Here is a 72,089-nt window from a genome sequence, read left to right as displayed (position 1 = left end):
AGGAATCAAGAAATCATCAAAACAAGGGAGGAAATCAACCAGATAGAAATAAAAAAATGATACACAAAATCAATGAATCAAAAAGCTGGTTTTTTGAGAAGATAAACAAGATAGACAACCCCACTGGCCCGACTGACAAACAAAAAACAAGAGAAGGCAAGAATTAACAGCATCAAAGATGAAAAAGGCAACATAACAACAGACACTGCAACCATTAAGGACATCATTAGAAATTACTACAAAGCACTGTACTCCAACAAATCAGAAGACCACCAAGAAATGGAAAAGTTCTTAGACTTACACCACCTGCCAAAACTTAGCCCAGAGGCAGCAAAGGAACTGAACAAACCCATAACTGAAGCAGAGATTGAATCAGTGATTAAAGACCTCCCAACAAAGAAAAGCCAAGGCCCAGACGGCGTCACTACAGAATTCTACAAAACATTCCGAATAGAACTAACCCAATCTTCTACAAGCTCTTCAAAACAATAGAAAAGGAAGCAACCCTTCCAAACTCATTCTATGAAGCCAACATTACCTTAATCTCAAAACCAGACAGAGAACTAACAGAGAAGAAAAACTACAGACCTATCTCTTTGATGAACATTGATGCTAAGATTCTCAACAAAATCCTAGCCAACAGAATTCAAAAACACATCAGACAGATCATTCATCCACATCAAGTAGGATTCATCCCTGGAATGCAGGGGTGGTTCAACATTTTGAAATCCATAAATGTGATACACCACATCCAAAAACTGAAAAACAAGAATCACATGATAGTACCAATAGACACAGAAAAAGCTTTCGACAAAATCCAACACCACTTCCTACTAAAAACCCTAATCAGGGTAGGCATAGATCAAAAATCCACAACATAATCAAAGCCATATATGAAAAACCCAATGCCAGCATCATACTGAATGGAGGAAAACTGGAACCCTTCCCACTGAGATCTGGAACAAGACAGAGATGTCCACTTTCTCCACTGCTATTCAACATAGTCCTAGAGGTACTCGCTGAGGCCATAAGACAAGAAAAAGAAATCAGAGGAATCCAAATGGGAAATGAAGAAGTCAAGCTCTCACTATACGCAGATGATATGATTCTTTATGTAGAACAGCGAAGAGACTCAATACAGAGACTGCTAGAACTTGTACAAGAGTTTGGTAGAGTGGCAGGGTACAAAATTAATGAACAAAAATCAACAGCCATAGTGTATGCAAACAGCCCCAAGATGGAAAAAGATCTAATCAGCAAGATACCATTCAAAATAACAGAGAAAAGTATGAAATATCTGGGAATAAATCTAACCAAAAATGTAAGAAACCTATTTGAAGGAAATTACAAACTACTTAAAAAAGAAATTGAACAAGACCTCAAAAGATGGAGTAACATCCCATGCTCCTGGATAGGTAAAATCACTATCATTAAAATGTCTATACTGCCTAAAGCAATATATACATTCAACACAATCCAAATCAAATTGTCCAAAACATTCTTCATGGAACTGGAAACAATGATCCAAAGGTCCATCTGGAAACACAAAAAAACACGGAAAGCTAGAACCACTCTGAAGAACAGGAAGTTGGCAGGGAGAATCACAGTTCTGGACCTCTGGACATACTATAGGGCAGTGGTTATCAAAACAGCGTGGTACTGGCACAAAGATAGAAAGGAAGATCAATGGAGCAGAATAGAAACGCCAGATGGGAACCCAAACAGGTAAAGCCAAATAATCTTTGACAAAAGACAAACAACAATCCAGGCAAATGGGAAGGTCTCTTTAATAAATGCTGTTGGGACAACTGGTAAATAGCCTGCAGAAACACAAAGATAGATCCACATCTCTCACCATACACTAAGATCAGATCTAAATGGATAACAGATCTAAACCTACATCCAGAAACCAAACTTTTGGAAGAAAATGTTGCAAACACACTGCAACACTTAGGGGTAGGCCCTCACTTCCTAAAAAAGACTCCAAAAGCAGTAGAAATTGAGACCAGAATAAACAAATGGGACCTCATCACACTAAGAAGCTTCTGTACAGCTAGAGAAACAATCAACAAAGTAAAAAGCAACCCATAGAATGGGAGAAGATCTTCATAAACTACGTAGGTGATAGAGGGCTAATCTCCAGAATATACAAAGATATACGAAACAACCAAAATGTCAAAACAAACAAGCCACTCAAGAAATGGGCACGTTAAATGTGCAAACACTTCGCAAAGGAACAAACCCAAATGGCAAACAAGCATATGAAAAAATGCTCAAGTTCCCTGGCAATAAGGGAAATCCAAATTAAAACATCAATGTGGTACCACCTAACACCAGTAAGACTGGCCCACATCAATAAAAGCACCAACAACACTTGTTGGCGAGGTTGCGGGAAAAAGGGAACCCTACTCCACTGCTGGTGGGGCTGCAGGCTGGTACAGCCTCTACGGAAATCGGTATGGAGAACATTCAAACAACTCAAAATCAACATACCGTATGATCCAGCAATAGCACTCCTAGGAATATATCCAGAACACTTGTTTTATGAGAAACCAACATGCACTCCTATGTTCATAGCAGCACAATCAGTAATTGCAAAAACATGGAAGCAACCAAAATGCCCATCAACAGAGGATTGGATAAGAAAGCTATGGTTCATCTACTCCATGGAATACTACTGAGCTATTAAATAAAACAAAATGCAGTTCTTTGTGGCCAAATGGGCCAAACTGGAAACCATAATGCTAAGGGAAATGAGCCAATCCCAAAGGGTTAAATACCACATGTTTGCCTTAATTTAATATGATATGATGTTATGTATAACATGTTATGTTATGAATGTTATATGTTGTGTATAAACTAAAATTGAAATGTAAGTGAGGTGGTCACAGAAGGTGGCTAGGAACTCGCATTTACTTTTAATATATTGATTACTCATTACTATGTCAATTAATTCCATAATGATGTAAATTTTTTTGATGGTATGTTAGAGGTTTTATTTGATCGGGATGGTACTCTGCTGGCTCTGCCTTCAGACAAGAAAGGGTATACCTAAGAAGCCGTTGAACTTGACTGGACAACAATAAGATGCTGGACTCTATGTTTGGTGTATGCTTGCAATGGGGGAATCTCAACTGAACTTGAACTGTGGTTATGCAACAAGGTGGAGGAACCACCATGGTGAGAGGGTTTGGGAAGTGGGGGAGAACCCAAGTACCTATGAAACTGTGTCACATAATACAATGTAATTAATGAATTAAAAATAATATATAATAAGAAAAAGAAATTCCTATGACTCAAAGAATTTTGCCATTTGTCCCCCTCATTGAACAAGTTGTTCATCTAGTATTTTAACATAAAGAAAACTAAATAAATGATAAAAGCAAACTTCTTTGCACTTTACTTGATTTTGGGAGTACTCAAAATATCAATGAGATATTTTAGTGATAAGAGCAAAAGGTAATGAGTTACAAGCATTCTGAAGCAGCACACTACTTGACAAAGCTTTATATATATTTTTAAATTTCCCTGCTATTTATAGAAGAAGAAATTGTTAATTCCAATTGCAATTTGAAATCTTAATATGTACTAAATCCATGACTTACAAAACTAGATGTCTGTTTTCTTCTAATCAATGGAAATAAGATTAAAAGAAAAGCTAGAATAACTATTTTTTAAGATTTTTGTTGTTGTTGTTGTAAAGTCAGATATATAGAGAGGTACAGAAACAGAGAGGAAGATCTTCTGTCTGTTAATGTACACCCTAAATGGTTGCAACAGCTGTAGCTGAGCCAATCCAAAGCCAGGAGCCAGGAGCTTCTTCCAGACCTCCCATTCGATGCAGCAACCCAAGGCTTTGGGCCGTCTTCATCTGCTTCCTCAGGCCATAAGCAGGTAGCAGGATGGGAAGAGGGGCCCTTGGATATGAGCCGCTGATATCAGACTCCGGCACAAGCAAGGCGAGGGCTTTAGCCAGGAGGCTACTTACCTGGCCCAAATTAACTTTCTTTGAGTCCAACTTGAATGGCATAGTAGATAATGAATTACTAATCATTGGTAATTTGACATTAAACTTGTTAAGTTTAGATTTTGTTTTCAGTTTAAACTAAGTCATTGAGTATTATGAGTGATGCCTGTTTAACATGCTATTTGCTAAACTAATTTTTTATTTAAAGAGTTATTTATTTTTATTGGAAAGGCAGATATACGAGAGAAGCAGACAAAGAAAGGAATATCTCACACCCGAGGGTTGACTTCCCAAATGGCCCAAATGGCCAGAGCTGAGCCATTCCGAAGCCAGGAGCCAGGAACTTCCTCCAGGTCTCCCACAAGGGTGCAGGGTCACAAGGCTTTTGGCCTTCCTCTATTGTTTTCCCAGGCCATGAGCAGGGAGCTCGATAGGAAGTGGTGTAGTTGGGAAGTGCAGTAGCAAAACCATATGGGATCCCAGCATTTACAAGGCAAGGATTTTCACCACTACGCTACTGTACTGGGCCCTGATAAACAAATTTATGGTGTGTTTTGATGTTGCAGTTTTGTCTGAAACAACACATGAGCACACTAATTCTGTTGGTGCTGTATTAACTGGCTTCACACCAAATAGCTTCAGACACTTGTTAGTGTAATGAGTGTGACTTAAGGAGTGTGGGAACAGAGAGGCTTCAGGCCATTCTAGCCTAGAGACTACTGTTGGAACCCTCAGAAATTAACTCATTTTGTGAAGGCTTTGGTAATGCTAACTGGTAATGCAATCAAATGTTGAAGGAATTTCTAGGTGAACAGCTTTGGGATGACGTTTTCAGTCTGGTAGCTATTTCAAGTATATATGCATGTATATATTATATATATTATATGTATTACATATTACATGTATAATGCAAATATGAATAATTCACTAAAACTCCACTAGTACATAATCTGTGCAAATAAAAACTAAAAGCAGAAAAGAAGCAATAAGTGTATGAAAGAATAATAATGACCCTAGAGGCAGTCATGCTCATCAAAAGACACACATAAAAAATAAAGATGAACACTGAAGCAAATACTTCATAATAAGCTAAAATACTATAAGATAATGATAAAACTATAAAAGTTATACTTGTGACAGCTTGGAAACAGGTGACTAGAACAGAGAAAAAAGAAACAATTCATTTCAGTCACAAAAACTCAAGTTAGGGCCCAGCGGCGTGGCCTAGTAGCTAAAGTCCTCTCACACTGGCCGTTGCGGCTCACTTGGGGAGTGAATCATCGGATGGAAGATCTTTCTCTCTGTCTCTCCTCCTCTCTGTATATCTGACTGTAATAAAATAAATAAATCTTTTAAAAAAATAAGTTAAAAAAAAACGTTAATACAAAAGTGAATCTACAGTGACATAATACATGAAGAGGATTGCAGAAAGCAAAATCTAAAATCCCCCCCAAAAAATTCAATCTGAGAAAGTGAAATTTATAGGAGATGGACAAATAATATTATTTGTGAAATAAGAAAATTTCAATTGTGAAAAAAGATTTATTTATGTTTATGTTTATTGGAAAGGTAAATTTTTTAAAAAGATTTAATCATTTTTATTACAAAGTCAGACATGCAGAGAGGAGGAGAGACAGAGAGGAAGATCTTCCATCCGATGATTCACTCCCCAAGTGAGCCGCAATGGCCGGTGCTGTGTCGAACCGAAGATGGGAGCCAGGAACCTCTTACAGGTCTCCCATGCGGGTGCAGGGCCCCAAGGCTTGGGCCATCCTCGACTGCTTTCCCAGGCCACAAGCAGGGAGCTGGATGGGAAGTGGAGCTTCCGGGATTAGATCCAGCGCCCATATGGGATCACGGTGTGTTCAAGGTGAGGACTTTACCTGCCAGGCCATGCCACCAAGCCTGGAAAGGTAGATTTATAGAGGATAGGAGAGACACAGAGGAAGATCTTCCATATGTCAATACACCCTCCAAGGGGCCGCAATTCCCAGAGTTGTGCTGATCCAAAGCCAGGAGCCACAAGTCTTTTTCAGGCCTGCCACGCAAGTGCAAGGTTCCAAGGCTTTAGACAGTCCTCCACTGTTTTCCCAAGCCACAAAATGGGTGGTCGATGGGAAGCAGGGCCGCCAGGATTAGAACCAGCATCCGTATTGGATGCTGGCAAGTGTAAGGCAAGAACTTTTGCCACTAGTCTAGTTTGCGGGGCACAAGAGCATGTCTTAAAACACAAAGAAAGGCCTCATCACTGTAGCCTTGCATGCGCTGGGATCCTATATGGGCACTGCTTCACACCTCAGCTGCTTTACTTCCCTTCCATCTCCCTGCTCATGGCTTGGAAAAGCAGCAGAAGATGGCCCAAAGCCTTGGGACCCTGCACATATGTCAGAAACCTGGAGGAAGTTCATGGCTCCTGGCTTTAGATTAGCTCAGCTCTGCCATTGAGCTGCTTGGGGAGTGAACCAGCTGATGGAAGCTCTTCCTCTCTGCCTTTCCTTCTCCCTGTAAAGCTAACTTTCCATTAAAAATAACAAAATCTTTTAAAAACTTACACTGAGAAAAGGAAGAAAATTTGTAAAACCAATATGACAAAATATTTTATGAAATAAAATATAACTTTGGAATATCAACTGAAAATGATCATGATTCAGAAAGTATTATTTATCTCCAAGGGAACAAATCATCAGGCACCTAGACAAAGAAAGTAACCTACTCCTAAATGCCACCAAAAAATAAGAGAATTTCACTGGATTTGATCAAAAGATATTGTGACAAAAGACAATGAGAAGATGCATTTAAGATTTTCAAGACAAAAATTATTTGAACACAGGTTTTCTTGGTTAAAATCTCCTTGGCAATTTTGAGCCACTGTTTAAATTTATTCACTGAGAAACACATGAGAACAGTGTATCCAGGAACTTTCCCTAGAGACTGTCTTATGGGATTATGAGTCATCAGTGTAAGAATTTGTGTTCACTACGAAATATGTATTACTACAATCAAGAGTGAGCACTTGAGGTGTTTATTTCATAACACCATCTCAAAAGTCTTTTCATTCTTGAGCCCCCACATTTTGAATGTGCTAGTAAGCAGGCAACAGAGCCATGACATAAGGAGCACAGTCTAGTACCAATCAGTCTGTTCTCTTTCGAGCTGTGTTACACAATTCTCCAGCTACATAGAATGCCCTGTACACTTTTTCTTTGGTTAGAATCACAATGTACATATTATCACAAAGCCACACCAGGCTGATCATAATTTTAACTATATATTTTAATGGATACTGGAAAGATTGTGAAAATGTACCAAAAATCAGTTTGGGCAACAAAATACCTTGACGGACAAAATATTCACAAAAACGATTACTGGACAGCCCAAACGATATCAGATACAGTGTTCACAGCCACACATTGCTACTTACATTTTCCTGTTCCCAATATTAGTTACAAAATTAACTAGGAGTTTGATCCAATGCAAACTGAGGGATATACAATTGCTTTCTCAGCACCACAATTGTCCCATTTTTGAGTCACCATTTATAGCTTTTTACTTTATTTTATTATATTCATTTGAGAAAATGACAATTCTGATTCTCAGGTTCATTCCCAAATGTCTGCCATGGCCATGGCTGGCCCAGGCTAATGCTGGAAGCCAGGACCTTGATCCAGGTCTCTCATGGGGATAGCACAGGCACAGTCACTCCAGCCATCACAGCCATCACAGGTTTCCTCCCTCAATCTACATTGTAGGAGGAAGCTGGATCAGGGATGAAGCCAGGACCCCACATTGCTGAAATCTGTTGTGTGCACATCATATCCAGCAGCTGAACTGCTGGGCCAAATGCCCACTTCTCTGTATTTGTTCTCTCTGTGTCTCTCCTTTTCTCTCACACATCTCTCCTTCTCCTTTTGCAGTCAGCAAAGTTTTCTAGGCATGTAGCTCATGCCAGGCACTGGCCTTCAAACATCACACATAGGGCGATCCACATGTGGTCACCCACAAAATTGAGCAGTAAAACCTGTAAGAAAAATGTAGAGTGTAGTTTTACATCATCAGTGTTGACAGACCAAATGATTTCATTAAAGTAAAAGGAGTTAACATTTTTCTACTGCTTAAAGGAAGATATCTATGCACTACAAAACATTTGAGGGAAGTGGACATTAAGTTAGCCTAATAGTTAAGAGATCCACACCCATGATTGAGTACCTGAATAGCATTCCTGGCTCCAGATTTTGATTTCAATGTCCTGCCAAATTAGATCCTGGAAGTGACAGGTTTATAATTTGAATACTTCAACCCTGTTGACACCGCAGAATTGTTCCTGGTTCCTTTCAGTCTCCAGCCTAACTACAGCTAGCATTTGTAAGCAAACTTGTGCATGAAGTCTCTACTTTCCAAATCAGTAAAATTTACAAACCAAAATAGTCTATAGCAACATAGTAAAATTTACCAAATTCAACATGGACATGGTCACTTAGTATATAGTATTTCCACTTGGGCAGTGGAAAGTTCCAGAAATAAATCATGATGATGACTGCACAACATTGTAAGTACAGTTGCAGCAATGAATTATACAATTAAAAGCAGCTAAAATGGCATAAAAGATACCAACATTTACTTTCTTATGGCAACAATTAATGCAACATTCTTATCGGTAACTAAAATAACTGGAAGTTTTATAACATTCAAAATAAGAATTTTGATGTAACACGTATATTTTAACTTAATTATTTGCTACTGGAGTTATTCTGACTGCTACAAGCATGCATTTCTATACTTAGTCTCTAAGTTCATCAAGAATCAGAAATTTTAAAAATTAAGAAGGAAAAAAATATATTACCATGCTTAGAACTTGGTATAACGATAGGGGCTAACTCAATGGCTCCATTGGCTAATCCTCCACTTCCAAGCATGACATTCCATATGGGAGCTGATTCATGTTCCAGCTTCTCCAATTCCAATCTATGTCCATTCTTGTGGCCTTGGAGGCCTTGGAAAGTGATTAGAGCTGGCCCAAGTTTTGAGAACCCTTCACCCATGGCAGAGACTTATTAGAATCTCCTGGCTCCTCGGTTTGAATTGACTCAGCTCAAGCCATTGGAGAATTTTGGGGAGTGAACCAGGGGTCAGATGATCTTTCTCTCTCTCCTTGTCTTTGCAAATAAAAATAAATGAATCTTTTTACAAATATTTTCATAGCAGATTAGCTTCTATGAATTTAGGTGAAACTACACACTGACACAAAATTCTGTATTTCCTCTGGCTGCTCCACCCCAACACTACATCACTAAGAGGCCTGTAAGCAGCCATGATGTGTTAGTCTAAATTCTGCTGGCTCAGGAATACTGGAGGAAGGCACCATCCACATGGTGTTCAGTGAAGACCTTTCATGGACAGCACCTTCTTGCTGCATTTGCCACATGGTGGAAAACGTGAAGGAATTCCCTTGGGTTTCTTTTGTATGAGCACTAATGGAATGAATGAGAGCTGCACTCTCATGATTCATCAACTCCCAAAGGCCACACCTCCAATAGTCATCCCCTGGGAAGTCAGGATTTCAATGGATCAATAGGTCTTGGTGCAGGACAAGGCGCAAATACTCAGACCGGTGCAGCAGTATATGCAGCAGTATAACCACATTTGCTCATATATTCCGATTCTGTTTTACTACACACATCAGTTTTCAATGTTCATTTCCTCCTCTTTCAGCATTCCTGAAAATTAAACTTAAATTGGGGTTTCTGTCTATAGCCACAATAATGTCATTTGCATTATTATACAATTGCATTCCTATTAAATGCTCTTTGTTCACTTTGAGGAGTTCTCATCTGTAATATCAGAGAACCAATTGAATAAAGTTGCAAGAGTGATTGCTAATCACAAAGAATCTGCCTCAGGCACAATTAAGTCTAGACTAAACATTATACAGAAAGCAAAGGGCAGCATTTCCCATGTTCACTGATGAAAACAGTCTAAACTGAGACTGTGTTAATAATTGTGCATTTGTTACAAATGTACTAAAATTAACCAAAGGATACTTTTCAGGTTTGTCTCAGTGAAGTTGTTCACATGTTTCTCAGAGCTGGTAATGTGGTGCAGTGTGTTAAGCCACCTCTTGCAATGTATGAGTATTGAGCAATATCAGTGAAATGTATGCCTCCACCCTGTGGGAGTGCTGGCTGACAGCTGTCACTCTCGCTGCCTAGGGCTCCGTGGGAAGCACAGATCCCTTCCTGCTGTCTTGAGCCCTAGAGCCTCTGCCACCAGGACCTCTACACCCTGTCCTCACCAAAAGATTTCAAGGAAATGAAAGGCTCTACCAGCCTAATGGCAGAACCACTTAAATCAGGTAAGGTATTCTGACTTGGTGGCTGCTGCAGGATCTACAAAACTAACAGCTTAATCCAACAGAAAACAATGATCTGGAGTTTGAGAAGCTGATGTAGGGAAAGATGAGAACGTTTTTCTTTCTTTCTTTTTTTATATTATGATATTCATTTTTATTTTAAAAATATTAAAGAGGCAGAGAAGCAGAGAGAGGAGGCCCTTTCCATCGACTCATTATTTCCAAATGACAAAAACTGCCATGGCTGGGCCAGGCAAAAGGTAGGAGCTGGTAATTTAATCTGAGTCTCCACGTTGGGTGACAGAGACCCGAAGATTCACATATTTGTAAAATCATCTCCTTCCCTACCACATCTGCACTAGCAGGAATCTGATGCTGTGGACAGAAGCCACTATTTGAATCCTGGTACACAGAATGAAAGTGTGTCAAGCAAAATCATGCACATTTTGCCAAACACACACTGTGATCGTTTTTGCAAGGTTATTGAAAATTAACTAATGTGTAACTACTGCTAACTGCTTATTTCCTTTGTAACTTGATTTGTACATTTGACCAACTCATCTCACACATTAATATTCTTGAGATTATTTTGTTTAGGGTAATTGGGAAATCTTCTTTTCAAAATGTAAATGGAAGTTTTGTTTAAATTCTTGAGAGAAAATGCGAATCAGAAACATGATAGTTTTTCATTGCTGTTCCAGACCCTGTACTCCTAAGGAATACTAGGTAAAGATGTTATTTATGTATTTTTGATAACCATACCAATGAGTCATATCTCAGGCCTTATAAAATAAACCAAGATATGTACTGATTAGCTAAAAGTAGTCCATAAGGCAAACATCATCTCCCACCTGTTTTATGTATCAAGTTTCGTTGAGATACAATCACATCTGTTACTTGCTGTTAAGATGAGAACTTTTTACACTAATGACAAAAACATCCTAAGTAAGCCTTCAGAGGTATAACTGAAAATCCACAAAGGTCACTTTGTCTCCCTCTTTTCCGTCTATTCCCCAGCTTGGAACACTTTATTTCTACAAAGCCTCAATTCACAATGGCTCAACACAACATTCAGGTTCAGGGTTCCTGAAACTCATGCAAAATATGTTTGGCATTTCCATGTGGGGCCAGAATGAACCAGAACACTGCTGTTCCTGTCTACCTCCCCTCCAAGATGTGCACTGAGTTACAGAGCAGACCCCATCAGGCTCAGCATCTTGGCAGAGTGCTTCCATCCAGGTACCAGCGGGAAGCTTATCTCATGCCCCAGACCTCTTCTGACAACAGACAGTTTACTTTGGTTTCAAGAACCTAAAAAACCTGCTTCCAGCCTTACAAGTGTGAGGCCAAATGATCAGAACTGCAGAGCCAGACAAACAGGTTGAAAATCCAAATACTATTACTTACAATGACACCTCAGGCCAGTATGCTTACCTGCTCCAATTGATGTGGGAACAAAAATTTCATACTACAAGCAGATCCATGGCCCTCCAATGACCTTTCAAACAGTGCTACTTATTATGCTGGTTTCTTATTCATATATCAAATATTATTCTAATTCATACTTTGGAAAAATTTCTATAAACATCCTCAAATATGAAAATTTGCACTAATGCGATGTTCCAATTAGAGAGAGATTCAACATTTCTGGTGTTGTTTCTGCCATTCATCAACTTCTCCAATTCATTCCAGAATTCTATCAGTGCACAGAAGTTTCCCCAGCAGAAGTCAGAGATTTCTGACCAGCATGGTGTTAGTCTCTTCAGCACCAACCCCATGCAGTTTCGGTACGTTGGCTGGAGTGTCAGGAAAGTGAGTAACCAATGTGCTGGTGATTGACAAGTATTGGTAAGACTGTGCTTTCTCCTTGGATCCAGTAGGCAGAGTCTTGCAGTCATGCATGGTTTCATCCTTTAGGAGTTTCCACTTGTTGTTCAATCGCTTATCCTCCTTCATCTTCGTCCTACCCCACAATGCAAGCCTGATCTCTCCTGGCTCTACTTCATCTGCTGCATGCACAGAATGATCCAGGAAAAGCTCTTACTGTGTACTGCCCTCCCACCTGTCTTTCTGCCCAGCCTTGGCAGTAGAGCTCTCCTTACTGCATGAGCAAAAAACACTTTTTTTCAGCTTTGATTTTGTTGCCACCTTCTCCTAGGTGTACCCTGTTTTTCCTCTTGCCCCTCCCTAGACACGAACTCAAGAGTGGTGGCCAAGTTTCTTCCAACTTCCTTCTGGTTCCTTACAGTATGAAAATCAGAGTATTAGCTCTCCTTCGCTAGCAGGTGCCAGGAGATAGGGAAGCCACTTCTCTTGTCCCACTCACCTGTGAATTCTTTACCCTCCCTTCTTCCCCTTAGTCACTCAAAAACCATTCTACTGCTGCTTCTGGTCAAGCCTCAAGCTCTAGAACAAAGACTTGCTTCTCCCCATTCTCTACTTACAATGCATCTCAGGCAGAAGCTTGAAGTTCCCTCTGAACCTATAAAGGAGCCACTTATCCACCCTTTAAACCAGGGAAAAGAAATGGATGATTTTGCTGCATTTCACTCACATTGACTACAAGAAAGCAAACCACAGACTGATGTCTTACAGAAAATGTGCCATGACTGGGCTCAGAGGATTGTACCTGCCTTTCCTTGGGACTTAGTTGGTCATGCTGCTGAGCGTGGCTGCCCACAGCCTCGTAATCCTAGGAGTGTCCCTAGAATGGAGGGTCTTGCAGTGTAAGTGGTTGGGAGGAAGGCTGCAGGAAAGTATCTTGACGTCACTGACAGAAAGGGTGCATGCCACGATAGAGCTTTGTGAAGACTCCAGGGTGAATTTGTGTTTGGACACACATACTAGACTGAACTAAAGACAATTCTGGTGCTAAATTATCTTTGAAATTGTTCATGACTCCCTTTACTAATGCTACTTATTGAGAGGTGAATGGCTGTATCAGCACCACAGAGCATACTGCCTCTTGACCATGGAGCTGGAAGCTCAAAGCTCACTGGTGTTACATGTAGATGCTCTGTACACCCAGGAACCCAAACATAAAATTGCATCATTGCTGGTGCTACAGCTTAGGACAGTTATTGGTTTCTGAGAATTTGCTTCTCACCTCCAATGCCAGCTCCAATTTCAGGACGTACTGGAAGTGGTCACAATTGGGAGCAGTCTCTGGCAGCACAAAGTGGTAAACTCCTGACTCCTCTCTCTTCCTTTACCCTCTACCTCCATCCTCACCTCTACCCTCACCTTCTGTCCAGGACCTTCTCCCTTCCCTGCCTGCTCACTGGCCATTGCTAGGAGGTCACTGAAGCCCCCATGGAGTATGCTCTTCACTGAGTCAGAGAAAGGCAATAAGCTGCCTGCTCCCCCCAAGCTGCTCAAAGGCTGGTCAATGAGAGATAAACCTGGAAAACAGTCAAGCTCGTGTTCTCATGGAAAAGGCTGAGACTGTGCTCATAGGAGTTAGGTCTGTCCTTCAGGAAAGATTGCACCAACGGAAAGTACTTTTTCACTCTGAAGTGTAAATATCCTTTTATCAGAATGTGGTCTAGGGCCCGGGGCATGGCCTGGCGGCAAAAGTCCTCGCCTTCAACACGCTGGGATCCCATATGGGTGCTGGTTCTAATCCCGGCAGCTCCACTTCCCATCCACCTCCCTGCTTGTGGCCTGGGAAAGCAGTGGAGGACAGCCCAAAACCTTGGGACCCTGCACTCGTGTGGGAAACCTAGAGGAGGCCCTGGTTCCTGGCTTCGGATTTGCACAGCACCGGCTTTTGCGATCACTTGGGGAGTGAATCATCGGACAGAAGACCTTCCTCTCTGTCTCTCTTCCTCTATGTATATCTGATTTTCCAATAAAAATAAACAAATCTTATAAAAAAAAAAGGAAAAAAAAGAAGGTGGTCTTAGGCACATAGCTCCTCTCAGCATAGACATTCTCCTTTAGCAGTGAATGCAATGGACCAAGGAGACCACCCCTCTTTTAGTTTACTTCCCAAACTATCTGCTGCTCCACCTCACACATCGAACAGCTCCATTTCCACCTGAATGTCCCACAAACACTACTCAGCTGAGAGATCCTGTGCCATCCACTCTCTGCTCACTTCCTTCCTATTTTTTAATTTATTTTTACTTCCCTTTCCTCTTTGTGATACCACTGTCTTTCCAATAACCAAAGAATAAATCTGGAGTGGGGATATCACCTTTCTCTTCTCTTTTTCCTTCATTCCACACTTAAATCTTCTACTCATCAACCATCCATGCTTTTAATAAATATTAATTTACTGATGGTTCTTTATCCTATTGCCAGTGACTAACTCTGTAGTTTTGGTAACACTCACTAGATCCACTGATGCCTCAACCATTGACCTTATCCTAACTTGCTTGACAGAACCAACACTGTGACATGCCCTGCCACTTGCTCGCTATTAACTCAGGGCTTGCTAATTTGTATTTGGGAGATCAAGATTGTCCACCAATGTTGTGTATGTCCCCAGTGACTCAGAGGTTCATCATAGAGGGCACAGTTAAAAAAAAAAAAAAAAGCTGGGCCATGATTGGACTGCTTAGCCAGGCACCACGCAGGGAGCTGGATGGGATGTGGAACAGCCTGGCTTCCTACCAGAACTCCACCTCTATTGGATACCAGGATCCTGGGAGGGGTGAGAGCGGGCATACAGGGTGAAGACTGATCCACTGCAGGCCCCGGTCTCCCAAGGATTAATTCCACAGCTTAGTTTGTTTCTCAGAGGGTAACAGGATGAGCAATTTTGGCCTGATACATCTAGCCACTGGCTTAACCACAAGTTCCTGCTTCCTATTTGTCAAGTTATCTGCAAAGGGATTGGATAAACACAGGAAGGAACTCAAGGGATTTAGGGTGGCCACTAGAGGACTGGATAAACATTGGGAGGAACTCAAGGGATTTAGGGTGGCCACTACTGGGAGGAACTCGAAGGATTTAGGGTGGCCATTTGGGGACTGGATAAACACTGGGAGGAGCTAGTCAGTGTATAAAAGAAAGCCTGGAGTTGCAATAAAGATCAATATATCAATCTATCATTGATCGGCATTCTGTGTACTGCGTGTTATCTTGTCTCTCTGCGTTGTCTTTTTTGTAACCCTAGTCCCTCCGCTCAGCTTGGGGTATGTGGCGACGCGGGTGTTGCCAACATCTGGAGGTCCCACCGAGATTGAGAAAGAGAGGATATGACGAAGGATCGTCCCGGGAGGCTGGCCAGCTGATTCAGGTAAGTGGGACGTATTGTAAGTCTCTCCTAAACTGGTAGGGGAGGGAGTTTCATTTTGAAATATAGTCAGGTTTTAGTTTTATTTTGAAATATGGTTAGGTTTTAGACTTATTTTGAAATATAGCTAGGTTTTGGATTTATTTTGAAATATAGTCAGGTTTTAGATTTATTTTGAAGTATAGTTAGGTCTTGGTGTTTAATTTATCCGGTGAAAAGGACGATAAAATGGGTTCTGCCTTCTCCCGGGATAAATTGGCCACCGAGCTTGAAGAACTTCTACATCAACTGGGGATGCCAGTTAAATTTAAAATGATTAGAAATTTTGTTAAAGCCATTCAATCTAGCAGTCCTTGGTTTATTTTTTCAGGCAACTTGAGTATTCCCGATTGGGAACAGGTTAAGGCCAATTTACAATCCTGTTTACAAAAAGACCCAGATAATTTCCCCATTGTTAACTTTTCTTTGTGGCGCTTAGTCCGTGATTCATTGTTTACTGATAAAGTGAAAGTTGAGAGACAGTTAAGAGAAGTACAGACTACTTTTGAAGAAATCCAGGGGTGGGAAGTTCTACGGTCCTTGGAAGCCTGGAATGAGACGGCCTCAAGTGAGGTCACCCGGAGTGAGACCTCTTCTTTAGAGGAGAGTGAGGTCTCTTCTTTAGAGGAGACCGAAGCCTCTTCTTCAGATGAGAACGAGGCCTCTTCCTCGGAAGAGAGTGAGGACAAACGAGATGAGGAGGTTTTCTTAAAGCGGAAAATTAAGGATAAAGAGAAGGTTTTCTTAAAGCAGAAAATTAGGGCCATTAAAAGAAAGTTAAAGAAAGCAGGAATAGGTGCACGTTCCTCTGGCAAATTGTCCAGTTCAAGACCACCACCATATGCCCCTAATTTTGTGACCCCTACCGCTCCTCCTGAGGAGGAAGCCGTGGGCCATTCACCCAATAATTACCCCACGCGGCCATGGAGTAACGGCCTCACTGATCAGCCGGTGGGTGGGGTTCGATGCTTCCCTATAATAGAGGTCCCAGTTCGAGGAGGTCGCCCTCGCCGGGAGCATCAGCCCCTTCAATTTAAAGACCTCAAAAATGTAAAGCAGGCTGTTAAAGATTATGGTGCCCAGGCACCCTTTACTCTTGCACTCATAGAATCCTCTTCGAGTTTGAATCTTACTCCTAGTGATTGGATGCGATTGTGCCGCTCTGCTCTCGATGGTGGCGACTTTCTCCTATGGAGAGGGGACTTTCAAGATAGGTGCAGATTTTTTGCTGAGCAGAACGCAGCTGGGGGACACGCAGATCGAAGCCTTGAAATGCTTACTGGCACTGGACCTTTTGAGGGCATCCAACAACAAGTTAATTATGACCTAGGAGTTTATACACAGATAGCAAATGCAGCCCTTGGAGCCTGGAAGGCCTTGCCTAATGCTAACACAGGAGACCAGCTTTCCAAGGTCTTGCAAGGCCCTACAGAACCTTTTCAAAAATTTGTGGACCGTATTATGCAGGTTGCTACTAAGATCTTTGGTAACGTGGAACTGGCTATGCCAGTAATTAAGCATATAGCCTTTGAGAATGCTAATAAATATTGCCAGGATGCTCTCAGGTCCACAGCATCCCTGCATGATTATCTTAAAATTTGCAGACATATTGACTCCACCCATGCCCTTGGGCAAGTGATAGCAGCCACTGTTCAACACACTCAGCCCCACCCTAGGGTGCCTCCCAAAACCTGTTTCAGATGTGGACAGCCTGGACATTTTAAAAAAGAATGCCCCAAAAGTCCGCGACAAGGAAGATCACCCCCGCAATCCTTGCAGGCCCCAGATCTTTGTCCAAGATGCAGTAAAGGCTATCATTGGAGCAGTGATTGTAGGTCCAGATATGATGCCCAAAGCAATCCCCTATCGGGAAACGGGGTCAGGGGCCCACTCCGGGCCCCCCAACCTCAGGTGTACGGAGCCCAGCAGACACCTGTAACTTCTGGAACAGCACAGACTCCTTTCAGAGTCCCTCTCCCATGGCGAGGAACACCGACATTTCAACCCTCCTCAGAGCAACACCAGGTAGCGCAGGACTGGACCTCTGTGCCACCTCTGGAGAGGTATTGACCCCGCTCCTGGGGCCCCAACGGATAAAAACAGGAGTCAGGGGCCCCTTGCCTAAGAATACCTTGGGCCTGATCCTAGGAAGAAGTAGTGCTACTATGCATGGAATCAGAGTACTCCCAGGAGTGATAGATGAGGATACCCCCGCAGAAACAGAAGTCATGGCAGAATCAGCCAAAGGCACTATAATCATTCCACCAGGAGCTAGATTTACCCAGCTGATCTTGATCCCCAAGGTTCCAACTGACAACCCCATTCTTAAGAGAGATAGACAAGGAGGGTTTGGAGATTCTGGCCCCTTAGCATGTTGGGTCTCCGACATGCAAACCCGACCCACCTTACAGTTAGAGATAGAAGGGAGAAAATTCACAGGTTTACTTGATACCGGGGCTGACAGTACAGTTATATCCCAGCCACAGTGGCCAAGTTCCTGGCCATTAGAGGCCACCCCAACCATTCTCCAAGGGATAGGAACTTCTCAGCCACAGAAAAGCGCCAGGTTGTTAAGGTGGAAGGATCAAGAGGGGCATTCAGGAGTTTTCCAGCCGTATGTCTTACCACATATTCCTATCAATCTGTGGGGACGAGATTTGTTGAGTGCCATGAATGTTGTATTAACCTCTCAGCCTGTGCCAAATATGCTTAATAGACAGGGATACTTTCCTGGAAAAGGTTTGGGCAGACATCTTCAAGGTGACCCCCAACCAGTCTGTGACAGGGTTAGGACATTTTTCGCAGGGGCCATTGTAGAGCAGCCTCGTCAGTTAGTGGAACCCATTAAATTAACATGGAAAACAGATGAACCAGTTTGGGTTGAACAGTGGCCCCTTTCAAGTGAAATATTAGAGGCTGCAATTGAATTGGTAAAGGAACAGCTTGAGGCTGGACATATTGTTCCATCCACCTCTCCTTGGAACACCCCAATTTTTGTTATTAAAAAGAAAAATAATAAATGGAGGCTTTTACAAGATTTACGTGCAGTAAATGCCGTCATGGCCCCTATGGGGGCCACGCAACCTGGTTTGCCATCTCCTGTGGGAATACCAAAAGATTGGCATATGCTTGTGTTAGATTTAAAAGACTGCTTTTTCTCCATTCCCTTGCACGCGGAAGATGCTCCACGTTTTGCCTTTACCTTACCGTCCATCAATTTAAAGGCCCCTTCCCAACATTTCCATTGGGTCGTGCTTCCACAAGGGATGATGAACAGCCCTACCATTTGTCAGATATATGTGGATAAGTCCTTAAAAGGAATTAGATCACAATTCCCAAATATTTATTTAATCCATTATATGGATGATCTTTTGATCGCGGCTGAAACCTGTTCCATTCTGTCCTCAGCAGCACAATGTATTTATCAGGCTTTAGCCACAGCCGGGTTGATTGTTGCCCCGAATAAAATTCAGACAGATTTTCCTTATCAGTATTTAGGCCATAACTTTTACCAACTGGTGTCACCCCTCAGAATTTGACCACCAAATTAAGTGATGTGAAGACTTTGAATGATCTGCAGTTTGTTGGGTGATATTAACTGGATCTGACCAATTTTGCATATTTTCACTGGGCAACTCAAGCCCCTTTTTGATATTCTTAAAGGCGATCCATATCCTTCCTCACCCAGACAATTGCCCAAAGAAGGCAGGGAATGTCTGCAGTTAGTCCAGCAGGCCATTCATAATGCTCATGTTAATTATGTGGATTATAAGGCACCAATGCGGTTGTTGGTCTTTGCTTCCAATCATGCGCCGACAGCAGTGTTTTGGCAGACTGGACCTATATATTGGGTCCACTCCCCAGCATCCACTGGACAAATTGTGCAATCATATCCCACTGCTGTTGTATCTCTGTTGTATAAGGCATGTAAGATCAGCCTGCAAATTTTTGGAAAATATCCTGATTTCATCTCCATCCCCTATGATTCCCAACAGGTGGTATGGTTGCAGAATAATATTGATGATTGGTCTGTCTTTTGTGCCACGGTTTCTTCTCAGTTAATTAATCATTATTCTTCCCATCCCTTAGTACAGTTTTTTAAAAGACATCCAGTTGTTTTTCCAAAAATAATTAGACAACAACCCATATTAGGAGTCCGTGTGGTTTTTACTGATGGGTCGGCTAAAGGCAAGGCTGCTATAGTTTCTGGACATGAAGAATGGGCTGTTTCCATCTCTCACAAATCAGCTCAAGCTGCCGAAATAGCCGCTGTTCTTTTTGCCCTTCAATTTTATCATGATGAGCCCCTGAATTTACACACAGATAGCTGCTATGTGGCTCATGTTATTCTACCTTTAGAAACTGCAGCCTATATAGCCCTGATCTCCTCAGTTTATTTGCTTCTTTTACAATTACAACAGCAGATTTGGCAGCACACTTGTCCCTTATTTGTTGGGCATATAAGAGCGCATACCTCCTTGCCTGGCCCCCTAAGCGAGGGTAATGCACGGGCAGATTCGTTGACTCAGGTGTTGCACATATCCCTGACCATGGACCCTTATGAACAGGCAGTGCGCCTTCATAAATGGTTCCATCTCAATGCAGCTTCCCTGAGATTACATTCTAAGGTGACAAGAGAACAAGCCACCCAGATTGTCACCAATTGTGAAGTCTGCGCTCAAAATTGTTCTGTCCCATCCCTAGGGGTTAATCCCAGAGGGTTATTGCCCAATCATGTGTGGCAAATGGATGTTACCCACGTCCCTTCCTTTGGAAAACTTCAATATGTGCATGTTTCAGTTGATACCTATTCCCATGTAATATATGCCTCCGCTCATTCAGGAGAGAAATTAAAAGATGTTAAAGCCCATTGTTTACAGGTCTTTACCTATATGGGGGTCCCCAGACAAATTAAGACCGATAATGGACCGGCCTATGTTAGCCAGGGTTTTGAAAAGTTCTGCCAAGATTTTAATATAACTCACAAAACAGGCATTCCATATAATCCTCAGGGACAAGCCATTGTTGAACATGCCAACCGCACCCTTAAAGTTTATCTAAAAAAAAAAATAAAGAAGAGGGATGTGGTTGAGCATTGCAGCTCACCCCATTCCCTACTGGCATCTGCCATCTATGTTTTAAATTTTTTAACTGTCACTAATAATGTAGCTCCTGCAGAGCGCCATTGGCTTCGCCCTGCTAACGAGAATAAAGGCCAAGTAAAATGGAAAGATCTGGCCACAAATAAATGGTGAGGACCAGATCCAGTACTAACGTGGGGGTGAGGCTCCGTTTGTGCTTATCCCCAGGATGAAGAAACACCCAGATGGGTTCCCGAAAGACTTATACGGCAAATCTCCTTGGCTCCAACTCAGCATGCTCCCACTCCTAACGATGTTCTTGCAGGATAGGAGACCCTGAAGCCAGTGGTGCAACTTCCTGGTATCCTGCCCATGGGAAACGCAGATCTCCAGCTGCTCCCTGATTTACCATCATATATGTGTTACCTCTGTGAAGTGGCATTTAACTGGCAGCATGGATGTTTTAGGAACAAAGCGGAATCTTGGCCATGGGGCTGATGGTCATAGCCATGATTGCAGTACTGTTTAGTCTTCTTTGCCGCCTATGCAGGCAACAAGCCTGGGAGCAGGTCATTATTGGACAAACCATGATGGCTGTAGCTGTGGAAAATCCTAGAGCTCAAGTTTGGTTGAACATGATTGATGGGAAGCCAGAGACGGGTAAGATCTGGCAGCGCTGATGACCAACCTAAGACAGGGATTACCCAGGTGCGGCTCCCCCTGACTGGTAAGGCGTCAACTGACTGCTGGACAACCTAAGACAGGCATCCATTAAAAAAACAAAAAAAGGGGGACATGCAGGCCCCGGTCTCCCAAGGAGTAATTCCACAACTTAGCTTGTTTCTCAGAGGGTAACAGGATGAGCAATTTTGGCCTGATACATCTAGCCACTGGCTTAACCACAAGTTCCTGCTTCCTATTTGTCAAGTTATCTGCAAAGGGATTGGATAAACACAGGAAGGAACTCAAGGAATTTAGGGTGGCCACTAGAGGACTGGATAAACATTGGGAGGAATTCAAGGGATTTAGGGTGGCCACTACTGGGAGGAACTCGAAGGATTTAGGGTGGCCATTTGGGGACAGGATAAACACTGGGAGGAGCTAGTCAGAGTATAAAAGAAAGCCTGGAGTTGCAATAAAGATCAATATATCAATCTATCATTGATCAGCATTCTGTGTACTGCGTGTTATCTTGTCTCTCTGCGTTGTCTTTTTTGTAACCCTAGTCCCTCCGCTCAGCTTGGGGTACGTGGCGACGCGGACGTTGACAACAATTCACCACAAAAAGGTGCTAGGCCCCAACTCTTTCATCTTTGGCTGGGAATACCGAGGGAGATATTTGCAGAAAACATACCCGGCCTCTTTTGGGGCATCCCTAGGGAGGTTCTAACCAGTGAGGAAGGTTTTCTGCAAAGGGGTGGACTTTCACCTGTCTAGTTCCTTGATCTAGTGTGTGTCAAGATTCAGGGGGGACAGGTAGGTCCTGAGGAGTTGTGGGAATCAGGCCTTTTGAGACACATGGGAATTGAATTGATTTTTCAAAATGTTTCATGAAGGTTGGTCCTGAAGGAAAATAGGAAATTGTAGGAGACCAGGGAATTGTAGTAATGGCCTTTCCAAAGAGGATGCATTAAAGATCAAGGGAGCTCCCATTTGCTGGTTCGTTTCACATGGAGCTGTAATGGCTTGGGTTAGACTGGGACAAGCTCCACAAGTCAGGAAGATAATCAAGATCTTGCCCAAGAGCAGAAGGAAGCCAATTCTGTGAGCCTCCCAGGCTCTATTTGTGGGAAGCCGGCTGGCCTAGGAATCAGAGCTAGGAACCTTAGCCAGGAATGCTGATGGAGTGATGCAGGTGTCTCAAGCAGCAACCTCAGGGCCTGCTCCAGACTGGAGGGAGATCTCTTTCTATAACATGTCTCTTGTACAGTTTAAGGCAGCATTAGAGAAAGAGAGAGACATGGAGCAAGAGAGAGATCTTCCATCTGCTGGCTGGTTCAACACCGCAGAGGGCCACAACGGCCAGAGCTGATACATTCTGAATCCAGGAAGCTATTCCAGGTCTCCCCCATATGTGCAGTGTACCAAGAGCTCAGCCCATTCTCCACTGTCTTCCCAGCAAGTCAACAGGCGACTGGATGACAAGTGGAGTGTCCAGAACACAACGTGGTGTGCATACTGGTTGTCGATGCATGCCATTGGACTATTAGGCTGCTGAAACACTGTGCCAAACCTTCTTTCCCTCTTTGACTTCCAATACAGCCCTAGGACCAGCTGCAAGGTCAGCCACTGAGTTGTTGACCTGTGGGACAGCAATTTGCAGTTTGGGTACCATGAACCCACCCTCTGTAGGCTTGGACTTTCACTCATGGCTGCCCTTCTGAGGCAACCTTTCTGCACATGTACACTGTGGCAGCACAGCAGGTGATGACTCAAGCATCAGGGTCCATGTAACCCCAGGGCAAACCTGGATGAACTTTTGCGCTGCTGGATTCCATGTGTTTGTCAGCTGCAGCCAGTGCACACATTGGAGGCATGAATCAGTGCAGAGAAGATGGTCTGTGTCTTTCTATGTTTGCCTCACAAAGCAAATTATATTTGACTATTCAATGGTTTTTGTGTTTTGTTTTCAATTCAAGTTGAAGGGCCTGGCATGATGGCTCCATTGACTAATCCTTCCCTTGCATGTGCTGGATTCCCATAAAAGTGTCAGTTTGTGTCTTGGCTGATCCACTTCCCTGCCAACTCCCTGCTCATAGCCTGGGAAAGCGGCAGGCAATGATCTAAGGCCCTGGCATCCTGTACCCATGTGGGAGACCTGAAAGAAGCTCCTGGACCTTGGCTTTTGATGGACTCATATCTGGCCATTGTGGCCAATTTGGGAGCAAACTAACAGAGGATCTCTCTACTTCTCCCTCTCTCTGTAAATCTGCCTTTCCAGTAAACGTCAATAAATCCTAAGTGAAATGAAGAAATAAATATTAATCAAATAATATGTAATATTCTTGTTAAGATATCAATAATCAAAGTTGAGTTGGCCTTATGCCTGGCAACTCATTTGTGTGACAGTTGGTTTCCCAGTGCCGTACTTTCCATCGAGCTCCCATCTCAGGTCCTGGGAAAAACAGAAAACAATTCAAGTGCTTGAACTCCTGTACCCATGTGAGAGACACTGAGGAAGCATTTGTATTCTGTGTGTCTCAGCTCTTACCATGCAGTCATCTAGTAAATGATGCAGCAAATGGAGGGCCTATCCATGTTCTTGATTTCCAATCAAGGCATTAGAGAAAAAAAAAATAGAAGAACAAAAGCAAGAGTTGTGAATTAAATTGACATCCTAATCAATCTCACATTTGATCACTGGGAGAATGTTTAGCCCCTATGAAATTTTACCCTGAAATAAATCGAAGAATGCATCACAACAAAGGAAAAGCACATGATCTACAGAAACACAAACCAACAGTTGCAAATAAGAAAATTAATATACATATAGTATTATCTAATAAAAAGTTTGCTTCAAATTTCCCTAAATGTCTAGACAATAGCCGACTGTGGGAAAGAAAAGGTGCTAAACTGCATCACAGCTTCACGGGAGAAAAAAGGTGGATGTTCAGTCATGTCACTTGACATGTTTCTTTCCAGCATGACGATGGTGAGAAAGGAGAACAGAATAGGATGCGAGAATAGTTAGGATGACAGTCAAGACATTCAAGAGTCAGATTAAGCCTAGGTCCTACAAAGCAATGTGGCTGTTAAGAAGCAACAATGGGAAATCATTTAGACCTTTTAAACAAGAGAAAAGATTATCTCCCTTGCGCTTTTGCAATTATTCTGCATGTAGGGTGGAGAACAGATGGGAGAAGTTCGAAAGGGAGGGCTAGAAAGCGGTCCTTACACTATTCAAAATATTAAACTTGGACCTATAGGATGGCAGTATAGATGGAAAAAAAAAACATGGTAGGTTAGAGATATTTCAGGCAAGAGGTCCAATTATGAGCTGCTGACCAAATCCAGCCATCCTCAGGTCCAGTCTCAACATGACCACCCATCAGGCATTAGTTGGACTGTTTCCCTGACATTATGGTGGTTTATCTGTCTGTTTATTGGCTGGTATCATACTGTATTATTTTTTATTTTATTTTATTTTATTTTATTCATTGATTACATTGTATTATGTGATACAGTTTCGTTGGAACTGGGAATCACCCCACCCCTCCCTCGCCCTCTCCCCATGTGGAATGTTCGACCTTGTTGCATACTGTATTATTAACTGTTGCAGTGTAATAAGTTCTTTTAGCCACACTAGATTTAATGATATAAAAACATGTGATATCTTGGGCCCGGCGGCCTGGTCTAGCGGCTAAAGTCCTCGCCTTGAAAGCCCCGGGATCCCATATGGGCGCCGGTTCTAATCCCGGCAGCTCCACTTCCCATCCACCTCCCTGCTTGTGGCCTGGGAAAGCAGTAGAGGACAGCCCAATGCTTTGGGACACTGCACCCGCGTGGGAGACCCGGAAGAGGTTCCAGGTTCCCGGCATTGGATTGGCGCGCACCGGCCCATTGCGGCTCACTTGGGGAGTGAATCATCGGACGGAAGATCTTCCTCTCTGTCTCTCCTCCTCTGTGTATATCTGGCTATAATAAAATGAATAAATCTTTAAAAAAAAAAAAACATGTGATATCTTTATTGGCTGAGTCAGCTCTAGGAAGAACAATGATAGGGATGATCAGTATATAACTTTTCTTTTCTACAAAAATCATGTTTAATTTGTCAGACTGTAGATGACCTAAGTTAGATGGCTCTGCCATCAGGTAGTACATTCTAAGATCAGAGAGTGTAGTGACTCCTGTAGTGTTCCTGCTTCAGGTACCATTGGGTGTTCAAGGCCTTTTTGCCTTCCATGTTAGTTTTAGAGGTTTTTTTTTCCCCCTATTAAAATGCTACGGGCCATTATGGAATCTGTTAGCACTGACAGCATCTATGATCTCTCACTACCCTCTTATCTTCTGCTCTTGCTCCATTGCCTAGCTCATCCCACAGTGAACAGCAAGAATGTCCTGGGAGGAAACCACAACTGACCAATTCTGGAAGGCCCCAAAGAAATCAGGTGAAGATTGAGGAGATGGCAAATGCAGAATTCCACATTTCTATATTGTTTTTTTAGTATATAAATAAGTGTCACAATTTCGTGCATGGTGTCCATGGGGTTTTACTATAGATTCAAATATCATCTACCATGGTTGAAGCCAGAAAATGATATTTGGAATTCTGATCTGTGAGGCCGAATGCAGGGATAGAAATGCAGATAATAGAAATATTTTATGTGCTAGCATCAAGTATAAATAGGTACTTTCATTGATATACTTGCTAGGCACATTTTTATTAGTGTTGAAATGTCTATCTTTGGGCGAGGGAATGGAATCTATTTCTGATTCTTTACCTGTCCTGTGCTCAGTACTTAGGCTTCATTGTGAATGAATGAATGAGAAGTAAACTTGCAGCTACCTTGAATATTCTAAGTATGCCCTCATTTGACAGATACCCAATTCAGAGGTATAATGTTAGGTATGATACTGATTATGTAAAATTCATTCAAAGTTAAAGAACTTAATATCATTACCAGACAGTGATGTTGCTTGCACCTTGATTGAAGAGGGGTAGGAGAATGTAGTTACTAAGACACAGCACATTCACTGTACCAAAGAATGGAAAGAGTACTAGACAGAGATTCTGTCTCTGTTATGCTGATGGAGATGAGGTGGGATGCAATCCTCTCTCAACTTGGCTGAAAGTGTTCCACTCACCTGCCACTGTCCCACTAAAAAATACTAGAAAGTGAGGAAACCAAGACCCTGGTTCGAGCTTTGTTCCATGGTGGTCAGGAATGATACATGATGTGAAGCTTGTTTTATGGTCTAGCATATGGTCTAGCCTAGAGTAAGCTTCATGCACTAATAACAAGAATGCGTGTCCTGCAACTGTGGGGAGAGACGTCATGTAGGTGTTCATTACGTCCACTTTGCCCATTGTGTGGATCAGGTGTGTTGCTTCTTTGTGGTTTGTCTGTCTAATCAGGCTTTCCACTGATAAAGATGGAGTGTTGAAATCTTCCATCGTTATTGTAATGGAGTCTGTGTCTTCCCTTTAAATCAACTAAAATTGGTTTACATACCCAGATGTCCTGACACTAGGTTCATATACATTTTCTCTTGTCATTTATTTTTTCAAAGTATCTTTTTATTTTATTTCTTCTTATTATTTATTTTCCATGATACACTTTTTTAGATAAAAGGGTTCCTGTCTTGCTCTCACCTTGCTCTCTTCCTGCCATTTTCCCCCAGAATTATCACAGTACTAAAGGCCCTACATAAGAGTTACAAGTTTAACTTTTGTGTTTGATTGTGTCACGGTATGCTAGGTATAGACAAAGGAGTAAGTCTAGTTTCATACTGTAAAGCTACATTTAAATGTTTCATTGTGAGTCCTACTTTTATTTGTGATTGACATGCAGAATATATCATTTTTTCTGATATACTACTGGTCTCCATTATGCAATTGACTGAAGAGGATATATGTATGCACTGGTCACTAACCTCTATCAATTTTGTTTAGTCTAATTGTTCATATTCTTTGCATGAAGATTGTGTTATATCAAAGAGAACATATGGTACATATCCTTTTGGACTTATTTCACTAGGCATAATGATCTCCAGTTGTGACCAATTTATTGCAAATGATAGGATTTGGTTCTGTTTATGGCTGTGTACTATTCCACAGAGCAGGTTCACTAGCCACTTACCCATTCATCTGTTGACAGGCATCTTGGTTGTTTGCATGTCTTTGTTATTGTGAATTGTTTTGCTATAAACAAAGGGTTGTAGGTCTTTTTCTCACATGCAGATTTCATTTCTTTAGGATACATTTCCACAAGTGAGCTAACTTGGCTGTATGACCAATGCCCCATTATCTGCACCACACTCTCCATAGTGATTCTGAAGTGGTGCATGTACTAGTCTACACTCCCACCAACAGGGAACCAGGGTACCTTGTTCCTCGCATCTTTGGCAGCAGCTGCTGTTAGTACAAGTATGCATATCTGGAGTACTGAATGGAGTTAGTTGGAACCTCAATGTGGTTTTAATTTGCATTTTCTCTAAAAGCTAGGAAAACACAATTTTTTTACATCTCTAATAAACATTTTATATTTTCTCTTTATGGAAAATATCTGCTCATGTCTTTTGCCCTTTTCACATGATTGTTTGGTTTCCTATTTTTGAGGTTCTCAAGCTTTTTTATGTCATAGGTATTAGCCTCCTGTTACTAGTAACTTGTAAACATTTTAACCATTCTCTTGTGTGTCTCTTTACGTCACTGACAACAGAAGCTTTTAGCTGCATGTACTTTTGGTGTGTTTTCTAAGAATCATTTTCCTGGACCTGACATGGTAGCCTAGCGGATAATGTCCTCATCTTGCATGAGCCAGTATCCCAGAGAGGTACCATTTACTGTCCCGGCTGTTCCACTTCCATTATAGCTCCCTACGTGTGACCTGGGAAAGCAGCAGAGGGTGGCTGAAAGCTCTGAGTCCCTGCATCCATGTGGGGGTCCCGTAGTTGTTCCTGGTTCCTGGCTTTGGACCAGTTCAGCTCTAGCTGTTGAGGCCATTTGGAGAGTAAACCAGTGGGTAGAATGGCTTTCTTTCTGTCTTTCCTTCTCTCTGTAAATCTGACTTTCCAATAACAAAAAAATCCACTTATTAAAAAACAAGTATCCTACACTATATATTGTAAAATATACCCTATGTTTCCTCTGATAAATGAATGACTTCTGGGTATACATTTAGTTCTTTGATCCCTTCAGAGCCCATTTTTTCCATAAAGTGAAAGGTGGAGATCTTGCCTCTTATGTTTATAAAGTGTATATTCAATCATCCCAAAGTATTTGTAGAAGAGATGGACCTTTCTCCCTTGATTACTTTCAGTTCTCGTGTGGGCTGTATGTTTGTGGTCTCACTTCTTAGGTTGGTGTTCATCCTCACTGATCTCTATATATACACCAGTGTCAAAATCTTTCAACTACTACTACCCTCTATCACATCTTGAAATGTGGAATCATGATTCCTCCAGTTTGATTCTATTATGTAATACAACTTGAGAGAAACAGTGCAATGGCTCAGTGACTAATTCTTAGCAATACATGCTCCAAGGTCCCAAATGTACACCAAATCATGCCACAGCAGCTCTACTTCCCAATCAGTTCTCTAAATGAGGCCTGGGAAAGTAACAAGGTGATGCTAGACTTGGAACTCGACAAACAGACCAAAAGAAGACCAGGGTTACTGGCTTAGAATTAGCTCAGATCCACTGAGGAGCACCAGATGGAGGTGGAAAATGGAGTAGAGAAATCTGCTGGCCACTGGGGTCTCCTGCTGGGACCCATTCAAGGGCACTGGGCCCTTAGCAACCAAGACAGCTGTGCTGGCCAGACTGAGGCAAACCCGGGGTCTAGGAGAGGCCTAGTTGGGTTCAATTAGCATGGAAGGGCCTCCCCTGGAAGTGTTCCATGCAGCAAGATCTGAGGGTGACATAGTGGGGCACAGCAAAAGGCCCCCGCCCCGGGTTCCCTAGCCAGCCTTATTTGTGCCTCTGAGCAGCACCAGGGCTCCAAAGCCCACAGGAGGAGGCATCTGGGGCTTTGGGTGATTCTGCGTGTGGGCTCACGCATGTGCCCTTTAACTGAGGGTTTCTCCCAGGAGAAGGAGGCTTGCCAGGCCCCAGTTGCTGAGCAACGAGGCAAGCCAACTCTTAGCCCATCTGTGGGTAGCTGCCTTCTGGTCTGTCTGCTCCTCCATGTCTGTGTGTAGAGTCACGAGTGTGGAGGTGTGGCATGGGGTCAGGGTGGGAGTAGTAATATCACTTTTATATCCGAGGGGGCACCAGGTTGTGTTCCAGATAGAGCAGGTGATCTTTGGGACATGACTTGCAACAGGACTCTGGCAATTATAGGTGCCCAGGTTTGGATAGGCCCTGTAGAGACACAGCTTTCATCAGGAACCTTTGCCCAAAGTTTTATTCCCTAACTTCAAGTCACATGGATTTCCTCAAGCTCTTCCTTTAGTTCTGCAAGCGAAGGCCTCCTTCATCATTTTCTTTTTTCCCTCTTATTCCTCTTCTTCTACTTCTTTTCCTTTTTAAGAGAATTGTCTTGTGTTTTTGAAGGGCAGATTCACAGAGGAGAAGGACAAAGAGGATTTTCTCTCTGCTGGTGTCTGGATTTGAGCCAATCTGAAGCCAGGAGCCAGGGGCTTCTTCTAAGTGCCCCATGAGGGTCCAGGGTACCAAGAACTTTGGCCATGCTCGACTGCTTTCCCAGGCAAACAAGCAGAGAGCTGGATTGGATGTGGAGCAGCCAGGACTCGAACCAGAACTCTGGCTCTATGGGATCCCAGGATCCTGGTGGGGGCATACAAGATGAGGATTGAGCAACCAAGCTATGGTACTGGCCCTACCTCTTGCATTGTTGGCATGCCATGCCTCTTTTGGGCCATCCTTAGGGAGGTTCTAAACAGTGAGGAAGGCCTTATGCAAAGGAGTGGACTTTCACTTGTCTAGTTCCTTGGTCTAGTGTGTGTCATGACTCAGGGGGGATTGGTAGGTCCTGAGAAGTTGCAGGAATCAGGCCTTTTGAGTCATATGGGAATTGAAGTGAGTTTTCAAACTGTTTCTTGAAGATTGGCATGGAGGGAAAATAGGAAATGACAGGAGACATGAAAATTGTAGTAATGGCCTTTCCAAAGAGAATATACTAAAGATCAAGGGAGTGCCCATTTGCTGGTTCCTTGCACAGGAGTTGTATTGGCTGGGGCTGGGCTGGGGCAAGCTCAGTGAGCCAGGAACACAATCGACGTCTTGCGCAAGAGCAGAAGGAAGCCAATCCTGTGAGCCTCCCAGGCTCTATTTGTGTGAAGTCGGTTGGCACCAGGAGGCAGAGCTGGGAGCCTTAGGCAGGAACACAGATGCAGTGATGTAAGTGTCTGAGGCAGTATCCTCAAGGCCTGCTCCTGAGTGGAGGGAGGTCTTCATCTGCAAGATGTCTCTTCTGAATTGAAAGGCAAAGCTAGAGAGAGGGAGAAACATGAAGTGAGAGAGATCTTCCATCTGTTGGCTGGTTCACTCCCCAGAGGGCCACACTGGTCAGAGCTGAGACTACCTGAATCCAGGAGCCTCTGCCGGGTTACCCCATGCATTCAGGGTTCCAAGGGCTTGTGCCATCCTCCACTGTGTTCCCACGAAATCAACAGGCAATTAGATCACAATTGGCATGCCCAAGACATACACTGATGTCCAGAAGGGACCCCTCTGCTTGCCATTGAAGTAGGAGCCAGCTGAATCACTGCACTCCACCCTCTCTCATTCTCTCAACTTCCAGTACCGCTCTGTGGCCAGCTCCAAGGCTAGCCATGGAGGTGCAGACCTGTGGGACACCAGTCGACTTGCAGCTTGGGACACCCTGAACCCCCACCTATAGCCTTGGGCTTCTATTCTTTGCTGCCCTTCTGAGGTCACACTTTTCTGCTCATGCACACCATGACAGGGCAGTAGGTGATGGCTCAAGGATCTGCGTCCAAATCACCCCTAGGGGACCTCAATGGATTTTGGGTTGCTGGATTCTACCTGTGTCAGCCCCGGCTAGTGCATGCACTGGAGGCATGAACAGGTGGACAGAAGAGGGTCTGTGTCTTTCTGTGTTGCCTCACAAGGCAAATTACATTTGACCATCCAATCTTTTTCTGTGTTTTGTTTCCAACACAAACAAAGGGCCTGGCATGATGGTTCCATTGACTAAGCCTTCTCAGGCAAGCATTGCAATCCAATATGGGTGTCAGTTTGTGTCCTGGCTGATCCAGTTCCCTTCCAACACCCTACTAGCAGTCTTCGAAAGAAGCAGTGGTAGTTCCAAGTCCTTGGCATCCTGTACCTATGTGGGCGAATCTAAAGAAGTCCTGGCCCCTGGCTTTGGATCAGTTCACATCTGGCTATAGTGGCCATTTAGGGAGTGAACCAACAAATTTAAGATCTCATTATATCTCCATCTCTATAAATCTGTTTTAAAATAAGTCAATAAAATCTCTCAAATAAATACCTTCAAATGTTTTGTACTTTTTTAAAAAAAAAAAGATAAATAAACACAGTAAAACGTAGGGCAGCTGGCCTTGTGCCTGGCACCCCATATGGGTGGACGATTGGTTTCCCAGCTGTCCCACTTCCCATCGAGGTGCTGACCCGTGTTCTGGGAAAAACAGAAGATTCTTCAAGTCCTTGGGCTCCTGAACCAATGTAGGACACAGAGGAAGCACCTGGATTCAGTGTGTCTCAGCCTTGGCCATGCAACCGTCTGGAGAGTGAACTAACTGATGGAAGATGTCTCGATAATCCTGATTTTCAAATAAATGAATCTTGAAAAATAAATAAGTAAATAAATAAATAAATAAATAAATAAATAAATAAATAAATAAAGTGTAAAACCAAAGATCTAGAAAGTGCTTGTCGTTAAGGCTCATTGGGAGCTGGTCAAAATCTGAGAGCAAGTAATTGAGCTGTGCTATGGACAAAAGTCCTCATAAGAATTTGTCAAGAGGGGCTCCACGAGGTAGCATAGTGAGCTACTGGTCTACCTACAAGTGTTGACATTTCCTATGGAATGTGGGTCTTGTTCTAGCTGTTGCACTTGTGTTCCAGACCTCTGATTGTGGCCACGGATGGCAGCCAAGAATGGCCAATAGCATAATGTCCCTAAACCTGTGTGGGAGAGCTGGAAGAAGTGCCTGTCTTCAGATGAGCTCATCTGGGGCCCTTGCAGCCACTAGGGGAGTGAACCAGTGCACAGAAGATCTTTCTGTCTCTCCTTTGCTCTGTGTAAATCTGCCTCCCAAGATGACCAAAGTTTGTTCAACTCCAGGGGAGGATTGCATAAATTGTTGGGGAGAGTTTGTAAGACACAAGGGAATGATGCACATGAGGGAACAGGACCTGCACCTCCTTAGGGAACATGGCTGAAGATGTATCAAATGTGTGAAGGTCATGACTCAAGACTCTGCAGTGAACAGGAGAGACAGCCAAGCTGATTGACCCCTTGGGATGCACATGTCCTCTGAGGTATGTAAACAGGTCCACAAAGCTAATGCTGGAGCCAATGTTGTGGTGAATTCGTTGGTGCCAGGATGCCATCCCCTAGGGCTACTGAGTCAATCCCCCAATGTGTCACCTGCTATGCAGCTAGCTCCCTGCTGCTGCACTTATGAAAACAGCAGTGTGCAGTACCTGAGCCCAGGGCCAGAGGGCCAGAGGGACAGAGGGACAGAGCAGGGCAGGAGCCTCAGCTAGGGGTGGAAAAGTGAGCAGGGAGAAATGCTGGTCTCTGGGGCCTGCTGTGGGACCGATCCAAGACCACAGGGTGCTTGGCGTCCATGACGAGCATGCTGGCCAGATACAGCACAATCCAGGGTCCACTGCCAGATGCCTATGTGCGCTCAGGTGCGTGGAAGGTCTTTGACAGCACATGCCCTGTGCAGGTGGTGCCAAATATGGTGACAAGGCAGTCAGGAGCCTGAGGCCTGGCCCGGGTCAAGGGCTGCACACTGACCAAGAGGATGCAGCCTGGGCTCATGCAGCCACCTCCATAGTGCATGCACATATGCCGAGAGGCTGAGGGTAGGCAAGCCACTTCCCTGCTCAGATGGGTGAAGCCTCCTTGTGGTCCCATCCTCCAAGTGTTATGGATGTAGGGCCTGGGTGTGGAGGGGTGCAAGCAGGAACAAGGATGGGGGAAGTGTGAGGACTTTTCTCCCCTAGGCAGCACTGTGCAGGCTTTTGCATAGGCTCTGCAGGGACACAGTTGGGCTGGTGGGAACCCTTCTCCTAAGCCTTCTTCCCTAACCTCACCTCTATTCCCTTCAACTTTTCCATGAGCTCTGCCAGCTTGTGTCTCCTTTATCTTTGATTTGATTTTCACTGTCTTTCTCCAGGGTCGATTTCTTTTCAATGAAGGGGCGATTGACAGAGAGACAAAGATACAGAAAGGATCTTGTGTCTGCTGGTACACTACCCAAGGGGCCACAATTTCTAGAGTTGAGCTGATCTGGGGCCAGGAGCCAAGAGTTGCTTGGGAGTGTCCCATGTGGCTGCAGGCTCCCAAGAGCCTGGACCAGCCTTGACTATGTACCCAGGCCAGCAGCAGGGATCTGGATGGGAAGTGGAGCAGTCAGGACTCGAACCAGCGAGTTGGAGAACCTGTGGGATCCTAGGGTTCTGGCATGTGTACAGGGCCAGGATTGAGCCACTAGGCCATTGTGCCACATTCTACCTCCTTTGTCTTTGGCCTGGGTGAATCCAAACAATGGGTAAGATTTGTGGGAGACTTGCCCTGCCTCTTTCTCAGGTCTTCCCACTGAAGAAGCCCCTCCGCAAAGAAGGGATGGGGTTTCACTTGTGCAGTTCCTTCCCCTTGGCTGTGTCATGATTCAGGGGGGACTGATGTGTACTGAGTTGTTGGGGGAATTAGGCCTTTGCAGCCTGGTCGGAATTGATTGGAGTTTACCAGATGGACCTTGAAGGGAAGAAAGGTCCTTTCAGGAGAGCTGGAGAGCATAGTAGTTCATTCCACAAAGAGCTAGAAGTGTTTTCTGGGGTTGTTGCTAGTGGGTGCTACAGCCAATCCAATCTGACACATTCCTAGTTTCCACCTTGCATGTGCCAGTGGGTGGGTTCTCTAGTTTATCTGACTCTTAAGACCCCAAGTTTTTGCCCAGGCCTGACAATTTCCTACACCAGCTGGTGTTCACCCTAGTTGTGGAGAATCATGGGGTTCCCCTTCCAGGACTGCCACCTGACCTTGCTCTTGTGTTTGCAAACGGGTCCTAAGTCATGGCAGGGTTACTAATTCCGTATCCTCAGCAGCAGCTGCAGCCAGATTAGGCATTCCCCATCCAGGCCTATGCCCAGTTCCATCCCCTTTGTATGCCATTGGAAGCTGCAGCCAAGCCCCAACAAATGCACACCTATCCCCCATGCTCTTGTAGCAATGCTAGTGTCCAGGGTGGCACAACAGACACTTGCTCCCAGTTTCTCCAGGTCTTTATAGAAAGAATTATAAGAATTGAAAAGATAACTGCTGACATACTGGTAGAGTAAACACAACTGGCATTAATCAGGCCCAGAATGCCCATCCGCCTGTGGCTGATTTTCTCCCAAAAGCATTACACTTGCGTAGATACCATGCAGCCTAGGTTGTTAACCCACAGCTGGGCTTTTTTTTTTTTTTTTTACTAAAAAAGTAATATTTAAAAGTTATTTGAGAGGGAAAAACAGAAAAATAGTGCATTTTTTTACTTGTTAGGAAGGAATCTTGAAGAAATTTAATTGTGGATATCTTTTTAAACACAGGAACTACATCCAGGTTTTCCCAGCTTGTCACTTCAAGCTTTACTGAATATATCAAGAACAATTTCTAACCTGAGCAAATAATAGTTTAAACACACTTCTAAAGATGTGTATTTTGCATAGCAGAATACAGTATACCTGCCTTTTATTTTGTTTATGAGAGCTTTCGTGATATGAATGTAAGGACAAGTTAATCATAAAATCTATCAGCATATATGTCACACACTAACATTACTTGATAGTCGCAGTATGGAGAAACTTAGTTTGCCTTTGGATGTGTGCTACAATTAAAACAAATCTCAGTGAGTTACTCACAATATTGGCATCTAAAATAATGGCAATATCAGATGAATTTATATTTTTAAAAATTAATTTGCTCATTTGATAATTTGAAGAATAGTTTGCATCTTTGGATCATTCTTCGAAATGTTAAAGTGCTGGGAGTGTAGTATGAATCCCCTCTGGGTGGCACGGACAGTGGTACTTTAACTAAGAAAGTGTATGTTAGGGCCTGTTGCATATCATAGTGGCTAAAGTCTTCGCCTTATATGTGCCGGGATCCCATATGGGGACCAGTTCTAATCCTGGCAACCCCACTTCCTATTCAGCTCCCTGCTTGTGGTCTGGGAGATCAGCAGAGGATGGTTCAAAGCTTTGGGACCCTGCACTTGAGTTGGAGACCACAAAGAGGCTCTGGGCTACTGGCTTCATATCAGCTCAGGCCCAATAAATGTGGCTGCTTGGGGAGTGAATCAGTGGATGGAACATCGTTCTCTCTGACTCTCCTCCATTATGTAAATGTGACATTCTAATACATAATAAAATAAGTCTTTAAAAAAAGAGTGTGTGGTAATAGGGATTTGGGTTACAAGTGGAGCCAGCATTGGAACCATGGAACTCCAGTGTGGGATCCAGGCATCCCAAGTGGCATTATAACTGAACTGCACAGCTGAGTTACTCAATTATCTAATCCTCCCGCTTAAGCACCGAGATCTCATGTGGGTGCTGCTTCATTTCCCAGCTGCTCCACTTCCCATTCAGCTCCTTGCCTGTGGCCTGGGAAAGCAGTAAATGATGGTCCAAAGCCTTGCGACCCTGCACACATGTGGGAGACCCATAAGAAGCTCCTGGCTTCTGGTTTTGGATGGTTCAGCTCTAGCGATTGCAGCCAACTAGAGAGTAATCCAGTTGATGGAAGATTTTTCTCTGTGTCCCTCCTTGTCGTCTGTAAACCTACCTTTCCAATAAAAATAAATAAAACAGTATATTTACAATGGAGAAATATGTTCAGTTGAACAGCTGTAGTATTTCACTCAAGTATTTTTCTTTAAAAAGACTTTATTTCAAAGGCAATTAGTTGGAGAAGGAATTGAACAATTTTTTTTTTGTATATTTAGTGAAACCCATGGTTTTTAATAACTTGTCTCAGCATAGAGGTCCAATGTGAATGTGGGTAGGAAAGTCACACACTTTGGCCAGCACAACAGGGTGATGCTGTCTTATCACTGAAATGTGTAATGCTGGACTCTGAATCATGATGTGATGCCACACCTGGGGTCTTGCCTGTGGTCCTGCAGCAGGGGGCTCTGTTGGCTCAAGTTTGCCTCTGTTTCATTCTGCTGAAGGATTGGAATAACTTTCTGCATAGGGTTAATATTTTGATCTCTGTGTGTCAGAAAATTAAACACTGAAGCCTATCACCAACAACACCACAACTCCAGAAAGCACAATGACCAGCAGGCAGACCAGGGTGCTTTTCCAATTTCCCTAGACTCTCTCTCAACTCACAGCCCAGCCAGTACCAGCCCATGAGTCAGGACTGGCCTTTAGTGTGAGAGGCATAGCACTGAGAATATTGAGTGCTCAATGAGCCCTTAATTTCCATCTTCCTGTCTTTGCTCTGTCTTCAGCAGGCAGAACAGGATGCTACCAATGTGCTATGGCACCTCACCGCTTCCTCTTCCTTGTTCCTGTGTGTGGTGGTTCATCTCTATCAAACTCCCATAGAATGCCCCACATGTACATGATGGTGGAGCCCAAGAGGCACTGTGTTTGGAACTTGCCAATCCCCAGTCAGAAGACTGGTCTGACACAATGCCATAGGTTCCAACATGGGATCCCATGCAAGGACACCCAGAGACCAAGGCACCATCTCTAAAGGGTCATCAGATGGAGTGCACACAGATAGAAATATGCGTAGAGCCTTGTGTACATGCAGTGTTTCCTATGCCTAATCAAATGTGAGTGAAATGGGAAGGAGAAATATAGGATTATAAAAAGCCTTGGCAATTTGTGATATTGTCCTTCCAGGATCTCAAGTCCCAGAAAGGATTCAGGGCAAGGTTCATGAACTCAGAAGAATCATGCCTTGCACATTGTATCCTGGGGAATTTGCCTCCATTTTCTGCATAACCTCTGTGGTTAGGGTAAAGCACATGACAGTCACCTCAGGGTCTGCTCTGTTGTCAGCAATTAAATCTAGGAGTGTTTTTCATGTACTTTTGTGTGCTGTGTGGTTAGTTTAAAGCTAAGCCATGTTCATCCTGAGTCTCTTAGTGCATCCCCATTAAGAATTGTTCTGCCAGAGAATCAAGATGGTTTTCAGATTTCCCAAGACACTTTTCATAGTGTTCTGTCTCAGGCTCTGACGTCTTACTCTTTCAATAGAATACTCTTGATTTTCTTTCTATTATGCCTCATGATTGAGTCTTACGATATTACTGTTTTTCCATTTCTGGGTCTTCACAGAGGAAATTTGTAGACTGACTCAAGATAACAGATTTCCACATTTCAGGAGAGTGCTCAACAAATGTTTCTGTTGGAGGACTCTGATACTGCTGTGAGGTCTTAAGACACCTTTGTCAGCTCTGGTGTCTGTTCTGTGAAAGACAGACTGACCTCTGCTCTGTACAAATGCTAGCTGCTCCAGGTACCCAAGTTATGGTCAATTTTATGTCACATTGTGAAATTTCTACAGGAAAGCAAGGTCATGTGTATACACACATTTACAAATGCACAAACACTCAAACATACAAATATACATACTCAGACACTGAAGCCTCAATTTTCAATACGCCATTGGTGGGTGGGGCAATGTGTGTGCTGCCTTATTTGCCATAATATTGAGTGGAATCTGGCCTTCCAGTGAGTTTTTCAACATGTGAGTGAGTTTTGTGAAGTCTAACTGCAAATTTTTGTTTGTTTTTTGGATGAGTTTGCCACCCATCTATGATGACCGGTTTTGGACCATTGTCTAAGTTGAAGGGTTTAGAATATTCACTTGAAAAGGCAAAACAGGGGAGACTCGCAAGATGGCCGACATAGGAGGAAGACTGTGAGAGAGCTCACAGACAGAGAGGGCTAGAACGCGACAAAAGCGTAAGTGGAGCAGCATAGAACTACACGGAGAAGAACATGAAGTTCCCTGGACAGTGTGGAACCAAAAAAATCCACACAACTGGGAAGAGCAACCAGGGAAAAACAAAACGACAGGCAGGGAAGACGACTTTCCGCTCCTGACCTGCTGAGTCACCTTTGAATGCAGACGCTGAAAGCCGCCGACCGACCCACCCGCAGACGCTGAAAGCCGCCGACCGACCCGCAGACGCTGTGGCCGTGAGGACCGGCGGTGATCGGGACCTGCTGGCATCTGCTCACCCTGGTCACCAGGACCCGCCAGGACTCCCCCCGCTGCGTACACCAGGACCCTGAGTCACCGGGACCCGCTGGCATCCGCCCACCCTGTTCGCCAAGCCCCGCCGGGACATCCACAGCCTCCAGGTTCCACCCGCCTACACCCGCCGAGACCAGCAACAGACGCAGTAGCTGAGAGACACATCCGCGGCGAGGGTTCCCACCAGAGGAAGAGGCAAACTGCAAGAACCTGAGGTTTGAGTGAGTTGGGTGGGGACAGTGGTGGGTGGAGGCTTTGGGAGTTGGCCCCCCAGGGGCATGCACAGAGTCTGAACACAATTGGTGCTCATCTCCCCGCCCCTCCCCCCCCGAGACGCCAGCGTCTAGAGACACCGGGAGAGTGCCTTGAAACTGCCAAAGCTGTGTCTGGGAGAAAGGCAAAAGGCACACTGAATACTCCCCCGTGCCTTTGCGGTGTGGCACTCAGCTGGGCGGTGCTATCCCACAGGAACCCAAGCACGCCTCTGGACTGGGCAGTCCCATGCTAGCGCTGGGGCGGTCAGTCCCCTGCAAGTGATGGGGTGGGCGGGCCTGCGCAGGAGGCGCCTTCAGAGAGCACCTGGAATACCCCACGCCCTATAGTCCCGTGCTCCGAGCCTTGTGATCCTGCGCACAGGGGGCGCACACAGAGAGTGCCTTCACTCCCCCACACCCTGTGGTAGCATACCTGTAGGGGACGAGCTGAGAGTGCGCTTTGAATCTGCTGGACCCTGGAAGTGGCGCCCTGAGTTCCAGTGTTCTGGAGACGCACCAAAAGTGCCTTGAAAATTCCCACACCCTGCTACTCCACGCCTGCAGACTCCGATCTCTACAGGATAGTGCTTGGAGACCCCTCAGCACACTGGTGCCTAGGTCTCTCAAAAAAGAAACACTAACACAATGGGAAGAAATACCAGAAAAGGTAATGATCCAGATGAGAGTGCCAACACCCTACCAATAAAGAATCAAAAGCCAATGTCTATTTCGGAGATGCGAGATGAAGACATAGAAGATCTACCAGACAAGGAATTCAAAAAAATAATGTTAAAATATGTCAGAGACAATGAGAAGAACTGGGAGGACTTCAAGGAATTCAAGAACCACATAACCTCAGAAATACAACAAATGAAAAGTCAAATCCTTGACTTAGAGCACAAAATTGAGAGCCTAACCAACAGAACAAATACAGCAGAAGAGAGGATCTCTGAAACGGAAGACACACAAAACGAACATACCCAGTTCATTAAACAGCTGGAGACAAGTCTGAACAAAGCCAACAAGACCATACAAGAAATGAAAGACAACCTCAGAAAATCAAATATTAGGATTATTGGCCTTCCTGAAGGAGCGGAAAAAGAGTCAGGAATGCAAATGGTGCTCGACGAAATTATACAGGAAAACTTCCAAAACACTTGGAACATGAATCCAGCTCAAATCCAGGACGGTCAGAGGACTCCCAGCAGATATGACCCAAAGCGATCTTCACCCAGACATATGGTGCTCAAGTTCCACTCCAATGAAGACAAAGAAAGAATCCTGAGACAAGTACGAAGCAGAGAAAAGATCACATACAGGGGAAAACCAATCAGGATCACTGCTGACTTCTCTGAAGAGACTTTACAAGCAAGAAGAGAATGGACAAAGATCTTCCAAATCCTGAATCAGAACAACTGTCAACCAAGAATATTGTACCCAGCAAAGATCTCATTCGTATTTGAGAACGAAATCAAATACTTTCACAGCAAAGAGAAATTAGAAGAATATGCCAGCACAAAACCAGCTCTACAAAATCTCCTTAGAAATGCACTAAATCCAGAAAAAAAGGAGGTGAATCATAAGCAAAGATGGCAAACAGGAAGATCTCCCCACTAAAGTCCACACAAGGAAGGGCAATTACACAGATATCAACACCCACAAAAACAAGTATGGCAGGGCAAAATCACAACCTCTCAATTTTAACTCTTAACACAAATGGCCTGAACTCACCAATCAAAAGACATAGATTAACAGAATGGATTATCAAACAACACCCAACTATCTGTTGCCTACAAGAGACACATCTAACCAGAAGAGATTCGAAGAAGCTGAAAGTGAAAGGTTGGAAACAGATATTTCATGCCAATGGACGAGAAAAAAAGGCCGGGGTAGCTGTCTTAATTTCAGATGATGTGGACTTCAATCTGACACACATCAAAAAGGACAGGAAAGGACATTATATATTGGTGAAGGGACTGATCCATCAGGAAGTAATTACCATTGTGAACATATATGCACCAAATTCAAACGCGCCTAGCTACGTGAAGCAATTACTCACGGACTTAAGGGGAGACATAGATATGCACACAATAATAGTGGGTGATCTTAACACCCCACTAACAACAATAGACAGATCAACAAAACAAAAACTCAACAAAGAAACAACAGAGCTCATACAATCAATAGAACAACTGGACCTGGTTGACATTTATAGAATTTTTTACCCTAAGGCCACAGATTATACATTTTTTTCAGCAGTGCATGGCACCTTCTCCAGGATCGACCACATGATAGGACACAAAGCAAACCTAAATAACTTCAAAAAGATAGGAATCATACCATGTACCCTCTCAGACCACCATGGAATGAAGCTGGAAATCAGCAATTCAAAATGCCCCAGGAAATACAGAAACTCTTGGAGGCTGAACAATATGCTATTAAACGAACAATGGATCAGAGAAGAAATTAAAGATGAGATCAAAAAATTTATGGAAACCAATGAAAACTCTGACACAACATTCCAAAATTTGTGGGACACTGCCAAAGCAGTGCTACGGGGTAAACTCATCGCAATTGGAGCTCATGTCAAGGCCCAAGAGAGGCGCCAAATACAAGAACTAAACACACACCTCCAGGAATTGGAAAAACAACAGCAGAAGTGCCCCACACACAATAGGAAACAAGAAATCATCAAAACAAGGGAGGAAATCAATCAGATAGAAATAAAAAAAACCATACACAAAATCAATGAATCAAAAAGCTGGTTTTTTGAGAAGATAAACAAGATAGACACCCCACTGGCCCGACTGACAAAGAAAAAACAAGAGAAGGCAAGAATTAACAGCATCAAAGATGAAAAAGGCAACATAACAACAGACACCGCATCCATTAAGGCCATAATTAGAAATTACTACAAAGCACTGTACTCCAACAAATCAGAAGATCACCAAGAAATGGAAAAGTTCTTAGACTTCTACCACCTGCCAAAACTTAGCCCAGAGGCAACAAACGACCTGAACAAACCCATAACTGAAGTAGAGATTGAATCAGTGATTAAAGACCTCCCAACAAAGAAAAGCCCAGGCCCAGACGGCTTCACTCCAGAATTCTACAAAACATTCTGAACAGAACTGACCCCAATCCTCTACAAACTCTTCAATACAATAGAAAAAGAGGCAACCCTTCCGAACTCATTCTATGAAGCCAACATTACCTTAATCCCAAAACCGGACAGAAAACTAACAGAGAAGGAAAACTACAGACCTATCTCTTTGATGAACATTGATGCTAAGATTCTCAACAAAATCCTAGCCAACAGAATTCAAAAACACATCAGACAGATCGTTCATCCAGATCAAGTAGGATTCATCCCTGGAATGCAGGGATGGTTCAACATTCGCAAATCCATAAATGTGATACACCACATCCAAAAACTGAAAAACAAGAATCACATGATAGTATCAATAGATGCAGAAAAAGCTTTCGACAAATCCAACACCACTTCCTACTAAAAACCCTAACCAAGGTAGGCATAGATGGAAAAATCCACAACATAATCAAAGCCATATATGAAAAACCCAACGCCAGCATCATACTGAATGGAGAAAAGCTGGAACCCTTCCCACTGAGATCTGGAACAAGACAGGGATGTCCACTTTCTCCACTACTATTCAACATAGTCCTAGAGGTACTCGCTGAGGCCATAAGACAAGAAAAAGAAATCAGAGGAATCCAAATGGGAAACGAAGAAGTCAGACTCTCACTATATGCAGATGATATGATTCTTTATGTAGAAGAGCCAAGAGACTCAATACAGAGACTGCTAGAACTTGTACGAGAGTTTGGTAGAGTGGCAGGGTACAAAATTAATGAACAAAAATCAACAGCCATAGTGTATGCGAACAGCCCCAAGATGGAAAAAGACTTAACCAGCAAGATACCATTCAAAATAACAGAGAAAAGTATGAAATATCTGGGAATAAATCTAACCAAAAATGTAGGAGACTTATTTGAAGAAAACTACAAACTACTTAAAAAAGAAATTGAACAAGACCTCAAAAGATGGAGTAACATCCCATGCTCCTGGATAAGTAAAATCAATATCATTAAAATGTCTATACTGCCAAAAGCAATATATACATTCAACGCAATCCCAAACCAATTGCCAAAAACTTTCTTCATGGAACTGGAAACAATGATCCAAAAGTTCATCTGGAAGCACAAAAAACCACGGATAGCTAGAACCATCCTGAAGAACAGGAAGTTGGCAGGGGGAATCACAGTTCTGGACCTCTGGACATACTATAGGGCAGTGGTTATCAAAACAGCGTGGTACTGGCACAAAGATAGAGAGGAAGATCAATGGAGCAGAATAGAAACACCAGAAGGAAACCCACACAGATACAGCCAAATAATCTTTGACAAAAAGACAAACGACAATCCAGGCAAATGGGAAGGTCTGTTCAATAAATGCTGTTGGAACAACTGGTTAATAGCCTGCAGAAACAAAAAAATAGATCCACATCTCTCACCATACACTAAGATCAGATCTAAATGGATAACAGATCTAAACCTACATCCAGAAACCAAACTTTTGGAAGAAAATGTTGGAAACACACTGGAACACTTAGGGGTAGGCCCTCACTTCCTAAAAAAGACTCCAAATGCAGTAGAAATCGAGACCAAAATAAACAATTGGGACCTCATCAAACTAAGAAGCTTCTGTACAGCTAAAGAAACAATCAACAAAGTAAAAAGGCAACCCACAGAATGGGAGAAGATCTTTGCACACGACATAGGTGATAGAGGGCTGATCTCCAGAATATACAAAGAGCTACAAAACAACCAAAATGTCAAAACAAACAAGCCACTCAAGAAATGGGCACGGGAAATGGGCAAACACTTCACAAAGGAACAAACCCAAATGGCAAATAAACATATGAAAAAATGCTCAAGTTCCCTGGCAATAAGGGAAATCCAAATTAAAACATCAATGAGGTACCACCTAACACCCGTAAGACTGGCCCACATGAATAAAAGCAACAACAACACTTGTTGGCTAGGTTGCGGGGAAAAGGGACCCCTACTCCACTGCTGGTGGGGCTGCAGGCTGGTACAGCCTCTATGGAAATCAGTATGGAGAATATTCAAACAACTCAAATTCAACATACCGTATGATCCAGCAATAGCACTCCTAGGAATATATCCAGAACACTTGTTCTATGAGAAACCAACATGCACTCCTATGCTCATAGCAGCACAATCAGTAATTGCAAAAACATGGAAGCAACCAAAATGCCCATCAACAGAGGATTGGATAAGAAAGCTATGGTTCATCTACTCCATGGAATACTACTCAGCTATTAAAAAAAACAAAATGCAGTTCTTTGTGGCCAAATGGGCCAAACTGGAAACCATCATGCTAAGGGAAATGAGCCAATCACAAAAGGTTAAATACCACATGTTTGCCTTAATTTAAGATGATATGATGTTATGTATAACATGTTATGTTTTGAATGTTATATGTTGTGTATAAACTAAATTGAAGTATAGGTGAGGTGATCACAGAAGGTGGCTGGGAACTCGTATTTACTTTCAACATGTTGGTTACTCATTACTATGTCAATTAATTCCATAATGATGTAAATTTTTGCTGATGGTATGATGGAGCTTTCAATTGACTGGGATAATACTCTGCTAGCTCTGTCTTCAGACCAGAGAGTGTATACCTAAGAAGACGTTGAACTTGACTGGACAATAAGATGCTGGACTCTATGTTTGGTGTATGCTTGCAATAGGGGAATCTCAACTGAACTTGAGCTGTGGTTATGCAACAAGGTGGAGGAATCCACCATGGTGGGAGGGTTTGGGCAGGGGTGGGAGAACCCAAGTATCTATGTAACTGTGTCACATAATACAATGTAATTAATGAAGTTAAATAATAATAAAAAAAAAAAAGAAAGAAAGAAAAGGCAAAACAGGGCCAGTGTAAGGTAAGCCACTGCTCATGACACTAGCATCCAGTAGGAGCACTTGTTTGAGTCCTGGCTCCTCCACTTCTGCTAATGCACTTGGGAAAGCATCATAGGATGGCAAAAGTTCTTGAGATCCTTCAGCATTGAGAAAGGCCCAGATGGAGTTTCTAGTTCCTGTCTTCGGCCAGACTCAGCTCCAGCTGTTGAGCCCATTTGGGAAGTGAATCAGTGGGTAGAGGAATCCTCTGTCTCTCCAACCCAAGCAAATTTTTTTAAAAAGAAAAACCAATAACAAAACAACCTCAAATACGCAATTGATTGAACACGACATTTTCCAGCCACTTGTGGAAATCAGGGTCTGATTAACCCTCACCATGGACCTTGCATGAGAAATCTATGGAGTTCTTGGAAAGAGGCCATTGCTACTCAAGCATACCCAGGTGCCCAAGGAGCCGAAGTGCAATAAGGGACACTTCACAATGTCTTAACATCCCCATATTGACTCTTGGATCAGAGCTCCCCCAGAGCATCAACACAGGAACTCTGGTAGATGGCCATCACAAACAACACTGCAGTCCTCTGGGTTTGTTTTTACAATCAGCACGAAGCTCCTCTTGCCCATCTTTATTGCAATGGAAGGCTTCTTTATTAAGGATTTGCTCTGGTATTTGTGATGTAAGGAAGAAATACAGACCAAATCTTTCATCAACAGTTATAAATTTTTGTTCATGGCAATCATGACATGATCATAGACCAAAGATGTGCTTTTTTTTTAAAGATTTACTTATTTCTATTGGGTAGTCAGATATACAGATAGGAGGAGAGACAGACAGGAAGATCTTCCATCAGATGATTCACTGCCCAAGTAGCCGCAATGGCTGGTGCTGAGCCAATCTGAACTCAGGAGCCTCTTCCAAGTCTCCCATGCAGCTGCAGAGTCTCTAAGCTTTGGGCCATCCTCGACTGATTTCCCAGGCCACAGACAGGGAGCTGGATGGGAAGCAGGGCCACCAGCACTAGAAACGGCACCCCTATTGGAATCTGGTGCATTAAACGCAAGGACTTTAGACACTATGATATCGCACTGGGCCCAAGGTTGTAGTTTTTCTCCCCAATCGTTTGATGATATACAAGTTCCCATCCAAAAATGTGAGTTGATATAGCAGTGTGAGAAGTGAATGCTACAATTAGATAAAATCATTGAATAACTATGGAAACTGGATTTTTGGCAGTGCTTCATCTGTGGTCCTCAAATACAGCAAAGATCCATGAACTTCTGATTTGTAATTCTTCCATTAGTACTCTGTACAAGCATTCAGAGACTTGGTAGTGCAGATGAAATGCTGGTGTATATTAGGATATTTAAAGTTGGCTGTTCACACAACACTCAGCTCTGTACATGGAGTCATCCTGCATGCTTCTGGATAATCAATGTAGTCTCGAGCATCTAAATGTTTAGGTTTATTGATTGATTTACAAATATATTACTGATTAAATGTTTCAAAAATTAAAATTCCTTCAGAAAGAAAGAATGCAACCACAGAGTGAAATATGCTTATGTGAATGGCTTGAGAAGATCTGCTCACAGATTTCAGTGGTGGCAACTTCATATTTCTTCTCCACTCCTTTCAAATGGAAACAAAGTCCCCCAAAATTTAAAAAAAAAAAAAAAAAAAAAAAAAAAAAAAAAAAAAAAACACTATTCAGACTTTCTGTATCAGTTTGGAAGTGAAGAAAGCCACAAAACAACTTTATGTTTATGAAAGAAGTAAACAATTATGCAAACTTAGAGAAATAATTTCCCAGGAAATAATTTATTTTGTGTTTTTTGTTGGAAGGTTAGTTATACAGAGAGGAAGAGAGGAAGGAAGATTTTCCGCCCATTGACTTACTTTCAAAGTAGCTGCTATGGCTAGAGCTGTGACAGAACTGTGACAAACCAAAGACAGGTGCCCAGATCCTCTTCCTGGCTCCCACATGGATGGAGGACCCTAAGTCTTAAGCCACCCCAACAGCTTTCCCAGGCCACAAGCAGGGAGTTGGATAGGAAAAAAGGGTTGTCAGGACATGAACAGGAGCCCATATGGCTTTCTGGCACATGCAAGTTGAAGACTTGAGCTGCTGGGCTACTGTTCTGGGATCAGGGGTCTTCTTTTTAATGTTAGTTGAAGTCTTGTACCAAATGTTCAAATTAATGATCTCTTTCTTTATTGTACTCTTCATAGAAGAATACATCTATAGCACCTCTATTTACTAGCCAAATGATGTTAGATAAATCTTACTTCACCAGGTTTCCTGGCTTCCTTGGCTGTTGGGGTCTGTGCAGTTGGTGTGGAAGACAGGAAGGTGTGAAGGGTATTGTTCCATTGCAAGCAGGGCCGCAAGGAACCTCCTGCTGTGCAGCTGGGCTCCAGTAGGAATATCTCTACAATCACCTGAATGCAGCTCCACTTCCCTTTGCATGGACACCGGACCTTCCCACTGAGTTTCTTGTAACCTATTTAGGCATTGTCTGCCCCTACGGAGTTAATGTATAGTATCTGTGCCAGCTTAGAAGCTGATGTTGGTTTTAACAATAAGGTGTCTCACTATTGCTACCACGGCTGCCCCCTTTGATCCTATGCTATTCAAAGGCATAGCAGATATCTACCCTTAGAATCCTCTTCCCCTATTGACCTTGTGCTAATCAAGGATGCTAGTCTCCAGGTAAACGGGAAACCCATTCTTTCCCTCTTTCTTTGATCTTTGGGTCCTGCCTCCTGTGTTACATTTCCTCCCTTAGCTGATTCAAGAGGAATGTGTTACTGATTGAGCTTGCCTTACGTGAAACACGGCAGAATTAGCCTTGGTAACACCCACTTGACCATGACGTAGAAAGTCTAAGCCAGAGTTTGACTGATTCTGCTTAAATAAAATGGACGGCATTATTGCAGGGTCCACTATCATCAAGGAATCCTGGTGGTCCGTCTCTTTCTTTATTCTCTCTTTGTGCCGACTCCATGCACCCTTCGCGAGTTTCGAACCTTGGCCGGAGCTGGACTCTGGCACTTGGCCTAATGAAGACAGAATAATCAAAGAATTATTTTAAAGTGTGCAGTGCCCTTCTGGGCTGGCACACCAAAGGAGCTCCATCATTGTGAGTTGTATGACATGGTGTTTTTTCCATGGTGTAAAGCTTGCTGTAACTTTAGAAGCCAGGGAATATTTACAGGAGTGACAGATGCCTCCAAGATGAAGCATGGTTCAAACTTCCCTGTTAGAGGTCCTACATGAATTAGTTCATGATAAAAGTGTGCAGAAAAATATATTGTTTCTTCCAAGGATGATGTGACACACAAGGTGCTTGAGAAACAGCATGTATACATCTTATTTGCTATATGAATACCATTAAAAATGGAAATGAAGCCTAATGCAAAGAAAAATTATCAGCCTTTGGGATGGACAGATAAATTAGCTACTTGTGAATAAGAGAGAATTTTAACTGCTTAAATAATAGAAATGGCTAGGAGGATCATTTTTGATTTTGGATATCTTCAGATTTTTCCACAAAACACATGATACAAGGAGGATATAAAAACCAAAAAACCCAAATTGACTAAGAACCAGAGAGGCTCACTAGGAACAAAGCACAGAAAAGGGCCAGGGAACAAGCAGGAGGGCAACTGAGGTGGAAGCACTCAGCAGACAGCCAGGTTCAGGGGTCTGGCAGGTAAGAGGCCACATCCACTGCACAGTGAAGCTCTTGTCTAGACTCCTGCCTCTGCACCTGGTTCCAACCCCTGCAACCCGGGAGAAGCAACGGGTGATAGTGGAAGTGCTTGCTTCTGGCCAACACAATCCCAGATGCTGGGAGCATTTTTAGAAGTAAAATAGTGAGTGAAATGTTCCCTGCTCCTTCCTTTCAAATCAAAAAATCAGAAACATTAGGCCACTTCTTAGATGAATATAAAACAACTTCTCCAAAAGAAAAGTAGAGCCTAATGAAATGTGTGCAACTGCCCTAGCCCAATGGGCGACCCCACAAATGGCATGGATGTATCTGGAAACATTGTGGCAGCAGCCAGGATCCTACACCCAGAGCTGTTTCCAAATGGAGACTACACTGCCTGGTTTGGCTGCCTGGTTTGGCGCTAGCCAACCCGACTCCAGGATAGCTGTTGGGGAAGTAATACCAAATTAGTCCTGGTGCCATTGCTAGGGCCTGACCACAAAGACTCTAAGATGCTCAGGTTCTGGGGTGGCTTTGGTCGGGGGAGGCATCTGTGCTGTGGGGCCTCCATGGAGGCTGAGAAAGAGGAGGTGGAGATGCTGCCTCGGCATCTCCTTTAGACTTCCCTAACCTACCAATTCAACAAACACTTATGAACATTTTCTCCTGGAAGAGGCTACCCACCATGAGTCCTAAGCATGCTACCAGTTCTTGCTGACTTTGCCAGACTTCAAGCCTTGCCTACCTTCTGATATTGAACAATGTCAAGGTGTCCACAGTGTACCTACCATGTACCTACTTATCCCACCAGACGAATTCAGTATTGATGAGCCAACAATATATATTAAATGAAGTAACTGTTACGACTTTGAAAAAAAAAAGCCTGCCAATTTGCTTTTTTTAAGTTAACTGTTAAACTGACCAATCATGATTGTATAATTTTATAGAATTGGCCTGCAATGTGTAAAAACCCTGTGCTGTTGAACCTCAGCCTTTCTTTTCCTTCTGGCCTTTCTTCTGCCCTTTTTGCTGTTGATGCTGATTCGGTTGTTACCGTTCTCCGATCCTGCTGGACAGGGGAGGCGGCTGGGAGCCTTGGTTAGCAGGAATAAACTGCCTTTATGCATTTGCACCAAAACAAAACAAAACAAAACAAAACAAAAACAAACAAAAAGAGCTCCCTAGCACTCCCTAGCAGCGCCTGGTGCACAGCTGGAGTAGGAGGTTCCACTGCTGTCCGGTGCCAGGGGACCAGGCCTGTGCCCAGCAGCCCGTGGCAGTCCCACGCTGGTACCAAGATCAGGAATCAGAACAAGAAGCCTGGACTCACAAAGACGTGAAGGGACATGGTGTTTCACCCAGGCCAGGGCTGTTCTGACCTGGAGGACGCCCAGAGGCGCCCTGCCAAAGCCCCTGTGATCGCTTCTTGCCAGAGGGCCTTGATGACGAGAGCTCGGACAGTGTGGGCAGCCTTTCAGACCAGGCCACGCTGCTTTAAAACCCCCTGAGGGGCTGCCATGTGGTCATCGCGGACAGCTAGCAGCCCCAGCATGTGGACAGTGGCTCCAGGACAGCCTGTTCATTGGCAGCAGCACCAGGGAGGACTTGGGGTAGCAGGGAGTTAGCGAAAGGCATCTGGTGGAGGGGGTGCCCCCAGCTGATTCAGTGGAGCAAACCAGTGGGGGCTCGGGCGCTGAGTGTGCTTCAGCTGGTCCTAAATTCGTTTGAATTCCAATGGTGATTGGATCAGGGAAACCTGCCCAATTGGGAAGTAACACATTCCCACCAGAGCGCCATAATTGTAGTGGCAGAGGTTGCCCCTTAGTGGTTGGCAGAAAATGTGGAGTCCAGCTGTAGGAAATGAACTAAATATCAGTCCTGAAGTTCATGAAAGCTTCTTTTCAAGAGAAGAAGAACGGTGCAGGGCCGAGTGTAATGGCTCAGTAGCTAAATCCTTGCCATGCATGTACCAGGATCCCATATGGGCGTCAGTTGGTGTCCTGGCTGCTCCACTTCCCATCCAGCTCCCTGCTTGTGGCCTGGAAAGCAGCATCGGATGACCCAACGCCTTAGGACCCTGGACCTGCGTGGGAGACCCAGAAGAAGCTTCTGGCTCCTTGCTTGCAATCAGCTCAGCTCTGTCCATTGTGTCCACTTGGGGTGTGAACCAGTACATGGAAGATCTTTGTCTCCGCTTCTCTCTGTAAACCTGCCTTTCCAATAAAATAAATCAATCTTTAAAAATAAAAAAAGGTGAAAAGTTTCAGTAAAACAAGTTTAGGGAATGACAGAGATGGTATGTTTATTGCTGATGGAGAGGCCAGTTTGGAATTAATTTGTTGGATATATCCTGTACATTTCCATGTCTACATCTTTCAGAAGATGGTCCATAACATGACGTTTTACATGGTATCTTAGGGACATAGACATCACAGAGCTGACTCTGGTTATGTCCCAGGGCTGTCCTTCATTGCAGCAGCACTCATTGTCACTTTGGAAGAAGGGATGTCATCATGGCATTTACAAATCTTCCCAATTAACCATGCCAGTTGGCCTTTTTCACGGGGATCACAGCACGATGTTGAAATGTTCTGCTACATTGGAAGTATTCTTTGAAGAACACCTCTCTAAATTATTTCATCATTTTAATTCTTAAGTCTTACACCAGATACATATTGATAGACTAGATCGTGACACTGCACATCAAACCTTTACCACTTGGTCTGGCTGTCGAGTGTGGGATGTATTTAGCAGAGACAGAAAACAGTTTTTGTCTGAGACCAGATTAGGAATGCTCTGATTCTATTAAGATAAGCTTGTACCATGCACTTTATTCATACAGTAAGCTATTTATTTTATTTAAAAAGATTTATTGATTTTTATTGGAAAGGCAGATTTTACAGAGAGGAAAGAGAGAGAAAGGTCTTCCGCTAGGTGGTTCACTCCACAGGAGTTTCCTCAAAGCCAGAGCTGCGGTGCAGGGTCCCAAGGCTTTGGGCCATCCTCCAGTGTTTTCCCAGGCCACAAGCACAGAGGTGGATGGGAAGTGGAGCCGGGATTAGAACCGGCACTCATACGGGATCCTGTTGTGTGTACGATGAGGCATTTAGCCACTATACTAGTGCATTGTGCCCTATGGCACAGTTCCTAATGAAGCAGCCAGAAGATATCACATCAAACAAACAAAAAAGTTCTGCTCTATTGCAGATATTTTGAAACAAATTTGCACCCAAAAAAATAGGCTCACGTCTTTGCTTCTCTAGTGAAGGACATTAAAGAAAGGGACAAGAACAATAGTCCTGCTGGGCAAAGCTAATCTTCAAAATTAAAGGACTGAAGATACGATTCTTTAGGATAATTTTGTTTCCTACCTAGTGAGCATGCAAGAAAATGCTGAGAGAAATCTGAAACAATCAGGAGATTGAAAACTGTTGATTTTAAATTCCATAGTGTAAATGAACAAGTAATTGATTAACAGTTTAATGAAAAAGTGTTTTATAGGAAAAGCCATTTTGCAAAGTAAAAAATTAAATAGCTACTTTATACTCCAAAATTTGATGTGAATAGCTTGTTACAATAGCTTTCAAAAACAGCCTCAAGAGTGATTCAGAAGCTTATATTTTTTGAAATTTTATTATTATTATTATTATTATTATTATTATTATTATTATTTTATGATGCAGCTCCATTGGCTCCTGGCATTTCCCTTATCCCCTCCCCAATTCCCTCACCCCCCACCTAGTTCCTATATATCATAACTAAGATATAGTTCTTCATACACAGTCATATATTCATCATTGCGGGCATGGACAATGGCAGAGAGTTCAGCATCCTATTGTCAAGGTATAGTAAACAGTTTCCTTGTAAGTCCATCTTTATCTGGAAGTAGAAATGCATACTACATTGTATCCTCATCTCTGGATGTCAGTCTCCATTTTACAGCTACTGTACATCCCCTTAAATGAAAAGTCATAATACAAAATCAACAATAGAAAGAAAAGCAGAAATTTACAATGCCCTGAAGTTAAATGACATGTTACTAGATATGACAGTCTCCATTACACAGCTACTGTGCATCCCCTTAAATGAAAAGCCACAAAACAAAATCAACACCAGGGCAAAAAAAAAAAAATAATAACAACACCATGAAGTTAAAGAACATGCTACTAAATGACTAACGTACAGCTGAAGAAATGCAAATCAAGAACTTTCCTGAAGAAATTTAGGCTACTGTAGGATCTACAAGTCATTGAATGATTTAATCAGAAGAAAGTGTTTTGAAGAGATGAACCTAACAAAAAACAACAAAACCCATCCGATATAGTTTCTGCTGATTTTTGTTGGTGAAATGTGTCTCTTCTAGACAATAAATAGATGTTGTTTCGTTTTTTAATCCAGTCTACTAATCTATGATATTTGATTGAGCTTAAGCCATTTACATTCAGAGTTTAATATGTATGGGTGGTACTTTGGTTCTGTCATTTTAGGAATGGGTTGTTCATTGGTTTGGTCTTCTGTTGTCATTTTACTGGGATGTTTTTCCCATTTGCCTTTGGTTTTGTTTGGTGCTATCCCTCTTCTCTGTCAAGAGAACATCTTGAAGTATCATTTGTAGGCAGGTTTGGAAGAGGCAAATTCTTTTAACTTTACTGTGGAAGAATTTTATTCCATTTTCAAAGACAAAAGAAAGCTTTGCTGGATATGTTATCCTAGGCCGGCAATTTTTTTCTTTTAGAATCTGGAAAATGTCACTCCATTCTCTTCTTGCCTGTAGAGTTTCCTGTGAGAGATCTCCTGTGAGTTTAATTGGCATTCCTTTATATATCATTTGATTTTTTTTCATGTGCACATTTAAGGATCTTTTCCTTATGTTCAATTGAGGAGAGCTTAATGATCATATGTCGTGGTGAAGATCACTTTTGGTCAAGACTGTTGGGAGTTCTGTGCCCCTCCTGGATCTTGTTTCCCAATTCTTTCTCCAGATTAGGGAAATTTTCCTTTATTATTTCATTAAATACATTTGCAAACTCAGCTTCTCTTTCTGCACCTTCTGGGACTCCCATAACTCTTATATTAGGCCTCTTAATAGTGTCTTTCAATTCTTGAATACTTTTTTTGGCCTGATCCAGCTCTGCTTCCAGCTTTTTGTTTGCCTCCCCCTGATGACAAGAAATATCTTCCAATTCTGAGATTCTTTCTTCTGCTTGCTTCATCCCATTTTGGAGACTCTCCACTGTACTTTTAATTTGCTCTACTGTGTTCTTAATTTCTGATATATCAGCCTTGATTTGCTTTATTGCTTCCTTAAATTCTTTGAACTCTTGTATGTTTTTCTAATTTTTGATCAGAAGCTTAAAAATGAGTTTTATGGATTCTGTATGTCCCATTTTCCCAATGTCTTTCTCAGTTAACCCTGAGGTTGGCATAGGGTTTTGCTCCTTTGCAGGGGAGTTTTCGGTAATATTCATTGTGCCTTTGTCTCTTCTTTTGCGCTTGGTCATTGCACTTCTGGTTAGCAGAGTCTTCTTTTGGGGCAGGTTTCTAAGCTGTGTCACCCACAGGTCTACAATGCGATTTTACTTATTGCGGTTGGTACACAACTCTATGCTGCAGCCAGTTGTGCCACAACCTCCAGTGAGTTCCAGGTCTGGGTTCTTATGTTAGATTTCCACAGTGGTCTCCACAGACCCAGATCTTGGCTCAGCACTCTCCACCTCCTGTGATACTGTGCTGAGACTGCACTGTTGTCTCTGCAACCTTTCTCCCACTTCCAATTGGAGCAGGTCCCAGGATTAGAGAGACACCAGGTGTCCTATATAGTTAGTTGTTGGTGGCGCTGATCCTGCCGGAACCTGTTGGACATTAGGTCTGGGTGCCACATGGACCTATTTTGACCCATACGGTGCCGCAGTCAGTATTATTTTCCTGTGGGACCAGTGCAATCCATGGAACTCAGTGAGTTGTCTGGAGCTCAGCACATGTGCAGTTCACTGTTGTCCCCTGCAGTCCTAAAGCTATTGTTACAGTGCCCAAAATGGTGCCTGATGTACAACCACTAAGGTTCTTGATTTGCTGGCCGTCAGGTCTGAGGGCTACCCAGACCTGTCTTGGGTGGAACCTGTAGAATGCCACGTTGATGCAGTTTACTGAGTCAGAAATGAGTTCACTCTCAGCTCAGTGTATGCTCAGTTCTTTCCCTTATGCAAAATGGCGCCCAACTCAGCTTTAGGGGGGTAACTGGGCTGTGAATCCACCCTGTTCTCGCACTGCCCTTTTGGAATCTGCTGCTCTGTCTCTGCTCCTGGTCAAATCAAATGGACCAGCAGGACAGACAGTTCTTTGTCTGGGTTCACCTCCCAAGCTCACAGTGAAAGCCCCTTCCCACCTGGTTGCTGGTGGAGTTCCGGCTGCTGGTGGAGTTCAGATCGCCGTTAGCTGAATGCTGCTGCAGTATGAGTCACTGCAACACCACACTGCTGTGCCCGCTGCTTTCCTGTGTCTGTCAGTCTCCAGGTAACCCTCTGCTGTGGTTCTGTCCTCTCCTATTTCCTGAAATGTGTCCTCTCTGCTTCATCTTGATTAAATATGTTTCCTTCCATTTAAACGTGTCCTTACCCTATTCTGCCATCTTGGTTCTCCCAAAAGTTTACATTTCTTTCCTAACAGTTACCACAATGGCACTTGGAGGTCAGAGCAGGACTGGCAAACATTGCTTTCTCTTCCAAGAATATGATTGTACAGATATTATCTCCAGCTCGAACCCTTTGAAGGCATCATAGGCAAAGGATGAGTAACTCTGGTTGTAAAGCGAGTCACAGAAGTTGTCACTTATTTTCATTCACAGTTTGGGGCAAATCTGGGTTACTGGGAACTAGGGAATATTGGTAGGAGCTTGTTATTTTCTCCACCGTATCCTGTCCGGATTTAAAGTTAAATTTGTTCCATTTCTTTAGAAATGCCTATGCATGACTCAAAGAATTTTGCCTTTTTTGCCCCTCTTTGAACAAGTTGTTCACCTAGTATTTCAGCATAAGGAAAACTAAATAAATGATAAAAGTAAACTTCTTTGCACTTAAGTTGATTTGAGGAGTATTCCAGAAATATAAATGAGATAATTCAGTAATAAGAGTAAAAGGTAATGAATTACAAGCGTTCTTAAGCAGCACACTACTTGAAAAGGCTTTACATTAAAAAAAAACCCTGTTATTTATAGAAGTAGAAATTGTTATCATCAATTGAAATTTGAAATCTTTTCATGCACTAAATCCATGACTTTCAAAACCAGGTATAATTTTTTGTTTTCTAATCAATGGAAATAAGGGTAAAAGAAAAGTTAGAATTAATTTTTTTAAAGATTTATTTTATTTTTGTTGGAAAGTCAGATATGTGGAGTGGAGGAGATACAGAGAGGAAGATCTGCTGTCCATTGATTCACTCCACAAGTGGCTGCAGTGGCAGAGCTGAGGCAATCGGAAACCAGGATCCCTGAGCCTCTTCTAGGTCTCCTGTACAGGTGCAGGATTCCAAGGCTTTAGGTATTCCTTGACTGTTTTCCAGGCCACATGCAAGGAGCCGGATGGGAACTGAGGCCACCAGGATAAGAACCAGTACCCATTTTGGATCCTGGTGCCTGTAAGGCAAGAACTTTTGCCCATAGTCTAGTTTGTGGGGCCCAAGAACATGTCTTAAAACACAAAGGAAGGGCCCAGCACTGTAGCCTTGCATGCGCTGGGATCCTATAGGGGCACCAGTTCACACTTCAGCTGCTTTGCTTCCCTTTCAGCTCCCTGTTTGTGGCCTGGGAAAGCAGTAGAGGATGGCCCAAAGCCTTGGGACCCTGCACGTGTGGGAGACCCAGAGGTATCTCTTGACTTCTGGCATCAGATTAGCTCAGCTCTGGCTATTGCTGTGGCTTGAGGAGTGAACCAGTAGATGGAAGATCTTCCTTTCTCTCCTTTCTGAAAATCCCATTTCCCAATAAAAATAAATAATTTTTAAAAAGAACAATGAGAAAAGGAAGGAAAATTGTGAAAATAATGTGACAAAACATTTTATGAAATAAAATATTTTAGACTATACACACAAAGAAACATTATATAACCATGGAATCAACTGAAAATGGCCATTATTCAAAAAATATTATTTGTCTTCAAGGGAAAAGATCATCAAGCACCTAGACAAAGAGATCAATTACTCCCAAATACCACAAACAGAAAAACAGATTTTCAGCAGATTTTATCAAAAGATTTTTGACAAAGGACAATGCAAGTGTGTATTTAACATTTTCAAGAAAAAAAAAATGAACACAGGTTTTCTTGGCCAAAATCACCTTGAAGATTTTGAGAAACACAATAAATTTAGTCACTGAGAAAAATATGAGAACAGTGCATCCAGGAGCTTTCCCGAGAGACTTTCTGAGGAGATTTATGAGTCATCACCGTGACAGTTTGTGTTCAAGTCTAAATATAAGTATTAGTGCAATCAAGAGTGAGCACTTGAAAGCTATCTATTTCATTGCACCATCTCAGGAGTCTTATAAATCTGGAGCCCCAACATTTTGAATGTGCTAGTAAGCAGGCAACAGCACCATGCATAAGGCACACAGTCTGGTATCAACCAGTCCGTTCTCTTTCCAGTTATGTTACACAATTCTCCAGCTACATGGAATACTCTGTACCCTTTTTCCTTTGGCTAGAATCACTACATATTAACACAAGGCCACATCACATTGGTGATAGATTCTAATTATACATTTTGATTGATACTGGAAAGATTGTGAAAATGTACCAAAAATCAGTTTGGGCAACAAAATACCTTGAAGGACAAAATACTCACAAAAATGATTACTGGACAGCCTAAATGGTATCAGATATAGTGCTTACAGCCACACATTGCTACTTACATTTTCCTGATCCAATATTAGGTAAAACATTAACTAGGAGTTTGATCCAATGCAAACTGAGGGATATACAGTTGCTTTCTCAATACCAGAATTATTCCATTTTGGGTCACCATTTATAGCTTTTTCTTTATTTTATTACGTTCATTTGAGAAACTGAGAATTCTGATCCTCAGGTTCAATCCCAAATGTCTTGCCATGGCCATGGCTGGCCCAGGCTAATGCTGGAAGCCAGGACCTTGATCCAGGTCTCCCATGGGGATAGCACAGGCACAGTCACTCCAGCCATCACAGGTTTCCTCCCTCAATCTACATTCTAGGAGGAAGCTGGATCAGGGATGAAGCCAGGACCCCACATTGCTAGAACTGAACTGAACTGCTAGGCCAAATGCTCACCCCTCTGTATCTATTCTCTCTGTATTTCTCTTTCTCTCTCTCACATCTCTCCTTCTTGCCTTTCTGCAGTCAACAAAGTTTTCTAAGCATGTGGCTCATGCCAGGCATTGGCCTTCAAACATCACACATAGGCTAAGACATACACATCCAGTCAGGGCTTTCCAAATGAGGTCACTCACAAAATTAGGGAGGAAAACCTAAAAGAATTGAAAGGTATAATTTTACATCATTAGGATTGACAGACCAAATGATCTCATTAAAGTAGAAGGAGTTAACATTTTTCTACTGCTTAAAAGAAAGGTATCTTTGTACTACAAAACATTTGAGGGAAGTGGACATTAAGTTAGCCTAATAGTTAAGAGATCCACACCCATGACTGAGTGCCTGAGTAGCATTCCTGGTCCAGATTTTGATTCCAATTTTTTTGCCAAATTAGATCCAGGGAGATGACTCTGTGGACAACATGGAATTGTTCCTGGTTCTCTTCAGTCTCCAGCCTAACTCCAGCTAGCATTTGGGATGCAAACTTGTGTGTGGAGTTGTCCCTGTATCTCTCTCTCCACTTTCCAAATCAGTAAAATTTACAAACCAAAAGAGTCTACAGCAACATAGTAAAATTTTCCAAATTCTACATCTACATGGTCACTCAGTATGTGGGGTTTCAGTTTGGGCAGTGGAAAGTTCCAGAAATAAATAATGATGATGACTGCACAACATTATAAATACAGTTGCAGCAATGAATACTACAATTAAAAGCAGCTAAAATGGCATAAAAGATGACAAAGTTTACTTGCTTTTTTTTTTTAAATTTATTTATTTTTATTGGAAAGGAGGATATACAAAGGAGGAAAGACAGAGAGGAAGATCTTCCTTCTTCTGATGGTTCACTCCCCAAGTGGCCTCAACAGCTGGAATTGAACCAATTTGAAGCCAGGAGCCAGGAGCTCTTCTGGGTCTCCCACATGCGTGCAGGGTCCCAAGGCTTTGGGCCATTCTCTACTGCTTTCCCAGGCCACAAACAGGGAGTTGGATGGGAAGCTGGATTGCCGGGATTAGAACCGGTGCCCATATGGGATCCCGGCACATGCAAAGTGAGGACTTTAGCCATTATGCTATTGTGTCAGGCCCCAAAGTTTACTTTCTTATGGCAACAATTAATACACAATTCTTGGTGTTTGCTAAAATAACTGGAAGACTTACAACACTCAAAAAAAAAAAAAAGAATTTTGATTTAGCACAAATATTTTAACTTACCTAACCACTACTGGAGTTATTCTAAATGCTGCACGCATGCATTTCTTTATTTAGCCTCTGAGTTCATCAAGAATCAGAAATTTTAAAAATTAAAAAGGAAAAAAATGTGTTACCATGGACAGAACTTGGTTCAACAAAAGGGGCTGACTCAATGGCTCCATTGGCTAATCCTCCACTTCCAAGCATGACATTCCATATGGGAGCTGATTCATGTTCCAGCTTCTCCAATTCCAATCTATGTCCATTCTTGTGGCCTTGGAGGCCTTGGAAAGTGATTAGAGGATGGCCCAAGTTGTTGCGACCCTGCACCCATGGCAGAGACCTATTAGAATCTCCTGGCTCCTCGGTTTGAATTAACTCAGCTCAAGCCATTGGAGAATTTTGGGGAGTGAACCAGAGGGTAGATGATCTTTCTGTTCTTGTCTTTGCAAATATGTCTTCCAATGAAAATAATCTTTTACAAATATGTTCATAGCAGATTAGCTTCTATGAATTTAGGTGAAACTACACACTGACTCAAAATTACCTGTTCCTCTGGCTGCTCCACCCCAACACTACATCACTAAGAGGCCTGTAAGCAGCCATGATGTGTTAGTCCAAATTCTGCTGGCTCAGGAATACTGGAGGAAGGCACCATCCACATGGTGTTCAGCAAAGACCTTTCATGGACAGCACCTTCTTGCTGCATTTGCCACGTGGTGGAAAACGTGAAGGAATTCCCTTGGGTTTCTTTTGTATGAGCACTAATGGAATGAATGAGAGCTGCACTCTCATGATGTCATCAACTCCCAAAGGCCTCACCTCCAATAGTCATCCCCTGGGAAGTCAGGATTTCAATGGATCAATAGGCCTTGGTGCAGGACAAGGCACAAATACTCAGACCAGTGCAGCAGTATAATCACATATAGTCATATATTTAGTTTCTGTCTTATTACATATTCATCATTTTCCCATGTTACTTTCCTCCTCTTTCTCCATTCCTTCAAATTAAAGTTAAAATGGTGGTCTCTCTGTAGTCACAACTATATGGTTTGAACTAGTATACAATTACATTCCTATTAAATGCTCTTTGTTAACTTTGAGGAATTCTGATCTGTAAAATCGGAAAACCAATAGAATAAAAGTTGCAAGAGTGATTGCTAATCACAGAGAATCTGCCTCAGGCACAATTAAGTCTAGACTAAACATTATACAGAAAGCAAAGTGTATTATTTCCCATGTTCACTGATGAAACAGTCTAAACTGAGACTGTGTGAATCATTGTGCAACTGTTACAAATGTACTAAAATCAACTGAAATATACATTTGAGGTTTTTCTCAGTGAAGTTGTTCACATTGTTTCTCAGGAATGGTAATGTGGTGCAGTGTGTTAAGCCACCTCTTACAATGTAGGAGTATTGTGCAGTATCAGTAAAATGTATTAATATCATTAAGCTTAAACAAGAAACTAGAAACTTTAAGAAGTTTTTAAAGAGAATGAAAAGTTTTTAAAAAGATTCAAAAGTTTAAAAAGACTTTTAAAAAAGAAACTCAAAATTTCAAAAAGTTTTAAGAGACAAAAGTTTTTAAAGTTTTTTGAAAGACTCAAAAGTTTAAAATTTTTTAGAGACTAAAAAGTCATTTAGGGCCCTGCGGCGTGGCCTAGCGGCTAAAGTCCTCGCCTTGAAAGCCCCGGGATCCCATATGGGCGCCGGTTCTAATCCCGGCAGCTCCACTTCCCATCCAGCTCCCTGCTTGTGGCCTGGGAAAGCAGTCGAGGACGGCCCAATGCATTGGGACCCTGCACCCGCGTGGGAGACCCGGAAGAGGTTCCAGGTTCCCGGCATCGGATCGGCGCGCATCGGCCGTTGCGGCTCACTTGGGGAGTGAATCATCGGACGGAAGTTCTTCCTCTCTGTCTCTCCTCCTCTGTGTATATCTGGCTGTAATAAAATGAATAAATCTTTAAAAAAAAAAAGTCATTGAAAAAGCCTCAAAATTTTTAAACGTTTTAAAGCGACTAAATAGTTTAGAAAAGAAACTCAAAACTTTAAATAAGTTTTTATAAGAGACTGACTAGTTCCAAAGAAAAGACTAGAAGGACGCGAGAAGTGCTAGAACATTGCAGAAGGCCTGCAGAACATTCCGGAAGGGGAAGGAAGGAAGGGAAGGGATGTGGGTGGGGCCTGGGCTCATGAATATTCACGAGGGTAGGAAAGATGACCAGGTCGTTGCCCAGGAGCGGGCGGAAGAGTGGATGAACATTCACAGGGTTGGTCACGGATTCAAGCAAACGTTTTATTAATTTTATTATTTTGACAAAAAAAAGGGGACGCGCGGTGCAGGGGGTGATGAAGTTACACCGCAGGGGGATGACAACACAGGTCTATGATGACGTCATCCCGTGGTGGGTTGCTGGGGCAACGATGCATGACCAAGGGGATGACGTCACGTGCTGATGGTGATTATGTCATCACAACGCGGCTGGCCAGGAAGATGTCACGGGTTCCCTGGGATAATATCATGGGTTCAGGGACTTCATCACATGTCGAGGGTGATGATGTCATCATTTTGTGGTTCACAGTGAAGTCAGAGGCTCGGGAATGACGTCATGGAGGCGGGGATGACATCATCAGGGGGTGGCCCGGGCGGTCCTGGCGAAGCCGTGCGCGTCTCCGGCCGCGACGTAGGCCGACTCAGGGAAGAAGTCGTCACGGAACTCGGCAAGGAACCTGTGGGGGCGGGGCATGCAGATGAGGGGCTCACGAGATGCAAATGAGGCATGAGACAGACGCAGAGCAAGATGCAAGCGAGGGGCTGAGCAGATGCTAATGAGATGCAAGGCAGATGCAAAGTGGGATATGCAGATGAGATGCTAAGCAGATGTGAACAAGATGTTAGACACATAGGAGCCAGTGGACGAGATGCAGATCTGATGCAAATGATATGCTAAACAGATGCAAAGCAGGATGAGAATGAGATGTTAAGCAGATGCAAACGAGGCATGGGCACGTGGAGACACAGACCGGGTGAGGAGATGCAGATGGGCATGCAAAGCAGATGCAAAGTGGCAGCCGTGACAGATGTGCCTCATGCATATTAATGATCATTGTGCATGCTCACAAGGTGCATACTAATAACCTTCATGCACATTACTAATCCTCATGCATTTTAATGAGGATCACATCAACGAGCTTGGTGCTAAACACCCTCATGCATATTAATGATCCGCATGCATGTCAGTGACGATCACACATATTAACGAGGTTTGTGTGCGTTCATGAGCCTCATGCATATTGATGACACTTGTGCATGTCAATAATTCTCATTCATATTAACAAGCATCACGAATATTAATGGATTCCATGCATATTTATGAGGCTTGTGCATATCATTGACCCACGCAATACTAATGAGTCTTATGCATACTAACGGCCCTCATGCGTATTGATTAGTATGATGCATGGCAAATGACTCTCAGTAATATTAATGAGCAGTATGCATATGAATGAGAACATCAGTGTCCCTCATGCATATAAACGATTCTCATTTAGATGAACAAGGCTCATGCATATCAATAACCCCCATGCAAGCTAACGAGTCTCAAGCATGCTTCATGACAATTATGCATATTCACGAGCACTATGCACGTTTCTGACTCTCATTAATGATTGTCTTGTATATTAATGAGGACTGCGTACGTTGATGACCCTCATGCATATCAATGACCATCATGCATATTAAAGAAGCTCATGCATATTGATGCCCCTCGTGTGTATTAACAAGCACCATGCATATTCATGAGTTTCGTGCATATCAACAAGTGCGTCACCTCAGGAAGAGCTCCAGGTGTCGCTGCAGAGCCTTCAGGTTCTTCTCCGGGAACGACATCCGGCCCAGGAGCTCCGGGAGCTTCACTGTCGGGTCGGGGTCAGGGGTCATGGGGGGCCACAGGGGCAGCCAGGGATCATGGGGGCCGAGGGCAGGGGTCAGGGGTCATGGGGTCAGGCTGAGGATGTCAAGTCAGCATCATGAGGTCACCCAGGGGTCCTAGAAGTCACGGGGGCAACCGGGGGTCACAGGTCAGGGGCTGCAGGTTCGGTCGGGGTCACAGGGTCAGTCAGGGAGTCATGGGGTCATCAAGGGGTCATGGGGTCGAGAAGTTCATGGGGTCAACAGGGGCTCAGGGGTCACAGGAGTAAGAGGTGTCACGCTGGAGGTCAGGAGTCGCAGGGTCAGTCGGGGTCACAGGGTCAGTCAGGGAGTCATGTGGTCGACAAGGGGTCATGGGGTCGAGAAGTTCCTGGGGTCGACAGGGGCTCCCAGGGGCTCCCAGGGTCATGGGGTCACAGGGTCGACAGGGCCTTATGGAGTCATCAGGGGGTCACGGGAAATGAGGTAACGGGGTCAGGGGTTGTAGGGTCGCTCACCAAAGAGCCGCAGGAGGTGCTGGGCGCCGTAGAGCGAGGACGGCGGGGGTGGCCGGTCGGGCGGCGAGTAGTGGTCGGGGACCAGCTTCCAGGAGAGGACCTGCCAGGGGGCGGGGCCGGGGCCGTGATGGCGTCATGGGGTGGGGCCGGGGCCATGATGGCATCATAGGGCAGGACCGTGGCCACTATTCAACCAAATGACTGTTTGTCAACTGACTATTCGACCTTTTTTCGAGGGTCTGAATGAATGAGCGTTTGCCGACCAAATGACTGCTTGTTGACTGGCTATTTGACCAAGCATTTGTACACCGACTATTCAAATGATCGTTTCTCAAGTCAATCGAATATTTAACCGTTTGTTCAAGGACAATTTGACCAAATGACCATTTGTCGCCGACTATTTGACCGACCATTTGCTGACTGATGATTCAACCAAATGTTTGTCCACCAACAATTCAACCATCCGTTTGCTGACCGACTATGCGACCATTCAATGAATGACTATTACACCAAGTGTTTGCCGACCGACTCCTCGACCATGTACCAACCTCCCCTCCGCCCGCCCTACCGCGCGGCCCTCACCTCATTGATCTCGTTGGTGCGCCGCCCTTCGAGGCCGGGTGCGGTGGGCGGCAGCAGGACGGGTGACGACGACCTGCTGGGCGGGGCCGGGGGCGGCTCTGCGGGGGACGGGGAATGACATCACCACCCAGAAGTGACATCATAGCTGGGAGAGGCGCCTGGCACCGCCCACCAGGAAGTGACATCATCAGCACCAGGAAAACCTGGGAGTGACCCCGCCCCCGGCAGCCCCGCCCCTCCAGTGCCCCCGCCCACTCACTCGCCGTCCGCCGACGCTCTCCGTGCCGGGCCGAGCGCCTCAGTGCACATGCCAGGAGCCCCGCCCCTCCCGGTGGCTCCACCTCCACCCGACGGCGCTTGGAGGGGGGCGTGGCCTCGGGCGGCCCGGGGGGAGGGGGAGGAAGAGGAGGGGGCGGGGCCTCGGGCAGCGTGGGCGGGGCTGGCGGCGGAGGTGGGGGTGGGGACGGCACGTCTGGCCTGTGGGAGAGATGGGTTGGAGGTCAGGGGTTGGGGTCAGGGTAGGGCAGGTCAGGGGTCATGGCTCAGGGAGGGGGGTTTCTAGAACAGGAGAGAAACTTCCAGAAAAATGAGGAAACAATCTGAAAAATGGGAAAAAAGTTAAAGGAAGTTCCAGAAAACAGAAAATCAGAAACATGTGAGACAGAGTGAGGAAGATGGGAATAAAGTGGAAAAAACCGAGGACAGAGTATGGGAGAAAATCGGGAGAAAGTTCCAGAAAATTCCACAAAATGTGAGAAAAAATCAGAGAAATGGGAATAAAATGAAGATAAATGGGACAAAATGCTGAAAAATGGGAGAAAAACTGGAAGAAAAATTCATAAACTGAGAAAAAGAGAAATGGGAGTAAGTTCCAGAAAAATGGGAGAGAACTCCAGAAAATTCTCAAAAACGTTACAAAAACTCGAAACATGGGAGAAAATTCTTCCCCTAAGCCACGCCTCCCGCTCCAGGCCCCACCCCTGACGTCACTCCCTGTCCCTGAGCCTGGCCCCACCCCTGAGCCTGGCCCCGCCCCTGACGTCACTCCCTGTCCCTGAGCCTGGCCCCGCCCCCCATCACTCACCGGGCCGACGTGGCCCTCCTGAACTGTGCCTGCTCGGCCGGGTAGAGCAGCAGCAGCGGGAGCGCGTGGTCGAAGGCGACACGGAGCCCGTCTGCCATCTCCTTGCAGAGGTCCACGCTGCGGGCCGAGCAGAGACACAGGGAGAGACACGGGGAGAGATGAGAGACAGGGAGAGACACAGGGAGAGACACAGGGAGAGACACGGGGAGAGAGTCAGGGAGATGAGAGACATGAGACATGGGAAGAGAGACATGGGGAGAGACAAGGGGAGAGACAAGAGACACAGGGAGAGATGAGAGATATGGGGAGAGAAACAGAAACGCGGGGAGACGAGACACGGGGAGACACGGGGAGAGACAAGGGGAGAGATGACAGACACGGGGAGAGATGACATGGGGAGAGACACAGGGAGACAAAGGACAGGGAGAGAGACAAGGAGAGATGAGGAGGAGACACAGGGAGAAAGATATGGGACGATCTAGAAGCTTCCGGAAGGCAGAGACCGCCGGAACATTCAGGGAGGTTCCTCACAAAAATTCTAGCAGGCTCACATGAAGGAACCCAGAAACTGCCAGAATATTCCGGAAGGTTCTTCAGAAATTTCTAGAACGTTCCCAGGAACAAGGCCAAGAAAGCTGATGGAACATTCCGGAAGCTTCCCCATAAACCTGTAGGGGTTCCCAGGAAACAAGGCTGAGAAACCACCAGGAGGTTCTAGGATGTTTTCTCAATATTCTAGAAGGTTCCCAGTAAGGAACGCAGAAACTGAAAGAATGTTCCGGAAGGTTCTTCAGAAACTTCTAGAAGCTTCCCAGGAAAGGGAGCCCAAGGAGGCCCTGCCCACCCCAGGTGACCCTGCCGCCAACCAGGAGGTCCCACCCGGGAAGCTCCGCCCAACCAGGGAAGCTCCTCCCACCATGGCAGGCTCCACCCACCCCATTAGGCCCCGCCCACATGACTCACTTCCTCTCCGCAGGGATGCCGCTTCCTCCAGCTCCTCCTCCGGTTCCGCCCACTCCTCCAGCTCCGCCTGCTCCGGCTCCGCCCCCTGCTCCGGCCCCGACGCCTGATGCCCCGCCCCCTCCCCCAGAGGCCCCGCCCCCCATGGCGACGGCGACGCCCCCCCCGGGTCCCTGCGTCTGGGCTGGGCCGGCCCCATGGTGTGGCGGCCGCGCTCGCTCGTGGGCTGCAAAGGCCGCGTTCAGCGCGAAGTGCTTCACGTATGACTCAAGGATCGCCACTACTGACGGTGCGCGCGGCAGGCGCACCAGCTGGGGGTCACGGGGCGGAGACGGGGTCAGAGATGGGGTCATGGGGTCAGACATGGGGTAGAGACGGGGTTACGGGGCAGAGACGGGGTCACGGGGCAGAGACGGGGTCAGATATGGGGGTCACAGATATGGGGTCAAGTGGTTGCAGTTAAACATGGGGTGAGACACAGTGTCACAAGGTCGCAAGGTCAGACTCGGGGTTGGGGGGTCACAGGGTCAGACACAGGGTCACGTGGTCATGGGGTCACAGATAAGGGGTCCAGGGGTCAGACAGCCATGAGGTCAGTGACACACATGGGGTCGCGGGGTCAAGAGGTCGCAGATTCACCGACACAAGGTCAGCAGGTCACACGCAGGTTACAAGGTTGCAGAGTCACCATCACAGGGTCACGGGGTCACGTGGAGGTCGCAGGTCATGGAGTCACCGTCACAGGGTCGTGGGGTTGCACAAAGGTCACCGGGTCAGAGTCATCATCACAAGGTCATGGGGTCACACGGAGATCACCAGGTCACCACAGGGTCACATGGGAAAGAGAGAACCGGGAAACGTGAGCGTCGCATCTACTTTATTTTACTTTTGTCTATCTTATTTATTTTTATTTTCTTTTGCCTTTTCGGGTTTTCACTCTCAGACGAAATTTGTAAAAAAAGGGAAAAATCGATCACTTTTATTGATTTTTGCAGATCAATGAATCGATTCTTAGACATTTATGTCATTTTTCATATATTTAATGTTTTTTCAAAATCCATTTTAACCAAAATATGATTTTTTACGGATTTTTTGTAGGTTTATGTACAGATGATTCTATTTGTATTTTTTATTCATTTATTACTTATTGCTTATTATTTCTCATTTATCATTGTTTATTGATTATTCATTACTTGGTACTTGTTATTTTTTATTTATTATTACTTTACTGTCCAACTGTAATCGCTCTAAATATGCAAATAAGCTTCTCAATCGTCTTTCTGCAAAACATTGATTCTTTTCCCAATATTTTGTAGATTTTTATGGATGATTCCCAATGTTATAAGTAAATTGTACGATTTGTCTCCAAAAACCCAAGATTTCTCGGGGTTAAAAACATGGCAATCCTGCTGGCCACACCCACTTGGCTAGCCCCGCCCATCATAAGACCACACCCCTGCTCTCCCAGCCCCGCCCACAACTCCCTGGCTGCTCCCACTCCCTAAGCCCCGCCCCATTCTGAGGCCCCACCCACTCATCGCTCAGGCTCCACCCCTACTTTCAAAGCCACGCCCACTCCTTCAGCCCTGCCCATTCCTCTCCAACTCCGCACCCTGAAACTAGGCCCCGCCCCTGACCCTCAGACCCCGCCCATGCCCGGCCCCAACTCAGGCCCCGCCCCCTAGCAGGCCCCGCCTCCTCACCCGCTTGCGCCTGTTGACCAGGAAGCAGTCGTCCTCCAGCTGCTTCTTGAGCGACTCAGGGATGTCGAGGTTCACGGGGCGCTCATCCATGACGTCACGGGGTCAAGGATGGGGTCACACAGCAGGAGTCACAGGGTCGCCCTGACAGGGTCACGGGGTCACATAGATGGGGTCACTGGCCGGTGAGGTCACCAGTGATGATTTCACCAGTTGATGATGTCACTGGGCAATGATGTTAAAGGGTGGTGAGGTCACAGGATGATGTCAACAGTCAACACGGTCACTGGGCGATGTCACAGGGCACTGATGTCACTGGGTGATGTTACCAAGAAGTGATGTCACTGGATGATGACATCGACAGGTGGTGAGGTCACAAGGCCATGATGTCACCAGTACGATGACATTGCTGGGCTGAGATGTCACGGGGCGATTATGTCACTGGGAGTGATGTCACACCCTGATGATGTCACAGGGTGAATCTATTACAGAAGAAAAAATTTGTCATTTTTTAATATTAAAAACAATTGGTATTCTTAAGACTCAAGTGTGAACGTGGATTATTAGCCGATCATCAGCATTCAATATGATTAATATTTCCTCCTCATTAATATTCAGTGCTGCGTGTGATTAAGACTTATTCTTACTTAATATTTCTGGAATTTTTCTTATTAGTATTTATTTAATATTTGATTTCTCATTAATATTCCATGTCACCTGCGATTAGTCACTTTTTCTTCTTTAATAACTGATCATGAACAATTAGCTCGTCTTCCGTGTTCCAGGTGATCAATTAACACTCAATAAAATTAATGTTTAAATGAGAACATCGATTATCAGTCGAACATCAGGGCTCAATATGATTAATAATCTTTTTCCTCGTTAATATTCAGGCTTTCATGTGATTAACACATCATCTTACTTAATATTCCCAGAATCTTTCTTAACATTCAATCGAGAATGTGAATTATTTGCATTTCTTTTTAATTAATTTTAGGAATTCATTAAGCTTATTAACTTGAATAGCGATGACATCGCCGCTCTCCCATCCTGGTCGTGAATCTTTAATCGGTCTTCGATTAGTAAATAATCACAAATCATCCCTCATTCGGATTCATTGAATAGTAAATAATCAGAAATTAGAGTGCATTGCTTATTAAATAATCAAATCATTGCTCATTAGGATTTGATAATTAAATAATCAGAAATCAGGTTTCACCAATTCCTCCAAAATCATCCCTTATTCAGATTCATTGATGTTTTAAAAACTGCAAATCATTTATCGAATAAAAAACAAATAACAATTTTTTAAACCATTTAATAATCAATTAAATAACAAATAATAAAAATAAAAAAACAAATGACTTAAAATGTTTTAATATTTTATAGAAACAAGGAATAAGAACATTAATTTAAGAAGTTATACGAATAATTAGTAAATAAAAAATTCTTTAAACAATTTAATAATCTATTAGTTAAAATGGAAAATAAATAAAATGAACTATAATATGTAAATAGTTCATTAAAACACAAGATAAAAATTAATACAGCAAATAGTATGAATAAATAATAAGTAAATTAATCATCCCCGAGTATAATTCATCAATTATTTATCAAATCACTTAATTGATGATCGACTTGTCACCCCTGGCCTGTCTCCACCCACTCATGCCTATTCATGGGCTGCTGAGGCTCGAACTCGCGACGTTGGGGAATTAATAATCAATGTAGATCAATCGTACTCATTAATGATTAAAAAACAATCACAGGGAATCCGACTGGAACTGTTACTAATTTCTTAATAAAGTGAATCCAAATGAACGTATTAACAATTAATTATTAATCAAAGGGAATCTGCTCCAATCTATTAATAACTACTTAATTAAGCAGATCTCTTCGCATTCATTAAGATTAAAATAATTTCAGGAAATCCGATCAAATCTATTAATAAATACTTAATAAAGTGGATATTTTGAATTTATTAATAATTAAGAAATAATCGGGCCCGGCGGCGTGGCCTAGCGGCTAAAGTCCTCGCCTTGAAAGCCCCGGGATCCCATATGGGCGCCGGTTCTAATCCCGGCAGCTCCACTTCCCATCCAGCTCCTGCTTGTGGCCTGGGAAAGCAGTCGAGGACGGCCCAAACCTTTGGGACCCTGCACCCGCGTGGGAGACCCGGAAGAGGTTCCAGGTTCCCGGCTTCGGATCTGCGCAGCACCGGCCCGTTGTGGTCACTTGGGGAGTGAATCATCGGACGGAAGATCTTCCTCTCTGTCTCTCCTCCTCTCTGTGTCTGACTTTGTAATAAAGTGAATAAATCTTTAAAAAAAAAGAAAAAAAGAAAAATTACAGTGAATCCGATTGAACTCATTAATAATTTAAACATAATCACATCTAATACAATGGAATATATTAATAATTAATATTTGCACGGAATTCAATTGTATTAATAATTAAAGAATACTCTCAGGGAATGCGATTGAATTCATTAATAATTAATAATTACACTGAATCAGTCTGAAACTATTAATAACTAATCAGTAATTGCAGTGAATCTATGACTATTAATATTAATCAAAGTGATTGAATTAAAACTTCATCAATAAACCCCATGAATTCAATCGAATTCATTGATAACTAAAAATAATCACATTGAATTCATTTGAATTTATTAGTAATCAATAATCCCAGTTAATCTGATGAATAATGAATAATTAATCCAATAATCATTAACAAATTCCCTGAATCCAGTGGAATTTTATAGACGAGCCGAAGTACGGAAATTGACGGACCATTAGCGATTGATCATTAATTGAAGATATCGATCATTAATTGAAGATTAATCAATCGTTGACACAACCTCATTCAGCACTTCCAATACCAGCGATTGATTAATTAGAATGAATTAGAATTAGTTAGACTTATTCTTGACTTCACGACCAGAACCTTTCAAAGAGGAAGAAAAACGGCAATGAAATAAATAAAAATGTCAATTAAATCAATGAAAATACCAATGAAATCATTAAAATATCGATTAAATCAATAAAATATCAATGAAATATCAATTAAATCAATAATAATGTCAATTATACCAAAAAATCAACTAAATCAATAAAAAATTAAATCAATAAAAACAAAATCATTGGAAAATCAAATCAATAAAACCGAAAGTTAAATCAATAGAAATATAAAAACAATAAACGGATCAACTCAATGAAAAAATCAAATCAATCAAGATAAAATTAAACCAATAAAAATCAGAAAATCAACAAAACTCTAATAAATTACATAGAAATGTGAATATTTATGAATTAAACGAAAAACCTTTCAAAGTGGAAGAGAAAAATGTGAATTAAATCAAGAAAATACAAACAAAACACGTAAAAATACACTTAATAAATAAATTTACTTTTAAGAATAAATGTAGGGGCCCGGCGGCGTGGCCTAGCAGCTTAAGTCCTCGCCTTGAAAGCCCCGGGATCCCATATGGGCGCCGGTTCTAATCCCGGCAGCTCCACTTCCCATCCAGCTCCCTGCTTGTGGCCTGGGAAAGCAGTCGAGGACGGCCCAAAGCTTTGGGACCCTGCACCCGCGTGGGAGACCTGGAGGAGGTTCCTGGTTCCCGGCATCAGATCGGCGCACACCGGCCCGTTGCGGCTCACTTGGGGAGTGAATCATCGGACGGAAGATCTTCCTCTCTGTCTCTCCTCCTCTGTGTATATCTAGCTGTAATAAAGTGAATAAATCTTTAAAAAAAAAAAGAAGTAATACATGAGGCTTTTATTTTATTATGTTTTATTTCTATTATATTGATTATATTACAAATATTTCTACTGTTGCTGTATCATCCTATATTCTAATATATATATGAATTACAAAATTTAAAGATATATATTATATAATACAATAAAATACACAAACATACTAAGTCTTTATTATAAGCATTAATGCATCACAGCAAAAATAAACATTGAACCCACAATTGAATCAATTAAAATCTATTTAGTAAATAAATGTTTAATGGAGAATTAATAAATGCAAAACCTTTCAAACAAGAGGAAAATATTAATTAAAAAATCT

General features: G+C 43.4%; 1 protein-coding gene and 1 pseudogene across 1 annotated transcript; one reads left to right on the top strand and one right to left on the bottom strand.

Moving 5' to 3' along the window:
• Positions 1 to 51,023: 51,023 nt before the first annotated feature.
• LOC131483182 (TBC1 domain family member 12-like) lies at positions 51,024 to 51,525 on the top strand (annotated as a pseudogene).
• Positions 51,526 to 61,870: 10,345 nt separating this feature from the next.
• On the bottom strand, positions 61,871 to 68,108 carry LOC101521445 (male-specific lethal 3 homolog). The gene is made up of 9 exons (XM_058680746.1): positions 68,013 to 68,108; positions 66,500 to 66,620; positions 65,836 to 65,875; positions 65,350 to 65,466; positions 64,525 to 64,742; positions 64,266 to 64,363; positions 63,684 to 63,783; positions 63,086 to 63,170; positions 61,871 to 61,985 (listed from the first exon to the last, which is right to left on the bottom strand). The coding sequence occupies exons 1-9, from the start codon at positions 68,100 to 68,102 to the stop codon at positions 61,886 to 61,888; spliced, it is 969 nt and encodes a 322-aa protein (XP_058536729.1). The 5' UTR covers positions 68,103 to 68,108; the 3' UTR covers positions 61,871 to 61,885.
• Positions 68,109 to 72,089: the final 3,981 nt, after the last annotated feature.

The sequence above is a fragment of the Ochotona princeps genome, chromosome 24 (genome assembly GCF_030435755.1).
Source record: "Ochotona princeps isolate mOchPri1 chromosome 24, mOchPri1.hap1, whole genome shotgun sequence".
NCBI classification, from domain to species: Eukaryota; Metazoa; Chordata; class Mammalia; order Lagomorpha; family Ochotonidae; genus Ochotona; species Ochotona princeps.
This window is presented reverse-complemented; position numbering and strand designations above follow the sequence as displayed.

Excerpts from the sequence above, each read along its gene's own strand:
- LOC101521445 (XM_058680746.1), bottom strand. The coding sequence starts at position 68,102 with ATGGATGAGCGCCCCGTGAACCTCGACATCCCTGAGTCGCTCAAGAAG. Across the intron at positions 65,467-65,835 it reads GCGGTCTCTGCCTTCCGGAA|CGTGGACCTCTGCAAGGAGA; the intron begins GCTTCTAGATCG and ends CTCGGCCCGCAG. Across the intron at positions 63,171-63,683 it reads GCACCTCCTGCGGCTCTTTG|TGAAGCTCCCGGAGCTCCTG; the intron begins GTGAGCGACCCT and ends CCGACCCGACAG.